The sequence below is a fragment of the Patiria miniata genome, unplaced genomic scaffold (assembly GCF_015706575.1).
Source record: "Patiria miniata isolate m_02_andy unplaced genomic scaffold, ASM1570657v1 HiC_scaffold_7, whole genome shotgun sequence".
In the NCBI taxonomy this organism is placed as follows: domain Eukaryota; kingdom Metazoa; phylum Echinodermata; class Asteroidea; order Valvatida; family Asterinidae; genus Patiria; species Patiria miniata.
In genome coordinates this window covers 29,600,700-29,672,788 of record NW_024037074.1, presented here as the reverse complement: position 1 = coordinate 29,672,788, position 72,089 = coordinate 29,600,700, and the positions used below count along the sequence as shown (strand labels likewise).

The 72,089-nt window shown below is 41.8% G+C and overlaps 2 protein-coding genes and 1 pseudogene across 2 annotated transcripts; all 3 read left to right on the top strand.

Annotated features, from left to right (window-relative positions):
- Positions 1 to 34,125: 34,125 nt before the first annotated feature.
- LOC119746204 (collagen alpha-1(X) chain-like) lies at positions 34,126 to 35,308 on the top strand. Its single transcript, XM_038223012.1, has one exon. It carries the CDS (start codon positions 34,126 to 34,128, stop codon positions 34,951 to 34,953), a length of 828 nt encoding a protein of 275 aa, XP_038078940.1. The 3' UTR covers positions 34,954 to 35,308.
- Positions 35,309 to 48,735: 13,427 nt separating this feature from the next.
- Positions 48,736 to 49,276, top strand: LOC119745105. The gene is made up of 2 exons (XM_038221327.1): positions 48,736 to 48,792; positions 48,857 to 49,276. Exons 1-2 carry the CDS (start codon positions 48,736 to 48,738, stop codon positions 49,274 to 49,276), a joined length of 477 nt encoding a protein of 158 aa, XP_038077255.1.
- Positions 49,277 to 61,439: 12,163 nt separating this feature from the next.
- On the top strand, positions 61,440 to 65,723 carry LOC119718820 (annotated as a pseudogene).
- Positions 65,724 to 72,089: the final 6,366 nt, after the last annotated feature.

Genomic DNA, 72,089 nt, shown 5'->3' with positions numbered 1-72,089 from the left:
AGGGAACTGTACCGTGACGGTTGCGATGCGAATGCTCTCTCTATATTTATGAATTGCGTTATTGTTTCTGTTATGTAAATTGGCGAGCGCCCTCTTCGGCTGTTCTTCGTACTATTTTCGGGTGAAGACCAAATAACATCACTGTCTTCGTTCCTCAACAGGTAACGATCTTTGTTTATTTTATCCCATTCTTTCCCATAGGCCTAAGTATAACATATTATTTCACAGTTGGCATGTAATATCCTTTGGTTTCATTGGTATTGTTCTTCGGTCATTATTGTGTAGATTTTGGAAACATATGATCAGTTATTGATCGACTTGCGATCCTTTATGTATTTAAGATTTCTTTTATATTTTGAAGATTGATTCTGTTTTCGGCGAAGATCAAGTAAAAAGCGGTCTTTTGTGCCTCAGCAGAATCAATGTACAGAGTACAAAAGAACGAATGAACAAAATACTTATCATCAAAATAGTAAATAATCATCAAAATAGTAAATACAAAACGGATGCATCAATAATTAAACAGTAACCGCGGTTCGCGCCTGAATTCGGGCAGCGTCCGTACTTATGGAGTTCTGTGGGCAACAAGGAGACGCCAAGTAAATATTTTCTTGGCAATTTTACAGATAAAAAAATTCAACATACACGTTCCTTTTAGAAATATCTCTTTTTCGTGATTAAATGTTAAATGTACCTGCCATGTTTGATGCGCAAATTTTCCTTTTGTTATTAAAATATCAGAACGTTACTTAATTAAGACCAACTCATTTACTTATGTTAATTTTTCTAATAAATATTATTATTGGATATTGATGACTTTAATTTAATTTAATTTAATTTAATGAGAATTTAATTTTAAACAAAAAAGTTTATTTACTTATATTTATTTTTTATTAATTCTTGGTATTGCTCTCTAACTTTAAAAAAATTAATAAATATAGAGCAGTCAATCCACAAAAAATTACAAATACTAGCACTCTTGTTTTGGTGTGCAACACTTGCCTATGGGGTTTGAAGGCATAGGTAATACTCGACACAATATCCCATCTAATTTGGACACCCCAGTCCAGAGATGCAGTTTAATTAATAAAAGGACTTGAATTCCAATTAAGTTGTGCGACTTTTCAGATTATCTGGCGTCCAAGGAAAGGCATCATTTTGGCAGTTTACATTGCAATTCCCTCATTCCAGAGTACCAAGCAGAACAACGTTAGGAGTTATGCTGATAAATACTTTGGATATGGTACAAGTCTCAACAGAAGCCATGGAAACAGCAACAGACTAAGAAGAGCAAGGACACAAGTTTGGTTTGTTGCGTCAGGCCCTTGATCCAGTGATGATTTTAAGCAAACATACATTACTCATGGAACAGCAAAACACTGAACATTAAAGATTAACATTGGAAATAACTTTAATGAAATGCCATATCCTGTACCATCACGCATTCATCACCAGTGTACAAAGCTTAACCGATAGAACACACGACCCCGGATGTCATGACCTGAATTGTAAACAGGGCAGAGGTCATGACATCCAAGCCAACAGTGTGGGGGCGCTGTTCCATTGTAATTACTGATGCTAGGCGTAATTCGTATACGCTGGCTTATATTAGCCCAGTAACCCTTACCAGATCACATGACTGGATTCGGCACCCCTACGTCATGCAGAAGAGGAGTGCTCTCCACGAAGAAGAATCTTCCAAGTAGAATGCCGTATTGGCAATAGTTATTAACAAATCGCCCAGAGAGATTCCTTCGGGACATCATCATGGGGATGAAGCTATAATCCTATGGATGGAAACGTAAACACACACAGAGTGTCAGGAGATATGTTCCAAGGAACAACCCACCAAGGGACTTCACATATGACATTCCCCACAACCAAAGGAAAAACTGGGCAATGGATCCATCATTGGCTCAATTTCCATTGATGTGGTTGTGTCCAAAAGTTCCTTTATGCTGGATGGTCTCGCTCCCTTTATGCTGGATGGGTGTAGGGCCCTCTTAAATTGCATCAGCGCAGTGATTTTGCCAAAATAATGTGTTTATTCATGATCCCAGGTGCATGCTGCCGTTCAAAAGTTATGTTTTTGCGCTATCAAATGGCGATTATCTTGGATTTCTGGGTCAAAATGATATCATAGCGTCAAACTGATGTCGGAGTCGGAATCCTCATGCTGGACTTACCTGAAAAAGTGTCTTCATATTTTATTCTAGGTGCTCTGGCTCAAAAGTTACTTTTCAAGAAAGCGCGCCGGTGGCCATCTTGGATTTGGCCTCCTAGCGGAAAATGCCGGGATTTTTGGGAAGGAACTGGGGGCTAATTTCTTTATAAATGGTCCATAGAAGTCAAATCCATCGTCAAACTATCCTAGCCAGAGACTGGTAACGGAACTTATATTTTAGACCAAACTTATGGTAAGGTGAATGCTGGCGAGTACGTTGAGCTCATAAAATGTAAGTGACGCAATCGTTCGAAGATTTTGACAGTCTTTACGGGCTTTGCATACGTACATTTTAAACAAAAGGTCCAAATCGCAGAACAAAAATCTTGTTTTGGTTAAAGAAACTCCATCATCACATGGTGTTTAAAATATATATATATAGTTTCCTCAGAAACAAAAATGTTGTTTGTCTACTACATTTTGTTAAGACACGCTGTACATGTAAAAGAAAATCAGCTCAATTACTTATATTCATTATGTTTCTATTATTTTCGTCATTGACTAACATATGATTTTCTGCACCTATCACATTCACATTAGTTTTTTTTTGCCTACATGATAATTAATTCACTGACCGGATTTCAAATAAGACAGCCATAAACATGTTTATTGTTGTTGTTTTTTTGCATTACATTCTTTATTTCAAGCATTAACATTAGATACGTACGCGTATGTACATGCATTCTACAACAGTGCCCTCAATAGTCAGGTAGCGTCTATCCCCACCAAACACTCTCCCAACTCCCGGGTTTTCTCATTTTCCAAGTTGGCGGTTCCCCAAATAATAACAAGGAAGATGCTCTGCTGGTCAAAATTAATGGCCTAACTGTAGCCTTTTCACGAGGTCATCCTGACTCGCTCCGGTATTTGACCGAGTGGCGGAACAGCGAGGCGTTTTGAACGAAGACTATTATACACGCCAAGAGAGTGACTTTTTTTCAAATCCCGGCTTCATTCCATATCCATATCCAGCTTCATTGGAAAACCGCATACCCGAAGCCGGAAACAGAACGTTTGGAAAACACCGTTTTAGGTCTTGTGACTTTGAGTGTTTTGTAAACCTAGGCTTCGTCCCCGGCTTGGGAACATGGCCATTAATTTTAGGCCCTAATTAGATCAGTAGCTTCGTCATTATCTTTTTTCCCCCAACGGGTTGGGAAGGGGGGCGTGTGGTCGTTCAACTTCCACCCGACCCCCATCGCTGCAAGGCTTTGTTTAAGAGATTGTTATAATTTGATGATGATGAATATACAGAATTGCACATTCTCATGTGATTTATTTGTCCGGATATCACCAAACCTAGTTCAGAATGAATCGTTATGCGGAAGTCATACAATAACAAACACCGGAAATCTGGTCAAACCATACATGCCTATTTGTTTATATCGAGAGAGGGGTATTTATTTTGAAATATTGTACATGCTATTGTTGAACTGTGTCATTATTTTAGCTTGTGAATGGGTGCTTTTCAAGTTTATCATCACCGGTCATACATTCTTACATTTCTGGGACTGATTATTCGGACTTAGAAATACACAAGCTCAAAAACGCACTTCCACCGTAAAAGGGCCGCAGTGATACGCGGACCGGATATGATGCGTACAGTTTATCGAAGTTCATTTAACTTTCTTCCAACTCGTATTTATTTTATTTCCTTAAAGTCTCAATTAAATAGCAAAGCCTTACTCAGGCGCACAACTATGGGGGACACGGGGGACATGTTCTTCCCCTCCTCCTCCAGTGGAAGCCTGTGCCCGCCCGCCCACCCATCCCCCCCCCCCCCACATTTTAAAATCCTTATGTGGAAATGCACTGTTGTAATAATACGTTTCATTTGAATGTATTAAATGCAACATTTGAAGAACAAAAACATCCCGGGTTCTCACTACCCCCCCCCCCCCCCCGCGAAGTTAAACCCTAGTTTTACCGCTGGCTTTCCTAAGATTTAATTCCTCATAAAATCCCGAATATATATCCTCACAATTTAACAGACTGAAGTGCCGACTGCACATTGAATCAATCACGGCCGGGGTACGTCACTTTTCTATCCACCAATCAGAGTTAGTCACCCTACTAGTCGGTGATCAAAAGAGAGTGGTCTGTGATTGACAGGTTATGAGTGTCAATCACAAAACACGTGTTTTAGATGTGTCACCGACATCCATACAGTGTCCACCAATAAGATGCGGCTATTTCAGTGTCGGTGATACCTGTTTTTATAGTGACTATATAGCCTGGACCACATCAACTTATAACATCCGTCTCATTAATATGAAGCGAGTCAGTGGTGTGTGATTGACAGTGCGCAGGGACCAATCACAAACCGGGCCATTTTCCTCAGTCACTGCTCAGGAAATTGATGTTAATATTTAAGGCACGAGCGCCCGCTTTTCCCCTCACAGGCGACCACTGCTCTTCTTCAGCCTCAGAAGACAAGCCGAGAGAGAGAGAGAGAGAGAGAGAGAGAGAGAGAGAGAGAGAGAGAGAGAGAGAGAGAGAGAGACCTGACTGTAAGAACCGCAAGAACGAGATTTGCTAGGTGAGTTTTACAAACCATTAGTTATACTTGTATGGTTCTTGCGTGAATTCATTTGTACAAATCAGTGTATGCAGTTGATGTTTGTACATATTTTTTTTTTATGCCGGGCTTCTACTTTACTGACTCCCTAAAAAAATTGAAGCACAAGCTCTCGCATGAATTCAGTCATGTTTACATGTAGGGTTCCACTCTGCATGCCACTGAGATTCTGTTGATTTTTTTTCTTCTTTTTTTACGAACAATGATAGTGGTATTTTGATTAACATTTGGAATGTTTTGAGTGGTTGCGTACAAATGTTCACAAATCCTTAAGATTTTAATGCACATTCGGTTGACAGACAGATGGTGGCTGACGCTAACAGTCAAACCAGTACCCTGAGTTCTCATACCAAAATATTCATCTTTTTAACGACTGTAACTTGATTATGGTAGTCCATCTGTAATACTACTGCCACTACTTCCTTGGTATGACATCGACTCTTAACAATGAAGAAAATGTAAGCTCATTGTGATTCATACAACTACAAATTCAAGCAATTTTAGAGGAATACAGGATCAATTTTCTTCAGTACTATTTTGTTAGATGCAACCAAACTACATAGAATCTGAAGTAGGGTGCATAACAACTAACCTGCACGATGAGCAAAATGTATGCACAATGTATTGGTCTGAAATTCAGTCTTGGAAAAGGATTCCGTTGCAAACACACGTATTAAAAACAATGTGCACGCGGGGACATTATTTTCAAAACCCATTCCATTAAGGTTTTTTAAACAATTTTCACAGGGTATTTGATGCCAGTCATATCTTCCCTTTGAGCATTGAGTTTCTGCCATAGACCTTTATCATGCTGCCACCATTTAAGTCATGTTCCCTGTATCCAATAACAGTAGCGAATGATAATAATTGTGTGCAAAAAGGAACCAGACGATTTTTCCTCCAGCCTCGCTTTGCTTACGTTGATTTAAAAGGGAAAAACTCAAGATGGCCGCAATATGATAATTGTTTTTTTTAAACCAGTAGTTACTTTTCCGGGCATTTGCAAATAAACTTGCACTGCTTAAACTTGTTTTGTTTTGTTTTTCTCAAGATAAAAAAAGAATAGAATCATATTTGTCAAAAAAATAGTTTTGTAAAATGTTTTTTAAACCGGTAGTTACTTTTCCGGGCATTTGCAAATAAACTTGCACTGATTAAACTTGTTTTTTTTTTCTTCTCAATATAAAATAAAAATAGAATCCTGTTTGTGAGAACTTATTTTTTGTAAAGTTTTGTGTGAATCCATTCTGGCCGTTGTATAGTTCTTCACTGGAAATAATTAATCCAAATCACAGTTCACCCCGACGGAAAGAGTTTTACTTGTGAAATTCAGCTATGCCTCCTCCGGAGTTATCTCCGAGCGGATTTTTAGTAAATCATTGTTGTTGCTATTTTTTTCAGCCAGCAATCTGCTCGAGTGTTGAGGATTCCTTTCGTGATAGGATTCTAGAACGTTACTTGGAGGTAAGTGTCTGTTACTTGGCATTTACCGCAATAAAGCATCACAATAGAGCTGTGATGACGTGGGAGACTTCATCGTTTTGTTATGTTCATTTATAAACCTTTTTAGTTAAAATGATAACACAAAACGTCGATCGTAAATTCTTAAAAAAAAAACAATCCAAACACTACATGACTGGTTGCTTTATGAGTCTTGAAAACTCACTTGATATCTCGTTGCAATAATAGCGCAATACAGAATCACAGTCACGGTACTTTTCATTGACAAAACATGGCTATTAAGGTTTGACTGCATTCCTTTCAAATTTTCTGCTAATTTACGAATAGTTTAAAATTTAGTTTGGTTCAGGGTGATTGAAATGTGCGCACAGTCATTCTTTCACATGTAATAATACATTGTTTTGGGATAAGCTTGACCCTGTATATTCCAACCCGTCAAATCAAGCATCACTGTATATTCTACCTCGTTTCTTTTTCTCTGTTGATTCAAACCCTTCCTATTCAAACACAAACATATGTTGCGATGTACATGTAAACATGTTTGCAGCAATCACTCTAAACAATTTAGGATGCAAAGTTGGTCATGGAAGAACGGATGCAGGAAATCCTGACCACTCACACATGGCTGTCTTATTGGTGTTATGAATGAGTCGGATCGCAATATATACCTTTTGCACTTTTGAACTTTGTCAGTTTGCTAGTTCACAGTGCGCAATTCCGGTTTTATTAATAGTCTACTTGTAAGCAATGTATGATAAGAGAGTACCTGGTTAGGAAAGATTACATGTAGAGGGCACATAATAGCACAAATCGGACCTTGATGATGATGATCTGATGTACAACGTTTTATTCCATTTCAAATTGCTTTATCTATCTGGAATCATATGTAGAAATCATAAATAGATATGATGTTTGTAGGAATTTTTTTTTTTGGCCGTTCTGCTCGGCTGTCCGCTTTATACGTTTCAAGCGCAAGCTCTTGGGTGACTATTTGCATGAAGGGCACAATATCTGGGATGAATTTATTTTTGTATGTAAGTTTTCACCCAGCATGTCCCCTAGATTCGAAACAACCATGGCTTGATATTTTGAAATGTATGTTTTTTTTTACAGTTGGAACAGATATTTACAAATTCAACACATTTTCCAATACTAGATCTGTAATGAAACAGATGGCAGCTGCTGCTAATAGCAAAACTGATCAACGCTGATTTCCGATTTCACTTTTGGATGAGACATTAAACAAAATAAACCACCTGCATTTGGGAAAATGAATTTCGTTCACTGAGAACGTTGAATTGAAACTTTTCAAATTAGATTAGTTTTGACTTAGCATACAAAATGTTAACATCCATAATTATTCATTTCTTTTTCAAACGAGGGCAACTTTTCATAAGTCTTACTTAGGCCTAGATGTGATTCCCCAGTTTGTCTGCATGATATCAATATTTTATCTCTCATAGATCATTTTCCCGGCATTTAATTTGTTCTCATGTTTACGTATTTCATTGTTATTTTTCGTTACAGATGAAGATCTGCGTGGCCACCATTCTGTCAATCGCCCTCCTTCTGGGTAACTCTGTCAAGCTCCGAGCTTCTGTTACTGGGCCGGTTCCCTCGGACGGTGATGGTTCTGCATCTCAGGTGGGTCAGCAATGCTGCCAGGGACCTGCTGCAATACCCGGCATACCAGGTCTGCCTGGACCAGTAGGACCGATGGGGCCGTACGGTCAGCCGGGGTCAAAGGGCGATGCAGGTCAGCAGGGTCACGAAGGTGAGATTGGGCCTATTGGACCTATGGGTGAGCGGGGAACACCTGGGAACCCTGGGGACGACGGGATAGGGTTGCCCGGCAAGGTAGGTCCGAGGGGTACACCAGGGTTAGTTGGAGCAACCGGTCATACTGGCATCAAAGGTCAAAAGGGTGAGCCAGGGGAGACACCAGACGACTCCAACCAGCGGGTGGCATTCACCGTGACGAGGTCGAGTGCTTCAGATGTGTCTACGAACAGTAACACCCGTTTGCCCTTCCAGCAGACCGCGACGCTACTGCCGGGTACCAGCTTCGATCTCGAGACTGGCACATTCACCTGTAGTGTGTCGGGCACCTACGTGTTCATGTTTGCTATGAACAAATATTCTTCCAGCAGCTCACTGTACGTCCTGCTCTGGAAGAACGACGACCCGGTTATCACTGGCTATAGCACTGCAAGTCACTGGCAGCCGATGTCTGGGAGCGCGGTGCTGGTTCTGCAGCAAGGAGACACGGTGTATCTTACCATGATTGGTAGGGTGGGTGGTTATTCCAATCACGCCACCTCATTTAGCGGCTTCCTCCTTTACCCCGAATAAATAAAATATCACCACACATAAATACGCTGAATACTTAGAATTCCATTTTGCGGAAAAAATAACCACCGAATTAAAAGAAATTGTTGTTGAACTGTCATTATTTGTTTTGCGTTACCCACACGCACATCTTGTATACAATAGATATATTATTGATAGACATTAAAAATAATAATTACACTTGTTGACAACGGTTACGTATACATTGTGGAATAAAAAACATTCTGATGAAAATATCTTGAATATTTCATTTATACTCTCTTAGTACAATTATGAACATGACTGTCAAACGGACATTGATACTGGCGGTTAAAATAGATAATTTCAATCTATTTTCTCGTCCTTTTGTCCATGAAGATATTTCTTTGCAAATTTGCTTCTTAACTGTACACAATATTACGTGAAACTTAGAACAAACCTCAAACCTGATCCCAGGCGTGTAATATTACTCTGATCAAATTACAAGCAAGTTTGGTTCAAAATACATGTATTACTATTTCCTATCATTTTATAACTCGTGAACAAAATGAACAGCACTTTGTGATCATATTTGATTCACATTTTGATTACCAAATGCAAAGTCGGGGGAACTAGAAGGTAAAGTCATCTGAATATAAAATGCACAGAGAAGCCTAAAATACCGACTAATTTCTACGTAACGGATCAATGGAAAAGGATGAATCCTGGTACGAATTTGAACTTTAGTCAACTGTGTAAAATATGTGGACGTTTTGTGATGTCATCATGATGTCATTCACTCACTCACTCACTCGTCCGTATAGACAGCAGGATTCCGTCGCGCCGATCTCCTGTGTCCGCGTCATGCAGCCTCATTCCACATGCAGTCAATCTGGCTGGGCCGTCCGAGTTGTTCCAACCACAATGATCTTGGACGGCCACGGGGTCGTCTCCAGCCTGGAGTTGGTCGTTGACCTCTCCTGGAGTTGATGGAGTTTACAAGCTTTTGTGACGTCATCACGATGTCATTGCACATCAAATTATTTTTTTTAAATTTGACAAAATAGTTCACCTTGTTCATTTTCCCTGTGGATGTAGATGATTCCTTTTGAAACATTTCTCATTCCCGAACACATTCAATCGCTTGGTATTTACTTCCGGTGCTACCGGAAGTGCATTTAGAATTGAACGTTATTTGAAAACGGAAGCGTTTTACTAAAATCAAATGATGGAAATGTTTAGTGAGGGATGCCAAACACAAAAAAAACGCCACGATAACATCATCCTCAGAAAGGACGCCCCCTAGAGGTACGTCAAAGACACCGTTTTTAACCACTATATAGTCAAACGTTTATAAAAACGTCCTTAAATGTTTTTTGGACAACGACAACTGACATTGCGAGGATTCAAATTCTGACCGGAAGTTATTGTAGAAAGAATTTGAAATTATCTAGTTTCAGCTTTGTTTAATGCCAATCTATTATTTGATCAGTATCCATGACTATGTTCGTAGCACGATAACGATTTGCGGTACAAATTTGGGCTTCGGCTGCCAAATGCTGTGACGTCATGTAACCAGAAGTCATATGTTATTAATACATACACTTCTTCATTCATTGTCATGTTTTGTATCTTAGAAGTTCTCCTCACGTTATGAATCAATAGGTATTGTCCCTGAAACAAATCAATATTCAGCTTGCACTTTTTAACTGAGGACATCATCAAACCGGAAGTAATGTGTGCGTATAAATACATGTAATTTCGTCACCGTTTTTACGAAGAGCCACATATGTCAAAAATGACCATTTTTTTATATCGAGTTTTTTTTTCACTACTTTGCTTTAAAATATTGTACCGTAAACCATTTTGACATACTTCTGTTAGTAAACTATCATTAAATTCTTGATTACATTAATGATGCAAAGGACAGGCATCTCAATTAGTGCATTTTGTGTTATCACGTAGAGACACGGACGTGTCTTGAACGCGTACAAAATCAGTTGGACGGAAAGGCATAGAAGCAGGTTAAGTGAGATTTTCGTTTTGACGAAGAGCCACACATCTTTATTACATCATCAGTCGCGTGTGTAATACGCACGCCTCTTGCCGATGGAATATCACGTTGAACAGAAAGGGCCTAAATGTAGGAAACGTGGATATTCGTTTGTACGAAAGAACACGCATCTTTACCAATTGGTGTTTGCTAATTAACTATTGTATTGAATCTAATTAATGGGTTTACATAAACGTTTACCGTTCAAAGAATCATGTGAATATTCAAATGAATCACGTGAAAGGTGTTACAAAGTAATAGTAGTTGTTGTTGCAGTTTAAAAACTGAGGAACTTCTTTTACGATTATCTCAAAAACGCTTTTTCTTCAAAATCCACGTGTGGCTCTTCGCGACATCGATGGCGATTTGACAGGCCAAAATGTGCATTAAAAAAAAAAAATTATACAAATGGCTCTTCTGAGAAAAGCTAAATTTCGTGAATCTTGTTCTGTTTCTACATAAATCTATTCACAACTAAACTGGGCAATATCCAATGAAAAACGTGTCTACCCAATTACTCCGCGTTTATAACTCAACACACGTGTATCTATAATTTTGATATAAATAAATTCAAAATCACCTCTGAGATATATTAAGGCAACAGACAAGTTAAAGAACATCAAATAAAATCTAAAAAGGGGAAATAAAACAATGTTATTTTGAACATTTCTTCGTCAAAATACAACCACACTGATTACACTTAATAATGTCATGAAGCACAATGCGACAAAAACGCATATAACAGTGCGGACGGTGCGGGAGCGGTGGGATTGCTTATTCTTTTGGTTTAAACGTTTTGTTGTAGGATCATGGCCTCTGGATCCACCCGTGCTAACAATGCCAGCATTTTGTCATCAGAAGCTTGTCTTCAGGCACGTTTTCAATCATTGATTTTCCAAAAATATTTCCAGAAACACTTGAAAATGTGTGGTTCCGAGAAAAAAAAACATAGTTGACACGCCCCCAAATCATTTGTTAATCTTCAAAATGTTCTTTTTAAAACGAGGTTGTATTTGAATTGCACCAAAATGGACTCAGAAACATTCTTAAATGTCCTATAAAACCTCCAAGGAACAGGAACACAATTTGACTTCAGCAGAGTTTTGAGTTAAACAACTATGTATATTATTGTTATACTACTGAAGGGAATGGATTCTTTGCTTGACTTGACTAAGTAATCAGAGTTTGACTTATTGAGATTTCACTATACACTTTATGTTTTGCCTCAAAAATTTTAATTAAAATTCAGACGTTTTAGTATGTGTTTTTTCAATTAAAGGTAGGCCAAATTGACTTTGAGAGTTTAATTCTTATCAAATACCCGTTCAGGCCTAAAAAGTCTCCTGTTTCTGGTATGGAGCTTGCCCCAAAGAGTGGTGCGGCGACGGGTTTTTTTTTTTTTTTTTTTTACCTGTTTTGTTTTGCTTCAAATGTCGGCTGATGACTGCAAATTTCATTTTCATTTCATTTCATTTATTAATTTCACAGGTAAAAATTCAAGTACAGACAATAATAACAGTAAAGAAAACAAAAACATGCACATACAGTTAGGAGAGAGAACAAGAAAAAGAAAAAGAAAAAAAGCACCCCTGATGGATTTAAAAAAAAGTAAACTAAATTACTATCGAGTTAATCTCCTGATGCCACAATTTAAGAAGAGACAATACAAAAGGACATTACAAATGGACATTATTAAAACATGGCTTACAGTATAAGAATATAGAACTATACAAGCAGTTAAAACTTTAAAAGCACAAATGGGCATTAAAAAATACAAATGGTGCCCGACTAAACTTAGTGCAAATATTATGGGACTCAGACCAGTGGGGCCACATAAAGCTTAATCTCGATCACAACCCCATCTAAAAAATACGTTAAAATTGTGCAGCAGCAGGATTCCAGTCAAACCAGTGAGTTTGGCGGTTTTGAGACATCAGCTTTCATTGAATTTTTTTTTCATTTTGCCGACGCGCATGGCTACGGCGACGCGCGCGCATACCAGAAACCGGAGACTTTTTTTTTTGGCCTTATGATTTTACGCCAATATTTGTTGGAAAAATACGACACTATCAAGTTATAAAATGTAGCGCTTGTCAGTTACAATACACAAACTGGTTGTAAGAAAAGTGTTTACAACACGAAGTAATCATAATGTCTTATGTATCGAATATAACTACTTAATAAGTAAGTAACTTAATATTATTCACATTTCTAGCTTTTGATGATTTAATAAACTATGTGCCGTATTTTAAACTCCGATCCTACTGTTACACTTTATTTCAAGTGTTTCAAACACTTTTGCAAAAAAAAAAACTTTTTGTTTGGAAGAAGTTAATCGATTTCACAGGCAAGTAAAAGCACAAAATCGTTTTGATTTATACTCCAATAGGAATCATATTTTGTCGTTTATGGCACACAACCTGTCTGACTCTCGTCAGCAATTTCTTCCAAATTCTTATGTTAAAACTGTAATTAACTGTAATCATAATTGCTTTGATATTAAATTTATTGCAGACTGAAGTAATTTACTTTGGAATGTTTCGTCTGTTTGATTTTTTTTAAAATTTATTTCGTTTGAATTTGGGTTGGTGAGGGTCGAGGGTGGATGGGGGTTTAAGATGAAGGAAGATGTTGGAGATTGATGGTTGTTCAGTTTTGGGACAGCAGTTTCGGGAAAGTAGGGGTAGGGTAGGGGCTAAGGGTAGGTTGGTGTTGAAGAAGGGAGAGGGGGGCGAGCTCACGTCCCCTATAAAAACAAACGGTTTTGGTTGTCAATAATCAGGTTTAGTTTCCCTCCACTGAGTTTCCCTCCAGAGGACCCCCCCCCCCCTCAAACGAATTATATTTCCCAAACTGGAAAAGTAGCCATTTAAAAAAAGAATCCATCTGCAACATGGCTAAATAGCGCCACTTTTGGACCCAATTGCATCCAAAATGCTCAGAATTGGAAGCCCCAAGTCCAGACCAGAGGTGCAATGTCATATGTCTTCAATCCACTATAATTCCATGGCTCTCAAAAGTCTCTTATATAGAATAATTTGACTGTGTAACTTTTATTCATGAGCTCAGCGGACGGATCTTTGGCCTATTTACTGGGGGACCCTAAGGAGGTTATTTGCTAAATATTTCCAGGAGAACACTCACAATTTGCGACAGGGTAGCACAGCAGTTTAGTAATCGTGATTAGTGCACAACGCTGCAGATGAAAGAGGTGAGAAAACATGTCTCTGAGCTACTAAATAATGGGGTCTAAATGTATTAGGATGATCGGGGCGGTGAGGAGGATTGAGCCACTCCTTTTCGATCCATGAAAATAATGTCCCATATGATCAGCGTCTCAAATAGCCTCTCCTATATTCAAACTCCTACTGCCCGGCTTCACTTGCCGATCTCCGTTTAGAAAAGAGCGCTTGAGGTCTGAAGGCAGGTTTCTTGCGCCTTAAAACCAGTTTGCTTCGGGCAGGTGGAGACAGCAACTCCGATTTCAAACACTTATCGAGCAGCCATCGATCAGTGCTACTGTGTGGATGCGAAACATGGACTCTAACTCCTACGAGTCGGAGACAAAATCGCAGCCGGTCGGTGCAGTTAGCAGGTCACTGTTACCAGCACTCGCAGCTGGAGACACACGAAGTCATTCTCTGGAAACCAACCCACGGATACAGGAGGCGAGAAAGACCGAAAATATCTTACACCGGGGTGTTGCAAAAGAACACCGGTGTAGAATCGACAGACGAACTGGCCACCCTCGTGCGGGACAGAATTAAGTGAAAAAGCCATAGGCCTACTCGAGCCCGCCTGTGGAAAAACGAGTTTTGACTTTTGAACCGAAAAGTTTTCATTTTTTTGACCGAAAGGTTATTTATGAATGAGAATAAATATGTGCTAGGTCGGTATTAAACACCATGTTTAACCCCTTAAGCACGGGTTATAATGGGGACATTCCTCCACACATAGAGCAAGTGGCCTGCACAGCCTTTGTGTGGTAGCGGGACTGCACAAAAGCAGCAGCTGTGGAACTACCCACTAGCCGTGTGCCACGGCATACCACAGCTGGCAACTGCATTCTAATAAGGATTAGCGGCCGCGGCCATGACCGCTTCCCGGGCCCATGGGGTTAAGACTGGTTGGAGTCTGGAATGCTGATAATTGCCCTCTGCTTCGCCTTGGGTAAATATCAGCATTCCAGACTCCAATCAGTCTTAAACATAGTGTTTAACACTTCTCAAGCACACATTTATTTCCTTATTATTCTATATTCTCGTCATTGACTATTAACATTTAATTCTCTGCACCTCTCATATTCACATTTAGTATTGCCTATTTAATACTGTGGCGAAACAGGGTAGTACAGACTGCAGCGAGTCTAACTAATTAATTATTCATGCGCGCCGAGAGCATTAATATTAATAGTGCGCGCCTTGACCAATCACAGACGCGCATTTGCACAGGTCTGGGCGATTTAGCGTGGTGTTGCGACATCGCCCGGGCAGTTCGGAAGATGGCGTCGAGTCTAGCATAACTGTTATACTGTCGCAGAGGATAAAAGTGCTGACGATCGACGCGAGCCGTGGCCGGAACAATAATTGCAGCGACTGCATCAGGAGCTTAGGTGAGCTTCAGTGCGACCAGTTGTGCAGCAATTTGTGCATTAAGACTGCCGAGTATTTGAGATAATTGTTATTACAATTTCAGCTCATCGTAACTCGTGGGTCAGAGTAATTAGTGGGTTGGATAAGTGTTGGAACAAAAGGGGACGAGTTGGAAGTAATTGGTTGAAGGCTGGGAGGACTTTGGGTTGTGTGGGATTGCTTGTGGTCTGTTGAACACCGGAACGGTGGGCCTGACTGCTGAGGCGATCGCATATCCACTGGACAAATTGCCTGACCGGTTGACTCTGCCTAAGGTTCCTGTGAGGTACACTTAAAGCTTGCTTCCACTAATGCTGTGTAAGGTTAATTGCGGTCCACAATAATCTCCGTGTGAGGATAATTAAGGCTCATTAATTCTGTGTATTGGGTGCGGGTTACATTTGGGTCTAGACTATAGTGGGCCTTGTGTGAATGTGAGGGGTAAACCAATTGATTAGGAGATAAGTGAGGCTCGGATTGACTGGAAGGATTGCTTGTGCCGCTTGTTTTAGACCTATTGGTTTGGTTCCCGGTGCAGTGCAACCCTAGTTTCCTTGAGCTTCCTGTCCACTGTGAGGTTTACCGGGTGTAGCGTTCTCGGGGCCGTGTGAGGGTCATTATAGTTCAGTACCCCATTGTGCAATTCCTGTGAGGTCCACCACATCTAGGTGAGGGTAACTAGAGATTCGTATTATCAACGCGTGTATGCTACAACATGTACATATATTCTAGAGCAATGCCCTCAATAGCTACGTAACGTCCATTTCCACTCAACATCTTCTGCATCCCCAGATCTTCACCACTTCCAAGTTGAAAGTTCCCCAAAAGATAACAAGGAATTAACTCTGCTGGTCAAAATAATGGCCTAACTGTAACCTTTTTACAAGGTCAACCTGACTCTCACCGGTATATGACCGAGTGGCTAAACAGCAAGGCGTTTTGATCGGAGACTATAATGCACACGCCGAGAAAGTGACTTGCGGGGTTTTCCAAGTCCCGGCTTCATTCCATATATACAGCTGCAGCTCAATTGCAAAACCGCATACCTGAAGCCGAAAACGGAACGAAGCCGCAGTTTGGGAAACACCTTACTACAGTAGGCCTTATTTTAACTTCGGGCGTTTTGTAAGTTTAGGCTTTGTCTCCGGCTTCGGAACATGGCCATTTATGTTAAGCCCCTAAACACATCAGTGGCTTTTTTTTTTACCGGGTTTGGGAGGTTGGGGAAGGGCTTGTGGTCGTCCAACGATCGCAACCCCACTTATATCGGCGCTTCGCCATTGCTTAAGAGATTATTAGATGTCGAGATGATTAAACAAACAGAATGACACCTTCTGGTGTGATTAATTTGTCCGGATATCACCAAGGCTAAAGTCATTAAATAACAAACAAAGGAAATCTGGTCATGCAAAACATGCCTATCTTGTTTATATGGAGGGATATTTATCTTAATTTATTTTGCGTTCTATTGTTGAACTGTGTCATTAGTTTAGCTAATTATTTGTGCTTTGTAGGTCCATCATAGCACTTCATACAGTCCTGCATTTCTGGGAATGTTCATTCGGACTGGGTTTTACACAATTCTAAAACGCACGTCCAACAATACAAGGCTGCTAAAATATGATACAAGGCTGACAGCAAAGTTCATAGAAGTTCACTTAACTTTCTTCCACTTTGTATGTAATGTATCTTAGTCTTTAAAATCCCCAATAATAAATAGCAATGCCTTACCCATGGCACGACTATAGACACGGGGTACATGGGCCGCCCCCTTCCCCTTGCCCCTTTCACCCCCTTGCCCCTTTCACTCCCTTGCCCTTCCCTCTTCTCCCCCTTCCCACCTCACTGCTTCCCCCTCCCCCTTCCCGCCTCACTGCCTCCCCCCTGCCAGTGGAAGACCTTAGCCCCTCTCCTCTTACCTTGTTCTCTTATTTGAGATCCTGACTGGAACAAAATGCTCTCTTGTATAATAGTACGTTTCATTTGAGTTAAGTGCATCCATATTATGCACCCAGGTGTTCTCTGAATTAAGTTAAATCCTACTTTGGCCGCCGTCTTGACTACGATTTAATTCCTCATACATGCCTACATAAATCGACACAATTCAATGGACTGAAGTGCCAACTGCACATTTAATGAATCACGGCCAGTGTACGTCAAATTTCAATCCACCAATCAAAGTAAATCACCCAACAAGTCGGTGATCACCAGTGAGTGGTTTCTGATTGACAGGTTGTATGTGTCAATCACTAATCGTGTGTTTTAGATGTACGTGTCACCGACATCCATATCCACCAATAAGATGCGGCTATTTCAGTGTCGGTGACACACGTTTTGATTCTGACTGTATAGCATCAACCACATTGACATCACTTCCGTCGCATTAACATGAAGCGAGTCGGTGATGTATGAGTGACAGCGAGCAGGGGCCAATCACAAACCGGCGCAGTCACTGCTCGGGAAATCTAAGGCACTATTTAAGCCACGAGCGGCCTCTTCACCCCCCACAAGACGGGCAGCACCTCTTCACCCTCAGACGACAACCCTAGCGAACTGCTATATTGCAAGAACGAGATTTGCTTGGTGAGTGTTTGAAACAATTGTTTAGGTTTTTTTCAGAAATTGTTGGTTTTTTTTGCCTTTCAGTTGCACATAGTGTTTCAATCAGCGTGAAATTTAGATTCTGAAGATTATTGATTATCGTTTTGAAATTTCCCCTTCTTTAACTGTACTTGTTTGAGGACTGAAAAACACGATTTTTCTGAACAAAACTTCAATTCAAACTGATATTGCGTGACTTCTGATGCACGAATGCTAACAGCCAAGCAAGCGCGCTAATATTGGATCCGCGGCATTTCTGTCAATGATTTATAATTACATTCAAACATTGCTAATAACAGTGTGGCTAGTCGGAAACAAACGCTCTATGGTTTCACTATTAGATCGCGCAAATATGAACGGACCGGATGATCATGCAAACAGCTTCATTATAGTTCAAATTGCTTTAACTAACTGGATTCATTTCTGATCATGTATAGAGTTGATATTTGTAGACATTATTCGGCCCTGCTGCATGCTCTGCTCTCAGCCTTAAAAAATCGAAACAGAAGATCTGGGATGAATTTAGTGATGTTTACATGTAAATGGTTCCACTCAACATGCCACTACATGTATTAAGATTCTGTTGAATATTTTTTGAAACACCGATAGTGGTAAAACGAGGCGGCCATATTGTATTGAGAGTGAGGTAAAATCTTGATTTCTGGAACTTGTGTAGAGAAATGAAAGCGAGTTAATTACTAATTAAGTCCATTCTGCTTCAGTGAATAATTTCAAACCTGTAATTTAAAGTTCCTTAATGTGTAAAGCCAGATAAAAAAAAACTGACAGTAAAATAAGGCTGCATTATGCCTGCATAAAAAGTATGGCGTCATCCCATTCAACAGTTAACAATTAATGAAATACATTCAGGGAACTCGACACAAATGGCCAAGTCGTGAATAAGGCCATTTGGCTTCATGCATGTATATGAACACTAAATTATTGTGCAGTAAATCTGACATGTTTTCTGGGACATACTTTGTTGAGAAACAGATGGTGGCTGATGCTAAGAGCCAATCCGGTGTTCTAATTTCCCAACCGGTTAAATAGTTCTTTTTGTAACGACTGTTAACTTGAATGCCACCTGTAATATTTTCGCCACTTCTTCCTTGGTATGAGATCAATTTCCGTTATTATTGCAGAAATTGTAAGCTCATTCTGATTCTCACAACCAAAAATTCAAGCAAATTGAAGCCAATGAATTCGAGAAACATAGGATCATTTACTTTTGGTGCATTTCGTTTGTATAAGCAACATAATTTCTTAATACCTTCAGGAAGGTCCTTAAAACCTTTAAACCTGTTGAAGTTTCCATTACGAAAATGTCCTGTGGTATTACCACAAAAAAATACCACAGGACATTACCACAGGAAAGTTCTTGTTGTTTTGGGGGATATTTACCACAGCACTGTTCCTGCGGTAACATTCCTGTGGTAACATTCCTGTGGTAACATTCCTGTGGTAACATTCCTGTGGTACCATTCCTGTGGTAACATTCTTGTGGTAACATATTCCTGCGGCAACATTCCTGTGGTATTTGTGTGTGGTACGTTACTGCGGTAATATGTTCCTATGGTAATTTTCCTGCGTCACATTTGTTATTATTCCTGTGGTAAATGTTCCTGTGGTACGTTCTGTACGTTGTTATTTTTCCTGTGGTAAATGTTCCTGTGGTAAAGAGACAATGGTATAATGTTTTGTGGCAAAGTTGCCGGGGGTAATTTTCCTTTGTTAGTTCCTGCTGTACCTGTTCCTGCAGTACCTGTTCCTGCACAGTGGTAATGTATATTTGATAATGCATCTTGTGGTATCAATGTTCTTGTTGTAATCGCTTGATGGGATTCCATTGGATCCGATTGAACGGGATCCTTGAAATTCATCCAAGTTCCATACTTGATATATAAAGTAATGAGTTTAAATTCCCAGTAAAATCACTTGAAGACAGTTTTCCAATTTGACATAAAGAGCACGAGCAGTTTATACTTTTGATAAGGCAGATATATGAAGATGCGCTGAACAAATACAGATTTGTCATCAAGTCATGTGACACGGTTTATAAAGAGCATGGGATTTTTAAAAAAAGCTTCCATGTTGAATATGCGTGGATGCATGTACGTATAGTAATAATGCAAACTGGCCTGAGTTTTATATAATGTCAATGAAAAATTGTAGAGTTTTGCGACCCCACTTGATTCTATGAAGTTGTGTTGGAAATCCCTAACTGATCCACGTAAATGTCTTTGAAACAAATTCCTACATTGGCACTAGCTAGACATGCTAGAGAGTAGAGACATCAAAATTCAGACTGTCCGGTACATTAACAGTAGGCGCACTGCAAGATCAATTCAGCATGACTCGATCCACTCGGTCCAGTATTCATCATCCAGAAAAATTAACATGCCTATCCTACTATAGTATGTTCAAGCTCACAGCAACACATACTGGCAATTGATCTTTGCTTACAGGCAGAAGTGAGGCACTTATATCATACAAATATGCTGCTGGTAGTGCTGTGATTCAAACTGTACTGGTTTTCAAACTTCCCACACACTCATTTGGGGAGCTGTGTGGGTGACCTTGCCTGTGAACGTGACCCCTGCATGGTTAATACACTGTGTATATGGAATCACGCATGGGTCATATTCGGGTCACGCACTGCACAGGGCGGTAAGGTTACACATGTGGTTGTAGTGTACCCTGCAATATACATGTAAGTATGCATGGGCTTTATGTGCATGTACTGTTAAGTACGTATTGGGGCAATATTTGTACATGTATGTTTTATGTCGGTGAGTTCTTATTTGAGTTAAAGTACATTGTGTACGTATTGGATGGTAATCTCTTTTCCTTTGGTGTTTTTATGTGGTAGCTAGCATAACTATCATATTTTTTTAAGTTTGCATATGCAAATATACAGATGGGTATTTTGACAAATTAGGCGAAGTAAAAAAAAAAAAAAAAAAAATTCTTATCCACGCAAGCTTCCTTTTTGGAGGCCGCCTGGATTTTTGTATTATTTCTTATTTTTAACATATGCAGTAAAAAACACCCAAAAAGTCCACAAATTCATCGAAAAATAAATACCTGTATCTAAACTGTTCACTGTAGACCAATATTCAACTCTAAATGACACTGTAAATATGTTCAGTTCTCTTGTCCAACTTGTCTTTCATTTTAAAAGTGTCTTTGAACAGTGGTAACACCAACGGATGCAGGACATTTTTAAATGGCGACCATCTTGAAAAAATATAAACAACAAATAAAAAGCCCCTCTTCCTCTTTTTTTTTTCAAAAACCCGAACGAGAAACATTTTTTTGTTTTATTCAGCCTTATGTGTCAAATGTATGTGCACGATCCTCCAATTGCATCGCCGGAGTGGTAATTTGTTTGATATAGAGTAACACTGTATAATACGACATGATATTGATGATATAGTAAATACCACACACATTATGTTGTACAATTAATGTCACTGTCCTGTGGGTGTTCAGTACAACAGCTCTACCACGGTCTGTGGCAATTACAACACACATTTGTAGGATACTCTCCTTGAACCTCATGTCCTCATTTGTGTGTGTGTGGTACCACAGGATATCGAAGGTACCACACACATTTATGTGGTACTCCCTTCCAATTCCACTGACCTGTGGTATAGTTTGTGTGATATTTATTTAGTACAGTACAACAGAAGTACCACAGGATGTCGAGGATACCACACACCTCCTCCAATTCCACTGACCTGTGGTAGTTTGTGTGGTATTTAGTAAGTACAACAGAAGTACCACAGGATATTGAAGGTACCACACACATTTATGTGGTACTCTTCTCAAATACTACTGTTCTGTGGTACTTTGTGTGGTACCTACATGTACCACAAGAATACCACAGGACCGGGATATCCACCGTTGGCATTACCACATAAATTTGTGTGGTACTCTGGTGATATATACTTTTCCTGTGGTAATTTCTGTGGTAAACATATGTAACACAGAAGTACCACAGGAATACCACAGGACATTTTCGTAAGGGTTCAACTCAGTAGATTTTGCGGAACGTACATTTTGAGGAACCTGTTGAAGTTTCAGCTCAGTAGAAGATGCGTACATTTTGAGGAAAATGTATGCGCTATGTTTTGATTCTCGTAATGGATTTCCGTCCCTAAACGTACGTACAAGAGCGTGCCCGCCGGTATACCATTTAAAAAAGAAATTTTTGCTAGGGTTATTCGAACGATTTCAAAGAGAATTTGAAACACGTGTTATCTTCACTTTCGACATTGCACAGTTTTTGTCATTAAATAGGTACTTGTCCGGGCATTGCAAATGATCTCACGTAACTTCAACTTAAATTTGCTGAATGCTGACATAATTATGTTTACCTCATTTGGTGATGAAATCGCTCGATTCCAAACTAGTAAATCCTAAAACAAAGATATGATTGAGTCCAGTCAGAGCCTTTGGAGAACACATTTCGTTTGAAATATAAAAAAAAAATCAATCCTTAATCTTAGAGATATTTTTTGCGGTGTTTACGTGAAAAACTCAGCTATGCCTCCCCTACCAGCCCCCAAATTTTCTCAGATCGAATTTTTAATGACTCATTTTTTGGGGGTATTATTTTCAGCTAGCAATCTGCTCGACTGTCGAGGATTCCTGTCCTGATAGAATTCCAGCACGTTTACTTCAAGGTGAGTGAATGTTATTTGATAATTGTTTTATTCAAGCATCACCATAGAGCGATGATTTGGTGGGAGACTGTATCTTTCTATGTGCATTTTGTTCATTGCTGGGTCAAAATTATAACAGAAAAACGTCACTCGACAAAATGAGGGACCCCCTCCCCTATCACCACCGTGGAGCTGTGCCTGACATTTTGGCTAATCGCAGGCCAGACATACCTTTTTGGAACATAGTTTTTAATCAACGTGTGATTGAGGTCAGGAAGATTATTTCTGACGCAATAATTCGGGCGATTCACAATGTAGTGCGCCACCAAGAGTTTGCCGTGCAGGCAGTCAAGGGTGCACTGAACCAATTCAAGCCCCATTGAAAACACTGTCAAATTAACAAAGTTCAGGGCCAAATAGCATGCAAGCCGAAATCACTTGGGTTTCTTAAACAAAAATTTAATTATTGTCTTGTCCTTCATCTTTTTATTTCTTTTCAATTTTGGTGAGACTAGCCAGTTACATTTTTAAATATAAATACCAAAACAAAATTACCTCCCGAAAAGTGATTGTTCCCAAGCCTGCATGTAGCCATTTTACAAGTGGCATCCTTCCACTTTTTCAGGCAAATAAGACCATTTTTTAACCGTAATTTATCAAGTCTGTGCTCAGATGGAAGCCCCCAATACCAGGGAGTTGAACCTTGGCCATATTTACACAATTCCACCGTTTCTAAAGCCAAATGGTCTCCGTTTTCGAAAGAAATTGTGTGGGTACCTTTTTATGCTAATGAGCTCGCTTAGAAATTCTCACTTGAATTAGTTCACTGCACCCTATATATATTTTGATTTTAATTACCTGACACAAAATGAATACTAAAAAAAATCAAGAATGAATCCAAGACCTCAATTGTAGAAAAAAAAATTAAAAAGTTGATCCACTGGCCGTCAGTTTTAAACCAGCACACATACAGAATCTGCAATGTCTTCAGAAATATGCTAGCATCATTTAATAATATGCTAGCATCATTTAATAAAGTTCTATTTTTTCCAAATGTACGTGGGTGTTTAGGTTGTTGGGTGAGCTCATGAGAAAAATGTTCGTTTGTTCGCTTGTTTTCTACGATTTTTGTTTATTATTTAAATATTTAATTCCTTTTTGTGGAGTGGGCGTGGTTATCTTGAAAAAAGGTGGCAGGGGAGGAAATGTTTAAAAGTCATTGAATATTTTACTTTATAGCAGGCTCATGTCTTCAATGAATACCCCCAATCCACCACACCCCACCCCCGCAACAACCACCCCCACGTCCGTACCCCCTTCAACAACATCACCCCCCCCCCACACACACACACACACACACACACTATTCCAGTTAGGGTTACGTTTCATAAGTTATCTTCCGTTAGGGTTAGGATCTGTTAGGGTTGCCCTCCGTTAGTGATACGGTGCCTTAGGGCTGCCCTCCGTTAGGTTTATACCCTCCGTTAGGGTTGAAGTTGGCCTGAGCTAGGGTTATATAACTATTGCCAATTTCATAGTCTGAATATCGTGTACATCAATTACAATTATGCACTTTGGATGAGGCAATGCCCTGTACAGGCCTTCTTCTGTTCACAATCCAGAAAACTGTCTCCCAAGATAGTTCCCAAGCCTGCATGTAGCCATTTTACAAGTGGCATCCTTCCTCTTTCTCAGGCAAACAGGACCCATTTTCAACCGTAATTTTATCAAGTCTGTCCGCAGATGGAAGCTCCAAACACCAGGGAGTTGAACCTTGGCCGTATTTACACAATTTTTAAAGTCATACGGTCTCCATTTTCAAAAGAAATTGTGTGTGGGGGTACCTTTTATGCTAATGAGCTCGCTTAGAAATTTTCACTTGAATTAGTTCACGCACAGAGCCATGTTTGACCTCAGTTTCTTGTCCCGAGGTCACGCACGCATGGCCTGAAAGCCTACGCGAGATTTTACGAGACCGTCACGAGATTACAGAAAAAAAGCGGTCCGTTTTTAGATTAGTCATCTTCAGATTTCCAAAGATGTTTTTTTTCGGCAACACTGTCAATTTTAGACTCCGCGACATTCTTTTCAGAAAGCATATCTGTCATTCGAATTCGACAAAGAGCGGATTCGTCTTAAAATAATCCGGCAATGCTCGACAAAACTGTTACCTTCACTTTCGTCCACGGGAAATGAATTCCCTTTAATGAGAATGTTTTTAAAGTGAGGCTTTCCGAACTTGATCAGAGATGTTTGAGAATATGAACTCTTTACAGTGTTCACATGTTAATATGTATGGATTTCTTTTTATTTTAAAACGGCGGCAAATTTCACAGAAAGCCTAAAGTGAGTCATTTGACGAATTATCGTAATGAATGAGTCATTTTATCTGTGTAGTGACACACTTTAAGCCACATGTGCCATTACCGGACAAATGACTCATTTTTTTCACTTTGGGTTTTCAAAAGTCTAACTCTAATACCCATTTTTACTGACCCCAATATCGTTTTATCTCATCTTCCCCCTACTATTTTCAATAGTTTTTGTATTTCAAATGTATTGTTCTCTTTACAGATGAAGAATTGCGTGCTAACCATTATTTCAATTGCCCTCCTTCTGGGTAACTCTGTCAAGCTCCAAGCTTCCGATTATACTGGGCCGGTTCCCTCGGATGGCGATGGTCCTGCGTCTCAGGTGTGTCAGCAGTGCTGCCAGGGACCTGCCGCATTACCCGGCATACCAGGTCTGCCTGGGCCAGCAGGACCGATGGGGCCGTACGGTCAGCCGGGGTCAAAGGGCGATGCAGGTCAAAAAGGTGAGATTGGCCCGAGTGGACCTATGGGTGAGCGGGGAGCACCTGGGAACACTGGGTCTAGAGGTAATGATGGATTTGGCCTACCTGGAAAGATAGGTCCTAGAGGTCTACCGGGTTTAGTTGGTACAACCGGGGAAACTGGTGTCAAAGGTCAGAAGGGTGAGCCAGGGGAGACACCAGACGACTCCGACCACAGCGGGTGGCATTCACCGTAAGGAGGACGGGCCCTTCGGATACCGTTACGAGTCACGACTCCAATTTGCCCTTCGATGAGACCGAGACACTTCTACCGCGGGTACCGGCTTCGATCTCGAGACCGGTACATTTACCTGTAGAGTGCCCGGCACCTACGTGTTTACGTTTTCTGTGCTCCAATACACTCCAAGCACTACCCTTACCATTTGCCTAAATGAAAAAAACGACGTGGTTGTCACTGGCTACAGCAGTGATTCAGGTAGTCAAGAGCAGGTGTCTGGGAGCGCAGTGCTGGTTCTACAGATAGGGGACACGGTGTATCTAAGCATGGTCGGTAGGGCGGGTAGTGATTTCCGTGGATACACCTCATGTAGTGGCTTCCTCTTTTACGCAGAATAATACACATTACATTTCCCATAATAAGTACTCCTATACGTAATCAAAAACTTTGGCGATGAAACGCTTATGCCATTGCTCATTCGTTTTCCAGAAACAAATAAAGCGATAAGGAATAATAAAATCAAATAATTTGGATATTGTCATTAGATTAACGATCGTGTGTCGTGTTCTTCGTCATTTTTATGTTAATAAGGCAAACACGACATTAACTGTCAATACATTATTAATTGAGAGATATTCATGTAATGCATTATGCCTGTGCAGAAAATACGGACAAAGACTGCTGGGTTACGGGGGTATTTGTACACTATCCTGTGTTCATAAATACCTCAGACAGTTGAACACTCCATTTTTTTGCTAGAGGGATGTTTCAAAAAGCATGAAGTGAACTTGTTGAACAAAATCAGGATTTTTTGAACGAATTATTTGATTTTTTTTTTACAAAAAGGTATTTATGAATGGGAATAAGTATGTGCTCGGTCGGTATTGATCACTCGGGTCGGCTCGGGTAATTATCAGCACCCAGACTCTAAACGGTCTTAAACAGAGTGATAAAAGCCTCTCAAGCACACATTTATTCCCTTAATATAAAGTTTGTAATCGTTGAATTTGAACAGCACCCCCATTAAAAGTATTGCACGACTCCCCTCCCCCCCCCCCCCCACCTCCACACTTCCCCCATCCCACACCTATTGATTTCACGGAGTGAAGGAAATATTTTAATGAAAATATATTGGATATTTCATTTATATCAAATTTGTTCAATTATGAACAGGGTTAAAAATAATAACGACTGTCAAACGGACATTGATACTAGCGGATACAGATATTTTTTTAATCGAATTTTACGTCCTTTTTTCCATGAAGATATTTCTTTGAGGATTTTCTTCTTAACTGTACACGACATTAACGTGAAACTTAGAACAAACCTGAAACCTGATCCCAGGCGTGTAATATTACTCTGACGTCATGATGTCGTCATTGGCTATCAAATTACAAGCAATTTTGGTTCAAAATACATGTATTACTATTTCCTATTATACAAACAATGAATGTTTGTGAGTGCAATGGTAAGAATAATTTCATGAGATGACAGATGGAATGTTCCATTCCACGAGGCGAAGCCGAACATTTCATCTGTCACCAAATGAAATTATTCTTTCCATTGCACGAACGTGAAACGTTCATTATTTGTTTTGTATAACACCTGAAAAAAATCCCTGTCATCTTATTGGTTGTTTTTTAATAGCCAATTTATTCAGGTTAAAAACTGTTTAAAAGTTCGACAAGTTCATCATATTTATGTTAATGCAAACTGTTCAACAGGTTGAGAACAATCATATTAAATTTATCTCGATTTAAAACAGCGCCACCACCAGCAGCAGCAGTGACACCGTGCAATGGAAGTTCTATTCAGCGTGCACTTCCATTGCACTGTGCGCTGCGCGCCACGCGCGCGCAGTGCGTTGGTATGAATAATTCAATGACATGTGAACAACGATCCACCAATCAGATGACAGGGATTTATTCAAGCGTTGTATAACATTTTATAACTCACGAACAACATGAACAATAACGTTCACACTTTGTGATCATACTTGATTAACAGTTTGATTACCAAATGCAAAGTCGGGGGAACTGGAAGGTAAAAGTCATCTGAATATAAAATGCATAGAGAAGCCTAACAAAAAAACGACTAAATTCTACATAACGGATCAATGGAGAAGGATGAATCCTGGTACAAATTTGAACCTTAGTCAACTGTGTAAAAGATGTGTACGTTTGTGTGACGTCATCATGATGTCATTCACTCACTCACTCACTCGTCTGCATAGACAGCATAGGTCCGTCGCGCCGATCTCCTGTGTCCGCGTCCTACAGCCTCATTCCACATGCAGTCAATCAGGCTAGGCCGTCCGAGTTGCTCCAACCACAATGATCTGGGACGGCCACGGGGTCGTCTCCAGCCTGGAGTTGGTCGTTGACCTCTCCTGGAATTGGTGGAGTTTACAAGCTTTCGTGACGTCATCGCGATGTCCTTGCACATCAAATGATATGTTTAAAATTTGACAAATAGTTTGAACTATATCGTTTGAACTGCACTGACATGCTAAATAGCACCTTGTTCATTTCACTGTGGATGTACATGATGCCTTGGGAAGCATTTCTAATTCCCGAACACATTCAATCGCTTGGTATTTACTTCCGGTGTTACCGGAAGTGCATTTAGAATTAAATGTAATTTTAAAACGGTAGGGTTTTACTACAAACAAATAGTGAAAATGTTTAGTGAGGAATGCCATTACACTTTTTTGTAATACTGGTCAAATGTTTATAAAAAGTCCCTAGATGTTTTTGGACAACCTGACTTTGCGAGGATTCAAACTACGACCGTAAGTTATTGTAGAAAGAATTTGAAATTATCTAGTTTCAGTTGTTTTAATGCCAATCTATTATTTGATCAGTATCCATGACTACGTTCGTAGCACGATAACGATTTGCGCTTGGGCTTCGGCTGCCAAATGTGTGATGTCATTTAACCAGAAGTCATATGTTATTAATACAAACACTTTTGAAAATAAAAGTTGTTTGTATTGTGTAATTAAACACTAACAGGTTAATGCAAACAAGGTAGAAAAGACAATCATGAACAAGTTATTAAATTAAATTATTTTTGTTCCTCTGTACCTTGATAGTATTTGGGTTGTTATCATGCACACACAGTTTTATTTCTCGGCTGTATGTCCCCTATAAAATACGCTGTTGAAATAGCTACATCATACGCCGCCGGGGTCACCCGTTGGCGTATCCATTGGAAAATACAAATAACGGAAACCGAGACGTTCTGAGTGATATCTAAAGTCAGCTTTAAATCATTGTGCCATTTCCGGGCTTATTTATTCTCAATGTCTGAGAAAAATTTAAAACGAGAAAACATTCACTAAAATCGCCCGTACAAATGCTATGGTAAATTGGCGGATGAGACAATGTGTGGAACGGCCACTATTGGAGATGACGCCGCGTGACGTTACACTTCTGCGGCGTATGCCCAGCACAGATAATGTAGATTTAATCAATCACATGTTTGTATCAATTTTAATTTTACATAGCATTTCTCAAATTATCCAAAAAGATTTCCTGGCCTGTTGACTTACATTTGGGAATTAAAATAATAATTATTCAAAATATTGTATTGCCATTTATAGCAATTTGATGAAACGTTGAGACTTTTACAGTTTACAGGTGCTACAAAAAAAAGAATACCCTGTTTTTTATTTAAATGATTGCATTATTGTTAACATGATAATCTGTTAGCATTTTTGTATAAGTTATACTTGACTGCAAAAAAGTACAATTGAAAAAAAATGAAATGTACAAAGCCTCACTCTGATGATTACGAAACACGTTTACCACCGTTTTTTAATATTTTTGCTCGACTTTTGTATAGAAACAAAAACGTTTTATATGCTTTACGTTGAGAAAAAAAAAAACATTCCTCATTTTCCGAAACAGAAAAGTGCCATAAAATAGGGGGGGGGGGAATTTTCCGAAGAGTTCAAAGCCCCAAAAAGGATGGCATGTGTTTCTTGATTAAAAGACTCAATAAGCCTCTGTTCTAATGATTTCACACTTTGTTTACATGTGCACTTTCATATGAAGCCAGTGAGGCCAACGGTCTACTGAGCACCATAGGAAAGCACACACATAAACAAAGTGTGACGTTATTAGCACAGAGGCTTATTCAAGAAACTCACTTTGAAAATATCAAGTATACAAAGTAAACATTCCAATCGAGTGAGGAGAGTTTTTGGACTGGTTTGAATTGTTCATTTGATCCAATAAGCTGCCATCAGATGGGATAATTTTCTATTATTTTAACTTAAATGTCTTTGTTGACTTCTACTGTGATACCAAATTTTGAATGAATAATTTACCACAACCTCTCTCATGGGTGTGGATCATATTTTATTGTATAATAAAGTTAAAATTAACACATTCAACATTTTAACACAAAATATCCTCTTCGGTTTTTAGAATTTGGAAACCTTCGTGAGTAGATGAGCGAAAAGTGGCACATATTTGGGGTCGCCTGATTGAAAATTTATTATTGAATTATGTAATCTTATTATGAATGCGCAGGATGAGGAGTTATAATTCACATGTGACCCACAACCTGACTGAATAAATTAAAATAAGGAAATTTCTGGTCACATTTTGCTGAAATACTTTGTTCCAGTAGAAATGTTTGATTGTGAAATGAGGTTTTGTTAGATTATACATAATTGGTTAATAGTTGTGAACAAGTTTTGTGTTGACAAAGTTATTGCCTGGCGGTCTTGTGAGAAATTACAATTATTGAAACTTGAACAAAGTCAGTTTATATCAGGCCCAAGGCATAAAATTACAAACAAAATCTATCTCCATCAAATGCTGGAGTTTTTCAATTGAGGATTCATGCGGTATTTCTACAATTTGAACTCCAAAGTAGTTACAAGCTTACAGTGACGACTCAAAACTATAAGAAAAGAATAATTTGATATAAAACTTCTCTAAACCCTATTACATTAGCTTTTGAACATGTGGAAACTATCTACGTCTTCGGCTGGACTTCATTTATGCTTCAAACATGTTTGATCGTTCAACTGAAAACAGTTATTGATATCGTGTGTCGTAGCAACGTATCAAATCCCAATCTTACTTTTGTGGGAAAAAAATTATCACAAGTTCTCAAATCTGCAATGATTGTTAAAATTATAATCGTATTAAAAGTCTGTCGTTCGCCTTGTAATGCTTTATGGTTTGATATTTCGACTTCTGGCAGGTCATGATGATTACATACATGTATATAAATTGAAAGAGTTTAATTTGTATAAATGATTGTTCATGATTTATTACAATGTGGGTTGTTAAATGTGACACTATCACAGAGAGAAGATTAACATTTTCCCCATCGCTTGTCAGTAACACAGTAGTAGTTAATAATTGCTTTAAGAAAAGGATTGCTTACTTTCAAGTACAGCTGATTATATCGCTCTCTTTGACAGCTTAAATATTTGACAACACGAAGTAATCAATCTGATAAATGTCGAATATAACTACTCAGGAAATGTACTAAAACAATAAGAGAAAATATCTCGAGCTTTTGATCACTGCAAAAACGCTTTTTAAAACTCCTTCGGCTGTACTTTATTTAGGGTGCCAAACACTTTTGAAATACACTCTATGTTTGGAAGACGTCAATTGAATTCACGGGGAGTAAAAGCTCAAGACATTTTAGGGCGTTTACTTAATTTAGAATCATTTGTGACTCATAAACTCATTTCTTACAAGTGCGTATATTGAATGTGTAAACTGAATAAAAAAACCATTGCCTATCATTAAAACTATTGCCGATATTGTCCATCATGTACTTAGGATCAAGCTGTAGCATGTTTTGATATCTTGAAAGCCAGGATGATCAATATTGTGATGAGCCTAAATGTCGGGTGAAGATTTGTAGAGGATGGGTGGGTTTGAGGGTTAGTTGAATTAAGGCTGATGGGGTTGAAGATAAGGGATTGGGAATTTACGGTTGAGAAGTTCGAGGATGAGGGTTTCGGGTAAGTGGGGGTCGGGAACGGGTTGGGGACAGGTTGGTGTCGAGGGAGGGGGCATGCTCAAGCCCCACCCCAACAAACCATTTTATTTACTTTCAGTAATCAAACAAAGAACAAGATAAAACCACCATATCAAACACGATGATGTCTACTCATTTAGCTTTCCTACATTGATTCTTGAAATCCACCGATCCTTTAAAAAGTCCGCGACCCCGCGCCTTTTTTGGAATAGCCAACTTTTTGAACATTGGGCCCTATTAATTTTAATCTTCCCCTCCCCCTCACCCCCGCCCCCCCCCCCAAAAAAAAGGTTATAGAATAGATCCACCGGTGAAAGGCGGGGGGAGGGGTCGGGCTTAGTTTGGGTTTGATAGTACGGCAGAGAGGTAATGGGGTCCTTTGATGATACAAGTGTGGAATTTGGCACACATCCAGAGTATGTCATGAGAAAGATATGTGGTTATTTGGCCATCGTAGAATTGCCATTTGAAAAACAAAAAAAGTTATATAACAACAAAAGGCCGCCATTTTGAAAATTTTGAAAATTGCATATTTTTGCAATATTTTCTTCAAAGGACAAATCTGCGATGCTGTATCGTAGCCAAATATCGTTTTCATGACAAGAGCAAGGATATAATAATCAGAATTTTGATTTTTCAAATCAACACACAAACGGGCAGTGTACAGTGACGATTACGATGCAAACCCCTTCTACATTTGTTTGAAGGGGCGTTATTCACGAGACGGCCATAATGAAGTAAAAGCGAGGTAAAATCGTCATTTTTGGAACTTGCGAATAGAACGGAAAGCAAGTAAATTACTAATAAATTCAAGTCTGCTTCAATGAATAATTTAAAATGTGTATTTAAACATTCCCTAATATTTTAAGCCAATTTTAAAGGAAAATGACAGTAAAATAAGGCCGCATAAATAGTCTGGCGCCATCCTATTAAACAGTTAAGAATTTATAAAATACATTCAGGGAACTTAACAAAAATGGCCAACTCGTGCATAAGGCTCATTACGTAATCGTTTTCTGCTATTTAAATTGGTGAGCGCCCTCTTAGTTGTGTAAACCAGTTCGCGCGCTTTCCGCTGATCTTCATGTTTTTTTTTGGTCGAAGACCAAGAATAAACATCACTCTCTTCGTTCCTGAACAGGTAACGATCTTTTTGTATATGTTACCTCATTCTTTCCCTTAATTATAACATATTAATTCACAGTAACGTATAATATCCTTAGCTTTCATTGGTATTGCTCTTCGGTCATTACTGTGTAGATTTTTGAAACATATGACCAGATATTGATTTACTTGCTATCCTTTATGTATTTAAGAAATATTTGTATTTTGAAGATTGATTCTGTTTTCGGCGAAGATCAAGTAACAACCAATCTTTTGTGCCTCAACAAAATCAATGTAGGCCTACAAAGTACAAAAGAACAAATGAACAAAATACTTATCATCAAAATATAAAATAGTCATCAAAATAGTAAATACAAAACGGATGCATAAATAATTAAACAGTAACCCACGGTTCGCGCCTGAATTCGGGCAGCGTCCGTACTCATGGAGGTCTGTGGGCAACAAGTTAGTATGTTCTTGGCAATTTTACAGATACAAAGTTTAAACAAAACTTGTTAATATTAGAAAAAAATCTCTCTTTAAGGATTAAATTAATGTTACCTTTACGTGCCATTCTCGGGTGGGCAAGTATTCTTTTCGTTATTAAAATATAAGAACATTAGTTAATTAAAATTAGCTCATATGATTTTTTCTTTTTATTATAATATTTTTATTGGATAATGATGTTTACCTTTTGCACTGTAAAAATATATTTACTTTGAGAATTTAATTTTTAATATAAAAACCCAGTTTACTTACGTATATTTAATATATTTTTAATTATTGGTATTACTGTCTCACTTTAAAAAAAAATATATGGAGCAGTCAATCCACAAATATTAAAAATACTAGCCCTTTTTTTAGGTGTGCAAAACTTACATCATATGGGTTTGAAAGTATAGGTAATACTCTATACCATATTCTTTATCCCACTCATTTTGACACCCCAGTCCAGAGATGCAGCTTATTAAATGAAGGGACTTGAATTCCAAGTTGTGCGACTTTTCAGATTATCTGGTGTCTAATGAAATGCATCATTTTGATACACCAAGAAGGTATGTTGTTTCACATCAAAGGAAGGTGTGTTGGATTACGTAAACAGTAGGAACAAAATGCAAGCTAATCCATGCCAATTCGACCAAACATTGATTGGTACTTCACAATTAAATTCAATTTCAGGTGTTACGCCTATGCAGTAGATCAATACTTCTGCTTCCACAGATGGCTGGCCAAATTTGCGGCACAGGTTTCAGTGGATAAAGGGGTTCTTATGGTAGTTTGTTACTATAAAACTTAAAATATTGCAGAGACCTTCCGACAGTTTACATTGCAATTCCCTCATCCAGAGTACCAAGCAGAACTACGAATATAATTTCTCCAGTTTTCTCTGACCTCAATTTTGTTTATCTCATCTTTCCCTATTATTTTCTATATTTTTTTGGATTTCCTTTTTTTTTCTTCTTTTTTTTACAGATGAACAATTGCATGGCAATCATTATTTCAATCGCCCTTCTTCTGGGTAACTCTGTCAAGCTCCGAGCTTCCGTTACTGGGCCAGTTCCCTCGGACGGTGATGGTCCTGCGTCTCAGGTGTGTCAGCAGTGCTGCCAGGGACCTGCTGCAATACCCGGCATACCAGGTCTGCCTGGGCCAGTAGGACCGATGGGGCCGTACGGTCAGCTGGGGTCAAAGGGCGATGCGGGTCAGCAAGGTCAGAAAGGTGAGATTGGAAAGATTGGACCTATGGGTGATCGGGGAGCACCTGGGAACACTGGGTCTAAAGGTGATTATGGGATTGGTCTGCCTGGCAAGATAGGTCCCAGAGGTATACCAGGTATCGTTGGAAGAATCGGAGAAACTGGTGTCAAAGGTCAGAAGGGTGAGCCAGGACAAACACCAGACGACTCCAACCAGCGGGTAGCATTTACCGTGGTGAGGACGAGTACCTCGGATACCTCTACGAGTCACGACACCCGTTTGCCATTCCAGGAGACCGAGACGCTTTTGCCAGGTACCAGCTTCGATCTCGAGACTGGCACATTTACCTGTACAGTGCCGGGCACCTACGTGTTTACATTTTCTGTGCTTTCACACAGTATCCTGTACATACATCTGAAGAAAAACAACGACTGGGTTGTCACTGGACATAGCGGGGATTCAACTATTCAAGAGCAGGTGTCTGGGAGCGCGGTGCTGGTGCTGCACCGTGAAGACACGGTGTATCTTACCATTCACGGTCGGGCGGGTAGTAATTCATATCGCTACATTTCATTCAGTGGCTTCCTCCTTTACCCCGAATAGTCAAACACAATAACCACGCCTATTATATACACGATCACGCGCATCGCCGAATTTTCAATCGCTCCACCGTCTATCCGAAACAATATCTAATTAATGAGTAAGTGTAAAATTAAAATTCTTTCAATTTTATCAAAATAATTCAGTTGAATACTGTGTTACATGAACTTTAATAAGTGCATACGCAGAACAGTTTTACGGCATTGGATTAACACATGGTTTTGAATGCTTAATAGTAGCACCGTATGGTATCGTTTAAGTAACATTTAAAACAAATCTTACAGCCTACTTAAAAGTACTGAAATTATATTATCCTGATTGAAACGTTTGTATGTGTGTCTAATAATGTAGAAATAGAAGAGTTGTCATTAAAAAAAAAATCGTATAGTATGTTTTTCCTTTTTTTCTCGAATAAGGTAAACATTACATTCACTGTCAAGCATACATTGTTATTTGAGAGATACTCCTGTATATTCAAATGCATTTTGGTCATGGATTTTTTTCTTTATAGGAAATGAATTTAAAATCCGACTAAGCAGGCGACGATTAGTTTACCAAAGTTCAAATTCAAAATAAATACAAATCAATAAATCTGTCACTTGTAATTACCATTCACCTGAAAACAAACGTATCGGTTGCCCTTTTGACAAGATGCGCTGAGAGATTGCGAACGTTCACTCAGGTTTCTGAGTTTTGTTGTTTGATCATGCATGCCTCAGACATCAGCACAAAACTGATTTCCCAGTAACTTCTCTCTAATCATCCGAACTTCACTTACCAGATAAGGAGCTCAAGGCTCTTCCTTGGGCGGGCGTGGACACGCCCCATTATCATTTTTGAAATTCACAAGTTTTGATGTTTGTAATAAGCTTACATTTTAATTGCACAATATGACCCATAACATTCTCAAGTGTCATCATTTATTGTATTATTTTCCTCCCGTGATTTGTTTAATTGCAGCTATAGTATTGACTGTGGGAATTCGTATCAAATAATTGTTTTTGATTTATTGCAATGTTTGTTTTTAAATGTAACACTATTACAGAAAGAAAAACAATTGGTGTCTAACGCTTATCAGGAAGGGCCTTTAACACAGCAACATGCAGTTTATAATTGGTCCTCAAAAAGTGTTTCTTAATTTGTTTAGTACATTTTGATTATTATAGCTCTGTTTGGCAGTTTCAATAAATTACAACACAAAGTAAAAATAATAATGCGATACGTATCGAATACAACTACTCAGAAAATTTAAATAATTAATAAAACTCCAGCTTTTGATAATGTGGAAAACTACATGCCGCGTTTTTAAAGCTCCTTCGGCTGGACTTCATTGGTACCAAAAACCACGCTTGTTTTACACTCCATGTTTTGAAGAATTCAATCGAATTAACGGAAAGTACAAAGACTTTTCAAACATGGCACTTGGATTAAAACGATTGTTACAGTAAAAAATGATGAGATATACTGATCTGACTCTCGCGAACACATTTTTTAGAAGTAATGTTTAATCTGTAATTGATTTATCAATAAAGCTTTACTATTAAAAGTATTGCAGACAAAGTCCAGTTGTTTATTGTGTATGTTTTTGAGGTTTGAACTTTTTGCAAGTCAGGATGATTAAATTTGGGGCTGGCGTTAAAGATCTGATGCAGAGGTTGGGTTGAGGGTGGGTGGGGGTACAGTTAGGGTCGGTGGGCAGAGGCGTAAATCTGTATAAGCGAGTGGGGGGGGGGGGCCTAATGCTATTGCCAGCAAACCGTGGAAATTCGATAATCGGTGGAGGATGGACAGCAGGCGACACTAGGGGGCGCTGTTGAGGATAAAAATGCACGCGCAGTGCACACAATACGCGCTTACGTCCATTAACATAATGGCGTGTGTGTTGTTTGTTCTTTTTTGTATTTACCTAAACGTATTTGTTTGATTATTTTTGTTATTCTCATCACAACACTCGGGGGGGGGGAGTGATCCAATGGCCAATCATTCCCCTTATTAAAATAAAGTGTGGGGATAAATCCTTCCTAACACTACTCCCTGATTTACGCCCATATTGTTGGGAGTGTATGGGTTGCTAGCTCTATTGTTGGTGGGGGTATAATGTGGGCAGTGGCGTATCTAGAAGGGTCCACTCGCCCACCAACGCTGCAGCACAAGAACAGGTTGAGAAAATTTACGAGTCCCTTACAGAAGCAGTAATGGGAGTGCCGGCTCACATTTTCTTGATAATACTGGGCGACTTCAACGCTAGAATGGGCCCTGAAGATGCACCGTTCACTTATAATGATGCTACGAACAGAAAAGGAGCACTGCTAGCCGAGTTCATATCGGGAAAGATGTGGACCTCCCAAGACAGAGGCATGGAGATGAGGCGTCAATTAGACTACGTCCTTCTAATGCGGAGCAAGTGCAGGAACATCATTCTGAATTCTGAATCGTGCTCGTCATTCAAATCCGTCGGCTCAGACCTCAGAGTAGTCTCCAAGAGGGTGCGTCTAAGTCTCAGAGTACCAAAGCCGAGCAGTAGGACTAGGTATAACGGGAAGGAGTTCTCATCCCGCCCTGATATTCAAAAACGCTACACGGTGGTGATGCGCAACTACTACCAGTTGATAGAGGAGCAAGAGGACCCTACTGAGAGGACGAGATAGTGGAGTGGTACCTAAGAAGGAGAGGGTAAAGAAATCTCTTCTGTCGAAGCACCCAGACATCGCAGCTGCGAGAGAGGCTGTCATACAGGCACGCCTGTCCTGCGACAGAGGCCACAATGAAGAGAACAAGCAAGCTAATAGGGTGGAAAACAACATTTGTTCTACACCTATGATCGACTAAAACAAAGAGGTCCTCAATGAAAACACTCAAGCAATCAGTTATGGTAAGCCCATGTCAGCAACGAACTAAGCAGCGCACCAGAGGCCGGATTCGGATGAGTAGGGCAGCAGGGCCGGATGACATTCCACCAGAGGCGTCATTGATCCACTGTTCAGAAACAACCAAAACGGCATCCGTTTGAAGTGCAAAACAATTGCCCAATTCCTAGCTCTAAGACTCATTATCGAGAAAGTGAAATTAAACAACCTAGCAGCAGTATTCACATTTGTATCGATTTCAAGAAGGCATTTTGATTCCATACATCGGGGAATAACGTTAAGAATCTGAAAGGCCTACGGAGTTTTACCCCTATTACTGCCATAGAGTTAATGTACTGTGGCGAAACGAGCTATACACCCTTTGTGGCGGGAATAAGAACGTGACCCGACAGTCTGACCTGATCGAAGGATGGAACTGGACCTGGCCTCAACCCACAACAATATTTATTAACCTCACGCAAGGATGAGCGGTTACCCTGACGCAAGGGGGGATATAGTTAACGAACGGCGGACTAAGCCTAGGGGCTGTTCGTTTGGCGGAAATATACCACCGATCTGCGATTAAGTACTTGACTTTATTGACAGAAGAGGGGACTAACTTATTCAGATATATCCAACAGAGAGCGGGACTACATAAGCTTCACAGTGAACCTCAATAACCCTCACGGGGACAAGTGATTCCAAGACGTTAATCAGTTAGTTTATTCCTTTAGCACACTTCAAATATAATGTCAATGCTTCACCATTCAATAATTATACAATGATAAACCTCACCGTTAAGACAAATCCAGGTAAACCTCTCTGTGATAATCTAGTAAACCTCGCTGTGATAATCTAGTTAACCTCACTGTGATAATCTAGTTAACCTCACTGTGATAATCTAGTAAACCTCGCTGTGATAATAAGCACTAGTAAACCTCGCTGTTAGCTGAGGGGTCAACTGCACCCCTTGTCATTAGCTTAAACAGTTATAATCTTCGTACGGCTCTTGGGTCAACTGCACCCTTTAGCTTATACAATTACAATCGTCTGGTTCAACAGGGGTCAACTGCACTCCCTTATGATTAACTTACACAATTATAAACTCACAGCTTAGCGGGGTACTTCACTTAAGGTAAACCTCACTTGGGTATACCTCACCTATACTTCTCGGGGTCCCTAGTTTATAAAGTGGTCGTCTGCACCACTGACTTAAATAACGGGCTAGTGTTCTTTCACTTAGCACAAAATGACTCTAATGAGGTCTACAATAACAGAATAGAATTATACAATACAACACAGTCCTTGCTACTCGCTTGACCAGTGAATTACACACAAGGGGTAGTTAGTAACGTTGTAACCCACCCGATGATAATAATAGTCCCCTGACGTTAACCCAGTAAACCTTCGGGAAACTCAGGATTCACAGACTTTACAGGGTCGCAATCAACCGTTTCTACGACAAAAGGCACAAACAACGGAGGACAATCCTTAAGTCTGAACTAAGCCTAACTCTTCCCCAACCTTCAGATTTACTCTGGGTCCGACTATTATCTTAACTCAGGCCCTATATTAAATAATCCCGACTTCTTAACAACAATCCACCCCAAATCTTATCCGATAAGACCTTAAAATGCACAGGGGGATGTAAACAACGAAATCCAGCCTTACTGACCAATCGCACCGGGGTGCACGCCGGGCTTTCTCCCACGACGTCGCTCGCTTCACACGGTGAATTCAGCACTTTGCTTCGCAGTGTCGCAACAGGCTTGTTTACACGCTCAGCTCACCGAGGTCTCTAACACGAGTTCTCTACCACGAGTGCCGAACCCACGCCAGGCCACGAGGCAATCGCCCAACACCATGCCGGACGCACGCTGCTGATTGGTCGCCGTGCGCTCTCATGCACTCGATCACGCGGTACACGCCTGCATAATTCATAGCCCATAAGCCTAACGTACATGCAGGACGCGCAGGCTGATTGGTTGCCCCACAGTATCACGCGCTTTAACACGCAGGTTGACGTGATGCTTCTTGGGCTAGACTTGATATCAGTCTACATATACCCCTGTTTCGTTACACAGGCCCCAGCTAAGCTTATTCCGTCCCGGAATAAAAAGCTTAACAAAAAAAATATATACGAAACAGGGCCTAATCTTTATACAATTATAAAAACAATGTTGAATAATACACTAACATTGCGTGAGGTTGACTGAACCTCACGTGTATATGCACACTATAATATACACATTCTCTAATAAACCTCACTGCTGCGAGTGTGAGGTCTACTAACTCTGTACATACAATTGTAATACATGGACGGGGGTGAGGTCTACCAAAACACTTAAATTTGAGGTCTACTGCACCTCGTCTGATATCTACATCTACATTATTACATTCAAAGGGCGATCCATTATGGTTCTTAAATATAAACGTCTTGGTTAATTTTGTTTTTCTCTCTTACATGTAAAATCACTTGCAAAACTATGATAAATATAAAATCTCAGAGTACAAAAATACACACTACTGAATACGAAAAAACTTTAACTTTACGTAACAAAAATAGCTTGCAAGAACTCTTTTGGTGGAATCAAGGGGAATCAGAGGGAGTAATATAAGTTTAAGATAAGTAATTTTCCTTTTTTTCTTCTAAGGATATGATTAGTCAAGAGTTCATTTTTTGTTTCTTGTTGTCGGTTCTCACTTCGAGTCCGAGTCGACGCAGTAGAGGTTCGCGTCCACCGGATTGCGGAACTTGTGCCGACTGACCTCTTCGTGAACCAACTGGCCGTCCAGATAGATGTTGCGGACGATCTTCTCCTCCACAACCGCCAATCTCATCCTCTTAGAAGGGGGCTCTTCAGCAACGTCGGCCATGGCGTCGTCTACTTCCTCCGGGCTGGCCACCGTTATGGGGCTGAGGGGCGGCATGGACGGGGAATCTGGGGGGTATTCGCCAGGACTGCTACTCTCCACGGTAAGAAAGGATCGCGGCTTCCAACTGGTGGGAGGGATCGGGGAACTACGGCCTACTAAAGGCGAGATGGGCGTTGGGGAAAGGGAAATTACCGCCTCCCTCACCGGGCTATCGGGTGGTCTGCTGACTGTCGCCGATGCCTGGTTGCTTGCTGCTGGAGCAGACCTCCACCTCCCGGTCAACAAACTCCGGTCAATCGAAACGGGCATCTTCGCCACCGTCTCCTTGGGTACTCCGCCGCATTCCTCCATGTGAGCCGGATGGCAGGTCTTGTAGTGACGTCGCAGATTATCACGGCGTTTATTCTTGTAGTTACAGTGGCTGCAACACAGGAACAGTGGTGGGCCGTGAACTATCCTTAGATGTCTCCACAGATCCTGCTTACTCGTGAATTGGTAGGCACACTGGTAGCAACGCACCGCCATCAAGAGATCTGTTGGGAAAAACACACAAAAAAACCACTTGGTTAGTAACGCGTTTGGTCAAGCGACTAACCTAATTTACCGATATCTTACTGGGAGTCTATGTTCCCTCTTGGGATATCTCCTTTGAATTTCTTGAGGAACATCTACTACGACATCTTCCTTAGTGCTAAGATCATTCTCAGCCTCAGGAAGTTCAACACCCATTTGTTCCTCTTCTATCGGCCCAGCCTCGAGAACCTCGGACACTGTTTCGTCAGCAACGAGCTTCCTGTGGCTAACTTCCGTGCAATCAGAAACCTCTTCTGGTTCCACCACTTGTTTCTCGACAATGGCAGGCTGATATTTCCAAGCCTTCAAAGCTTCCCCCGTGTACGGCTTCAGCCGGTCCGCGTGGACTACAAAAGCCTTACCCTTAGGCTTTAGCTGGATGCGGTAGGTGACATCGGAGAGTCTCTTTACAACCAAGTATGGTCCAACCCGCCTAAGTTCAAGTTTCTGAGATCTCCCCTTTTTCCTTGACTTGTCGAACAACCAGGCGAACTGGCCTTGCTGCAGGCGTTCGCCATGTGCTCGTCGATCGTAATTTCGCTTTTGGTTACGTGCACTCTGCCTCAGGCACTCTCTGGCCTTGCCATGTGCCTCTTGCAGATTCTGCCGTAACCTGTGAGCGAAATCTGTCGCTGTAGCGTCCTCTACTGCAGGACACTCCACCAGCAGGTCGACGGGAAGTCTCGTCTCCCTACCAAGCATCATCATGTTTGGAGACTCGCCAGTTGACTCTTGAGGAGTGCACCGGTATGCAAAACATGCATACGGTAAACACTCATCCCAGTCACGCTGTCTCCTCCGCGGTTCAATCATAACAGCGACCATGTTGATCAGTGTTTTGTTGAACCGTTCAACCAGTCCGTCCGACTTCGGGTTGTACGCTGTGGTCCTCGTTTTGGAAATCCCCAGGACCTTACACATTTCGGCAAACACTGCTGACTCGAAGTTTGTCCCCTGATCTGAATGCAATTCCAAAGGAATTCCAAACCTACAGACAAACTCCGAGACAAGCTTGTTCGCCACTGTCTCTGCCTTTGCATCAGGCAGAGCGTACGCCTCCATCCATTTGGAACAGTAGTCCCCGACTTCCATGATCCAGGCGTTACCACTGTCACTGCTTGGCAGTGGCCCCAGCAAGTCCACGGCCACTCTGTCCATGGGCTCGCCCACCTGGTACTGTTGTAGTGGAGAAATTTTCCTTTTCGCAGGAGATTTCCTCCTACCACACAACTCGCAGCACCTTATGAACGACCTCACATCTGCGGTCATTCCTGGCCAATAGTACCGTGACTTGACTTTGGCCAGAGTCATTTTGACGCCCAGATGGCCACTAGTCACACCACTCTGTAGTTCTGGCAGTACCACTTCCTTCAATTTCCCAGGAAGAACCAGCCGCCACCTGATCAACTTTCCATCCTCAGATTCCCACCTTCAATATAGGACACCGTCCCGCACTTTCAACTGATCCCACAGGCACCACAGAGTCTTGTGCGCCGAGGAGTCAGCTGAAACAGTCTCCCGGGTTGGTCGACTGCCCGATTCCTCTTTGGTCCTAACTATCCAACCCATACATGGTTCACCAAGTTGTGCCTCTCTGACTTCTTCTCTAGGCAGGTGTGGTTGGGCAACAATACCACCCACCCTCGCCTCTGAGATGGGCAAGCCAGAGTCAACCTCGCTGTAAACCTCATCCTTGGACACAGTGGCATCCTGTGATGCCTCAACGGTCTCTGTCGCTTCAACAACTTTCTTTACCCCATTCTCGACAGAATGACAACATTTTGTACAGACCTTACGGGACAACCCGTCAGCATTTCCATGCTTACGCCCAGGTCTATGCTCAATGGTCAAATCATACTCGGAAACTACCTCAAGCCACCGGGCAAGCTGTCCCTCGGGGTCCTTGAAATTAAGCAACCACCGAAGAGCAGCATGATCGGTTCGAAGCAAAACCTTCCGGCCGTACAGGTACTGCCTAAACTTCTTGAGGTACACAACTACCGCAAGAAGTTCCCTCCGAGTGACACAATAGTTCCTCTCCGCCTTGCTAAGTTTACGGCTAGCAAAGGCGAGGACCTTCTCGTGCCCCTCCTGGATTTGAGATAGGACTGCTCCTATCCCATCTCCACTAGCATCTGTGTCTAAGATGTAGTCACAGTCAGGCATAGGATATGCCAAAATAGGTGCCGTCTGCAGCCTCAGTTTCAGCTCTTCAAATGCCTTTTGGCAGGCATCTGACCAGTGAAACTCGCGTGACCTTTCAGTCAGCGCATGCAAGGGCGACGCAACCTCGGCAAATCCCCTAATAAACTTCCTGTAATAGGAAGCTAAGCCTAGAAAACTGCGAACTTCCTTGAGACACCTGGGTGTTGGTCAGTCGGCAACGGCCCGAACCTTTTCAGGGTCGGTAGCCACGCCTTCGGCTGAAACAACATGCCCCAAGTAGTTCACAGAACGCTGGAATAAGAAGCACTTGCTAGGCTTCAACTTTAGACCAGCTTGTCTGAGTCTGGAGAAAACGACCCGCAGCCGTTCAATCCCCTCGCTCACGGTTTTGCCATAAACTATGACATCGTCCAGGTAAATCAGCAGAATCTCCCATTGGAGACCCGCCATTACCTTGTCTATCAACCTTTCAAACGTTGCAGGGGCGTTGCAAAGCCCAAAAGGCATACAACGCCACCTGTATAACCCGTTCCGCACCACAAAGGTTGATTTCTGGCTGGCGTCCTCGTCAAGGTCGACCTGCCAATACCCAGACGCCAAATCGAGTGTCGAAAACCATTCGGCACTCAACAAAGCGTCTAGTGTCTCGTCGATACGAGGAACAGGGTACGCATCTTTAATTGTTACCCTGTTCAACCCTCTGTAATCGACACAGAATCGCTTGGTCCCGTCCTTCTTTCGGACAAGGACCACATTTGCAGCCCAGGGACTATCAGATGGTTCTATAATCCCTCTCTGCTGCAAATCACCCACTTGCCTCATGATTTCCTATTGGTTACAAAGGGGATGGCGCCTCGGCCTCTCTTTTATAGGTCGAGCATCGCCCGTACTGATGTGGTGCTTCACCACATCAGTACGCCCTATGTCGTGGTCACCACAGGAAAACACGTCTTGGAACTCAATGAGACAAGACCTCACCTCTTCCAGATATTCCTCACTGAGGTTGACCTTGCTACGGTCATAAATATCACGTAGGTGACTCGGCAGGTCTCCAGAGACCTTACAGCATGACCCTCATCAGGGACGACTACGGCGTCACTTTCGACTGCCGCAATTGTACCTACGGTTGTCCCCTTCCGGACAACCCGTCTCTCCTCACCCGGATTGAATATCCGTAAGGGAAGACCCTCGGCAGTTGGCTTCACCAGCGACCGGCCTAGAAGTATGCCTCGCTGAGCCAACTCGCCACCACCTTCTACAGGCTCGATGATTGCCAATTGTTCCCCGGCCTCACAGGTAGTCACTACCACACCAGGCACGACAACCTCATGGCCAGCCGGAATCTCGGCCAACGAACGGCTCTCCAGCACCACTTGTGCACTTCGTCCGTTCCCCCCTTAACCACAACTCAAGGTTTTGGAAATCTAAGTTACCGCCTGTAGGTAACAAGAAATCCATTCCTAATATGCCCTCATACTTGATATCGGCAAAAATCACCCGCACTGGGTAGGTGGTTCTGCCAATCTGTATGTCCACCCAGGCAGCGCCCATCACAGCCAGGGGGCGACCATCCACTTGTTGAATGCTGGACTCATCTGCTTCCAGCACTGGCCTCCGTTCCTTTGCAATCCGATGGTAGACTCGACCACTAACTAGTGTGTCAGTCGACCCTGAATCAACCAGGAACCGGCACTTCTCTCTCCTGACAACACCGTTAACAAACAGCCCATACCTAGGCCGGGAACCACGATTAGGCCGAGTGCCTAGCGGCTCTCTGCCTGTGATTTCTGGTCCCTGCCTCTGGTTGGCTCTGTCTGTCGTTGGTTTGGACCCTCGGAAACGTCCAGCCTGCCCGCGGGCCCACCGGTTGGCTGGCTGGCGTTTCCCTGGTCCTTTCTCTCCCTCCGAGGGTTAGTACACTCCCGTGCGAAGTGACCAACCTCCCCACATTTGAAACACTTGAATGCACCAGGCTTTCTCCTTTCAGGCTTGGGTGAAAGCCTCTGAGGAAAACTAGCCTGCTCGCCCTGGGCTAGACCTCGCTTGGTGAGCCCCGTCAGAAGTTCAACCACATGGTCTATCTGCTTCGACTGATGACCGGCATTTTCTTCTAACTTTAGAAGACGCCTCTCTGTGTCAGAGTCGACTGCTCTTGTAAACCTCACAGGTTTACCTTCGGCCCTTCTCCCGATCTCAACCTTTTCAAAGTTTTCTGTCTCAAGGGCAGCACGTATCGCGTCGTCCAATGTTTTCGGACGATCACGATACACACCTTCCCTAACTACCTGACTAGCTACCGCATCTACAAAATGATTTTTCCCAAGGCGTTCTCGTGCCTCGTCAGGGAGCTCAGGGTAGGCCTTCAACGTGAGATCACGTATTGCTTGGCCTAACTCCTGTAGTGTTTCCTTAGGCCCCTGACGCCTGTGCCTTAACTCAACCAAATAGTTTTCGGCCTGTCGACCAGGACCGAACCTCTTTTCCAACATCTTTATAAGTTCCCCGTGAACTTCTTTGACCCATCACCGAGAAGTCGGAGGGCCTCACCCTGGAGACTAGCAGCCAAAAACTTGCGTGCTTGCTCCTCACTCCACAGGTTCACCTGTTTACACGCCTCAAAGTGGCGGTAATACTCGTTCCAGAGAACCTTACCATTGTACCGGTCTGGGGTAATTGTAGGCCTGCGAGGCCCACCACCGTGAGGTTTACCGCACACCTCATTACCCACCAACCGCGACTCCCTCTTTAGTGGCCATGGGCCCACTCCAGGCGAGTCAACCTCACTTACTACCTCATTTGACTTCTCCACAGTGGGACGAGTTGCAAAACTCAGTAACTCACTGTGTAAACCTCGTTCCTTTTCAGCGCAATCAACCTCACGGTTCAGAAAGGGATTAGTACAATTACTATGCTCGGGAATAAACCTCAAAGGTGTACTCTCAGTGTGCCTCGCTCCCCTCTGTACCAATTCAGGTGACATGCCCGCACAGGAACGCTCTATTGCCTTTGAGGCATACCCGGAGGTATCCTCAGGCAATTTCCAACTTATCTCTGAATCTACCTCAACCAAACGTTTTTCCCCAGCCTTAGGAGTAACCTCGCCCAAAGCTTGTGGCTGTGCCCGTTTCTTGACAGCCTCTAACTCTGCCGAGAGACGAGCCCTCTCCCACTTCAACCACTGAACCTCCATTCTCGAGCGGTTCAGCTCATCCAGGACAGAATCCTTGCCAGCTTCTAACGAGGCAACATGGTTGTCCTTACTCATACTGACGTTTCCTCCTGACTAGGAAAATAAGTCCCCACAAAACTAGCAACGCTAGGCCACTGACCACTTGGCGATAACGGTACCTCGCGGGCAAATTCAGGTTGCGGGACCACTTGTCCCAAACCTCTAGACTTTACCACTACTAGCGTACCAACTACCACCCGGTGAATTCTCAACAGGATTGGCAACTGCTGTCTTGCGGAATGTCGCAACGATCGCACATCAGCCAAAATCCTCAACAGAATCCACACTACAACTTTTACCACAACAATAAAAACAATACACAGAGCAGCAACGACCCAGGTAAGCATGTATGGCCCTACCTCTGGTGCTACAATTAATCCTCACTGTGCACCTCGGTGAGGTACACCCACAACAAACGGATAAACAAACAAACACGAAATCTCTTCTTTATTGCCAAAATCCAAGTACAACAAAATCACAGAGTATCCCACTTCTGACACCATTTGTGGCGAAACGAGCTATACACCCTTTGTGGCGGGAATAAGTACGTGACCCGACAGTCTGACCTGATCGAAGGATGGAACTGGACCTGGCCTCAACCCACAACAATATTTATTAACCTCACGCAAGGATGAGCGGTTACCCTGACGCAAGGGGGGATATAGTTAACGAACGGCGGACTAAGCCTAGGGGCTGTTCGTTTGGCGGAAATATACCACTGATCTGCGATTAAGTACTTGACTTTATTGACAGAAGAGGGGACTAACTTATTCAGATATATCCAACAGAGAGCGGGACTACATAAGCTTCACAGTGAACCTCAATAACCCTCACGGGGACAAGTGATTCCAAGACGTTAATCAGTTAGTTTATTCCTTTAGCACACTTCAAATATAATGTCAATGCTTCACCATTCAATAATTATACAATGATAAACCTCACCGTTAAGACAAATCCAGGTAAACCTCTCTGTGATAATCTAGTAAACCTCTCTGTGATAATCTAGTTAACCTCACTGTGATAATCTAGTAAACCTCGCTGTGATAATAAGCACTAGTAAACCTCGCTGTTAGCTGAGGGGTCAACTGCACCCCTTGTCATTAGCTTATACAGTTATAATCTTCGTACGGCTCTTGGGTCAACTGCACCCTTTAGCTTATACAATTACAATCGTCTGGTTCAACAGGGGTCAACTGCACTCCCTTATGATTAACTTACACAATTATAAACTCACAGCTTAGCGGGGTACTTCACTTAAGGTAAACCTCACTTGGGTATACCTCACCTATACTTCTCGGGGTCCCTAGTTTATAAAGTGGTCGTCTGCACCACCGACTTAAATAACGGGCTAGTGTTCTTTCACTTAGCACAAAATGACTCTAATGAGGTCTACAATAACAGAATAGAATTATACAATACAACACAGTCCTTGCTACTCGCTTGACCAGTGAATTACACACACGGGGTAGTTAGTAACGTTATAACCCACCCGATGATAATAATAGTCCCCTGACGTTAACCCAGTAAACCTTCGGGAAACTCAGGATTCACAGACTTTACAGGGTCGCAATCAACCGTTTCTACGACAAAAGGTACAAACAACGGAGGACAATCCTTAAGTCTGAACTAAGCCTAACTCTTCCCCAACCTTCAGATTTACTCTGGGTCCGACTATTATCTTAACTCAGGCCCTATATTAAATAATCCCGACTTCCTAACAACAATCCACCCCAAATCTTATCCGATAAGACCTTAAAATGCACAGGGGGATGTAAACAACGAAGTGCAGCCTTACTGACCAATCGCACCGGGGTGCACGCCGGGCTTTCTCCCACGACGTCGCTCGCTTCACACGGTGAATTCAGCACTTTGCTTCGCAGTGTCGCAACAGGCTTGTTTACACGCTCAGCTCACCGAGGTCTCTAACACGAGTTCTCTACCACGAGTGCCGAACCCACGCCAGGCCACGAGGCAATCGCCCCAGACCATGCCGGACGCACGCTTCTGATTGGTCGCCGTGCGCTCTCATGCACTCGATCACGCGGTACACGCCTGCATAATTCATAGCCAAACATTCCCATAAGCCTAACGTACATGCAGGACGCGCAGGCTGATTGGTTGCCCCACAGTATCACGCGCTTTAACACGCAGGTTGACGTGATGCTTCTTGGGCTAGACTTGATATCAGTCTACATATACCCCTGTTTCGTTACAGTACGCCAACACACTGGCTAAAAAGGTGGCTACTCCGGATGGTGAGACTGACTGGTTTGACACCACAGCAGGAGTGCTCCAAGGCGACACCCTAGCACCATTCCTCTTTATCATTGTTCTCGACTATGCCTTGGGTAGAACCATCGATGGGAGGGAGACCGACCTCAGATTCACTGTCACTCCGAGAAGATCGAAAAGGCAACCAGCGGTCACAGAAACGGATCTCGACTTTGCTGATGACATCGCGTTGATGTCTGATCTAGTCGAGCAGGCGCAAGTACTCCTACATCTTGTAGAGGCAGAGTGCTTGAAGGTATGGCTCAGGCTCAACACAAAGAAAACTGAGTGTTCCATCTACAACACGCCCGAACACATCCCACTGAAGACGCTGAAGGGTAGAGAGCTGAATGGGGTTCCCTGACTTTAAGTACATTGGCGCGTGGATCAACTCTAGTGACCAAGACATCAATATCAGGAATGTCATGGAGGGCACTGGCTGACATGAAGAAAGTGTGGAGTTCCACCATTAGCCGCAACGTAGAAATCTATTTCTTCTTGGCAACCATCGATCAGTGCTACTATATGGATGTGAAACATGGACTCTAACTCCTACGATGGAGTCGGAGACAAAATCGCAGCCCGTCGGATGCAGTTAGCAGGTCACTGTTACCGGCACTCGGAGCTGGAGGCACACAAAGTCATTCTCTGGAAACCAACCCAAGGATACAGGAGGCGAGGAACACCAAAAATATCTTACACCGAGGTGTTGCAAAAGGACACCGGTGTAGAATCGACAGACGAACTGGCCCCCCTCGTGCGGGACAGAATTAAGTGAAAAAGCCATACTCGAGCCCACCTGTGGGCGAACGAGTTTTGAAATTTTTTGAACGAAAAGTTATTGATGAATTGGAATAAATATGTGCTAGGTCGGTATTAAACACTATGTTTAAGACTGGTTGGAGTCAGCTGGAATGCTGAAAATTGCCCTCTGCTTCGCCTTAGGTAATTATCAGCATTCCAGGCTCCGATCAGTCTTTAACATAGTGTTTAACACCTCGCAAGCACACATTAATTCCGTTATTATTCTATATTTTCGTCATTGACTATTAACATTTAATTATCTGCACCTCTCATATTCACATTTAGTATTGCTAATACATTACTGTATTTATTTACTGTTTCTCTTATCTGACAACCATAAACATATTGTTTTGTTTATGTTTGCAATTTTGTATCAACTTTTTTTTTTGAAGTATTAACAATCAACGCACGCGTGTATGCTAGAACATTATATTCTAGAACAGTGCCCTCAATAGCTACGTGGCGTCCATTTCCACTCGACATCCTCTCCATCCCCAGATCTTCACCAGTTCCAAGTTGACGGTTCCCCAAATAATAACAAGGAATTAACTCTGCTGATCAAAATAATGGCCTAACTGTAGCCTTTTCACAAGGTCAACCTGACTCTCACCGGTATATGACCGAGAGGCGAAACAGCAAGGCGTTTTGATCGGAGACTATAATGCACACGCCGAGAAAGTGACTTGCGGGTTTTACCATGTCCCGGCTTCATTCCATATATAGAGCTGCAGCTCCATTGCAAAACCGCATGCCTGCAGCCGAAAACGGAACGAAGCCGCAGTTTGGGAAACACCTTACTACAGTAGGCCTTAATTTAACTTCGGGCGTTTTGTAAGTTTAGGCTTTGTCTCCGGCTTCGGAACATAGCCATTTATGTTAAGCCCCTAAACACATCAGTGGCTTTTTTCACCGGGTTTGGGAGGAGGAGGGAGGGGGCTTGTGGTCGTTCAATGACCGCACCCCACACTTATATCGGCGCTACGCCATTGCTTAAGAGATTATTAGATGTCGAGATGATTAAACAAACAGAATGACACCTTCTGGTGTGATTAATTTGTCCGGATATCACCAAGGCTAAAGTTCAGGATGACTCGTTATGCGGAAGCCATAAAATAACAAACACAGGAAATCTGGTCATGCAATACATGCCTATCTTTTTTTATTTGGGGGGATATTTATCTTAATTTATTTTACGTTCTATTGTTGAACTGTGTCACTAGTTTAACTAATTAATTGTGCTTTGTAGGTCCATCATAGCACTTTATACATTCCTGCATTTCTGGGAATGTTCATTCGGACTGGGGTTTACACAATTCTAAAAACGCCAATCCAACAATACAAGGCTGCCGAAATATGAGACAAGGCTGACAGCAAAGTTCATAGAAGTTCACTTAACTTTCTTCCAACTTGTATCTAATGTATCTTAGTCTTTAAAAATCCCCAATAATAAATAGCAATGCCTTACAAATGGCCACAACTATAGACACGGGGTACATGAGCCCCCCTTCCCCTTCCCTCTCCCCCTTTCATCCCCCTTCCCCCTTCTCCCCCTTCCCACCTCACTGCTTCCACCTCCCCCTTCTTTCCCCTTCCCCCCTCACTGCCTCCCCCCCCCCGCCAGTGGAAGACCTTAGCCCCTCTCCTCTTCCCTTGTGCTCCAATTTGAGATCCTGACTTGAACTAAATGCACTGTTGTATAATAGTACGTTTCATCTGAGTTAAGTGCATCCATATAATGCACCCACGCGCTCCCAGATTTCAGTTAAATCTACTTTGGCCGCCATCTTGACTACGATTTAATTCCTCATGCAATCCTAAATAAATCGAAACAATTCAATGGACTGAAGTGCAAACTGCACATTTAATGAATCACGGCCAGTGTACGTCAATTTTCAATCCACCAATCAAAGTAAATCACCCAACAAGTCGGTGATCACCAGTGAGTGGTTTGTGATTGACAGGTTGTATGTGTCAATCACAAATCGTGTGTTTTTAGATGTACGTGTCACCGACATCCATATCCACCAATAAGATGCGGCTATTTCAGTGTCGGTGACACAAGTTTTGATTCTGACTGTATAACATCAACCACATTGACATCACTTCCTTCTTATTAATGTCATGGAATAGGAACTGGTTGTCTCCTATCAGGGAGGGGGTGTGGACTCCACCTCGGGGTTGAGGGTGTGTACCCTTGGGATGGAATAACAACTCTGGACTGCACTCACTGATCTTGTACTTGATTATCTCCTCATTTAATTATCTTGGTTCATCTTCATTGATCATCAATTAACATTGGCACATGGTAGAAACATCAGTATTGCAGAAAATTAAAACCCCCAAGCCAGACTGCTCTCACTCACAGCCGCCTACTGCAATAAACAATATAGGGCCGAGTTGGTTGCACGTGTACGATACGCACTATTATTTACGAAAAACAGCCATTCGTACACCCCCAAAAGCACACATTTTCCAGCTTAAATCATCAAGCCATTCAGCTTAAAGTTCCCTCATCGGAAGGAATAAACAATAAACTTACTTCTGGCATCCTGTCGGGATGCCTATCATCTCCCAAAAAGAAGAATTTGGCTTCCAATTTTCAGCAACCTTCCACGTCTTTTTAGCCCATCGACAGCGAAAAGCAGAGAGAGTGAGAACCCTGAAAAGTTGTTACACACTCGTACTAGCTGGGCGGACTTATCACTCCGCACTTATTAAGTGTTTATTTTAATTAACCAAAGTTATAATATGCCCCATAAACTATTCAAACAGAATTATTAATCAATTATGTAAAGCTGAATTTCCCATTTGATAAGCAAAATGTTTTCCAAAGCTTGCAAATGCAAGCACTATATTCCAATGGTTGAGAATGGATACAGTTGTTTACATGGGTTAATTGGCATCTGCCCAGATACAGTGCTTAACATTAAAGGGACTTCATGTAAGTATGGACACAACTCGAAGAAGTCTACACAATCCAATGCATTAAAGGGGAAAATACCCCGTTCTCCCACACTTTCCCTGTTTTTCGAACCATGCGGCCTCGAATGGTTTCAGCCTACTTTTCATTCCAGAAATTATTTCACAGGAAATCATCATATTAGATATTCACACATGTAAACAATCATTTTCCTTCTCTTGGGAAAACAGACTTTTATACCAAGGCTAACATTTTATATTAACTTCAACAACACAGTTGCAAACTGAAACTATAGCTAGGCATAAAAATGTAAATAAAATACAATATTTTTTTTCAGATAGATGTCCCAGTTCTAATTTACTTAAGCTGGTTTAGCTTCCTGAGACCCCAGCCGTTTTTTCTTCAGCGGAAATGACATCAGCCATTAGTTTTTCATGTCAAAACTTGGCATGATCTGAAATTCACTTAACAGACTTTCTGAAAACCATTAAACTTGGTTTAATTAAGTTTCATTGAGCTTCCTCCAGTTTAACTCTCATACCAATTTCCAGCAGATTTATAATTGTCCACAACTTGATTCACGTTTAATACATTGTAACAACTGTATAATCGTTGCAATTTACAGAGGTAAACCAATGTAAATAAAGCTGGCGTTATAAAATTAGAGTAAACATCCGTTTCTTTCGACTTAATATTAAGGGATGACTACAACCAAAAGATATATGCAAAACCACTGAACCAACCAGAAAAATCGATTTCAAAGTCATTTGACAGGGAGTGAATGTTTGCATTAAACACCCCAAAAATTACATTTTGTTTTGCTGATGTTTCAACCTGAAGTGAAAGACACATCACTAAATACATTTCGCTAATCTGGTTGTCAGTTGGCATTATATACTACTTCAACAGAATATTCTCTTTAAGACCCTTGTCATGTCTTGATGTCAACAATTACAAGGTATCATAAAAGTACATAAACATGTTTATATATAAAACAAAAGTTTAAATATCAAGGAAATCCTCTCCTCCTATATCAACATACTGTATACAGCTACTTCGCTGCTGATCTACACAACTCAACTTTTAACAATGTACATCATTCTCTTTGATGGACAATATTTAAATACTAAACCATAATTACTTGTCTAAAGGTGCAGGGTAATAAAGACCCCTTAATCTTCAGCATTGACCGAAGAACAAGCACCACTTAACCTAAGTAGAGCAATTGCATGTATAACAAGCTATCAGTGGCACACACCACATATAATTAAGGGTCTAAACTTTGCAGCTGAAAATTACCTCTCGGAGGCCCTTGCCATATCTAATGAGGCCTTCGTCTGTGAGATGACACCCATCTCCTGAAATATACTGAGGATGATTCGTTTTTCGCTGATGGTACATCTTTACCGTTGGGTGATGCTTCCCAAGCTCTTTGTTCAAAAGGGCGTTGTATCGTTTGACCCTGTGATTAAATGTGGTAACTGAAACTTGTCCTGGTCGGTCAATACGAGACCTCCTAATCACAGACAGGATTACGAGATGACTTGGATGCACCCCTTGGTCCTCTAACATGGTAAGAAACCGAAGGGTGTCCTGTACAACAACAGCAGGAGTACCCCCTATCCCACATAAATCATTTGATCCGAGGTCAATGCACAACAGGTCCACTGAATGACGTTTCATTTCCCTGAAGTAGTGATCCCCACTACTGAAGATTCTATTATAGCTTAGGCCCGGATGCCCTTCAACAAAAACATCATACCGCAAATCAACATTTATCAGTTGACTCACGGTTTGACGGCTTCTACGTGCCGACCTCAAAAACCGCGCGGGAAACGAATGCCCGAATACGTACACATGTCGTTTATCTGACATATTTCTGACATAAGTCAACAATACATTCTCAAAAAAACTACTAATATATACAACTGGTTTAAACTACAACCAGAGAAGTTTGAAAAATCCAAATGAACGCTTGTCACTATCTTCAGAATTCCTCAAGCCTAAGATCAGATCAGATTTAGAGTGGTTTTCACCAGATCCGCTGAGCGGCAGCCTCCTATTTGAACTTCAAATCGGTGGAATTCTACGAAAACAAAGAAACAGTGACTTGTAAATTGTAACATATCTACAAGCTTAATCTACTTATAATACAGGACATTGGTATGTCACATACTTAATCACCATAAGAACTGAGTTTTATCCTAAATTGTGTTCTTAAGCGCAACAACTCAAAAGTTGGTGTATCAATCACTCAACCACTAGTTAGCGTACAAGGTACAACCTATGTAATTGCACTTGGCGAATTGGCCAACTGATGTTTCAACTTTAACCGTACCGATCGTCTCGGCGCTACTACTGTGGCTGTACCCCCTGTGGTATCACATCCTGGCAAACCAGAAGTGCTTTGCGAACCTAACATCGAAGGAATTGCAGTCTTGGGAGGGACACACACCAAAACCTCCTCATCAGAAGAGGAGCTATCACTTTGGGGTTCTGGCTCAGACAAATCCAGACCATCTATATCAGGTAAGTAGTTACAAGGCTCAACCTCACCTAGTTCCTCCATTTCTCCCCTCGGGTCAAGAACCAATAGCCTCCTGTTCATCCATTTTTCCTTACCCCCAAGAGCAGGTCGTACAGCAAACAAATCCTCTTCGTCATTACACCTGGTAACAACATACGGTTCTTGGCCAAAGTGGTCACTCAGTTTGTGTCTGCCCCTAAAAGCCAGATTCTTGATCAAGACTCTTCTTCCTACCACCAACGGCTGAGTGGGTTTACATTTAGCATCCAAATGCCTCTTATTCGAAGCGGCCGTCTTGATCAGACGATCTTTGACAATTTCATGGGCATGCTTCAGAAACTTTGCCTGCATCTGGACATACTCTTCTCCAAAGTCTTGCTTTGTATTTCCCACAAGGTGATCTAAGGGAGTTGTTGGTTGTCGACCAAACAAAAGTGTCCAAGGGGCCACTCCTGTCACACTGTGCGGTGTCGAGTTATACATGTATACTATGTGCGGGAGAAGTTCAGGCCACTTTTTACGTTCCGCAACATCCAAGGACCTTATAAGAGAGCAAAGGGTCTTGTTAAATCTCTCAGTTTGTCCGTTGCCTTGGGGATGGTATGGACTAGTTCTTGTCTTTTTGACCCCATACAACTTGCAGAGTTCACCGATTAACTTCCCTTCAAAATTACGTCCCTGATCCGAATGAACCTGAACGGGGATACCGTAATGTGAAATCCAATGATCCCGCAAAGCTTTGGCAACCACGGGTGCAGTTTGGTCCTTGCATGGGACCGCCAACGCATATTTTGTAAAGGCGTCGGTCATGACGAGGACATCCTCAAAACCTCCCCTACCCCTATCCAACTTGAGAAAATCGATCGCTAGGCGTTCCATAGGACGGAAGGCCAACAAATGCCGCATCGGTGTGCGGACAGTCGGGGTGGGTGGCTTCGAAGCCACACACTTAAAACAATGGCGTACGTGTTCCCTCACATAACCTGCAATCCCCGGCCAAAAACATCGTGTTCTCAGCAATGATAGTGTACGGTTAACACCTTGGTGACCCCAACGGTCATGAACCGACTGGACCATCAATTTCTGGAGGCTTTTCGGTGTAAGCAATTGATACACAACACCCAACACAGCATCCTGCACCTTTCGGTACAGAACACCATTCCGTTCCACTATCTGACGTCGCTCCCTCAGCCAGCCACTTATGCCAGGAACATTCTTATCAATTCCATCCTCCACCGACTCCCACTTATTAACCCAATGTTTCCACACTGTCCCAAGTTGCTCATCTTCTTTTTGCATCTTGGCCAGTTCACTTGAAGTGAACGATGGTAGAACTGATGACTGCTCAGTCACTTCCTCTTTAGAGGCATCAAAGGTTCTGGCACAACCTCCCTGGTCCTCAGCAGCAGCACGAACCTCACTTGGAATGGTGGAACAGTCAGTCACCTCATCCACTACCTCAACAATTTCCACTGGGCGTCTACTGAGAGCATCAGCACACCTGTTTGTCTTTCCTGAACGAAATCTCACTTCCATATTGAAGGGTGCCAGCTGTGCGACCCAACGTTGTTCGGTCGCTCCCAATTTGGCATTCTGTAAATGGGCCAGAGGATTATTATCCGTGTAGACCACAAACCGGGACCCTACCAAATAATCCCGAAACTTTTCCGAGATCGCCCATTTCAGGGCCAACAGTTCAAGCTTAAAGCTTGACAGATCTGAATAGTTCCTCTCTGCCCCACGTAATCCACGACTCGCATATGCTATGGGGTGAAGTTTTCCATCATCCCCAACCTGGAGTAGGCAGGCACCAAGCCCCTTGAGTGAGGCGTCAACCTCTACCACAAAATCTCTTCCAAAATTGGGATATGCCAACACAGGAGTCATACACAGTGCCCTTTTCAGCTCCCGAAAGGCATCTTCAGCTTCTGCTGACCACTTGAACTTTGGGGCCTTCCCTGTTTTTGACCCAGCCATAGCTACTAGTGCATGTAATGGAGCTGCCACCTTGGAAAACCCACAGATGAAACGCCTATAATACGAAGCGAGTCCGAGGAATGAACGGAGTTCCTCGGTGCTTCTTGGAGTAGGCCAACTTGCAACTCGCTCAACTTTGTCAGGGTCCACTGCAACTCCAAAACTACCAACCACATGCCCTAGATGTTTGACTTCACTTTGGAAGAAGCGACACTTACTTCCCTTGAGCTTAAGACCATGCTCAATGAGTCTTCCAAACACAACATCTAATCTCTCAAGATGTTCCTGAAATGTACTGGAATACACCAGAATGTCATCAAGGTACAAAATCAACTTGGACAGATTTATGTCCCCGAAAATCAACTCAACTGTCCTTTGAAAGGTGCTTGGGCTATTACATAACCCCTGCGGCATACGGGTGAATGAGAAAAGTCCCCATGGAACTCTAAATGCGGTCTTATCTACTGAGTCTGGATGCATGATTAGCTGAAAATACCCGTGTGCCATGTCCAATGAAGTGAAGTAGCGAGAACCCCCCAACGCCTCTAGAGTTTCTTCAATCCGCGGAAGCGGGAATGCATCTCTAAGTGTAATAGCGTTAAGCTTACGATAATCTATGCATAGTCGGATTGACCCATCCTTCTTGCGGACAAGGACCGTAGGGCTTGCATAAGGACTCCCAGACCTTTGAATAACTCCCTTCTCCAGCAAGTCCTGTAACAATGTCTGCACTTCCTTCATGTAATGGGGAGGGATACGTCTGTACGGTTGTCTGATAGGCTGGTCATTTGTCAACTTAATCTCGTGAGGAATAAGTGTACACCTCCCAATATCTAAAGGGCTCATTGAAAAAGCTGCCTCATTTTTCTTAATCAACTCAGCAATCAACAAGGCCTCCTCGTGATTAAAGTCCCTCAGACTGATTCCAGGAGGAAGCAGGTATGAGGAACCATCAGGGAACACAACTGTTTCCCTAGGCGTACTAGGTGGACTATCCTCACCAGAGACTCCCAATACAACCGTTTCATCCTCAACATCGGTTCCAGGATTCTGAGATGCACCTAAATTATCGTCGATCAATACTTGTTCCACGGTGACCTGCACCCCATCCTCAGTCTCCCAGAGGTGAACCTCCTTACTGAATGTAGCCTCAATAGCAGTCGCTATCTTCAAATGTTCCGGAAGGATAACCGGAGTTTCGCCACAATTACAAATCAAAACACGCAGAGAGGAATCCTCTACGAGTTGCACACCCTCAATAACATGGATGTTATCCATCATTGACTCACTCCCCTCACCTCTTGCATCATTAGAATGCACCCCAAGAGAAATCGCCTGCATAAGAACACAAGCGTCACAAGAATCAGCCGGCAATGGTTCACTTAAAACGCAGGATAAAACACAGGCCGAAAACGGAGCAATGATCTCATCACGAGCCATGCAAACACTACCAACAAACCCTTGCGTTGGCAACATCGACCTAGGAACTTCACCGTCCTGCTCCTCATCCAAACAAGTCAGCCACTGCAGAGCAACCATCCATTCATCTTTGGACGGTCCACACGGGGTGACACGCATCTTAGCAAGAGTGCGCAGAATGTTACAACCAAGAAGTACGGGGTACATCTTGCGACGTTCAGTGGGTGCCTCTGAACTATCGTCTCGAACTAGAAAACATGCAGTAATGGTCAACCCAAAAATTGTAACCGGAATTTCAAGATAACCTTTCACGGGTATATCTAAATCATTGGCTCCCATCAATCTAATAAACCTCCCCACTGGCCTCAAACTTCCCACTTTGTTGGCCAAATATTGTTTATAGAACGTTGAAGTTATCAAGGATGTCTCAGCACCACTATCCAAAATACAATGAGTGGTCACACCTCCCATGACAATCTCAGCCGTGGGACTACTGGCAATCAATTTTTCTCGCAATTGCTTCTCAGTATAAGCACGATCAGTCCCTAAAACTTCAACTGCATTTGACTCTAAATGCTCATCATTGGTCAACTCATCATGGTTTAGTTTGGGCAGGTCTATCCCCTCCACCACCTTGCCCACTATGGTGAAGGGCTCGGGTTTTCCTGTACTTTGGGTTTTGCCCCATCACGATTCTCATCGTTTTTCTTCCAACAATTTCTAGAGATATGGCCTGTTTTATTACAGTGATGGCATGTAACTGTTGGTCTGTTACTCTTGGAAGCGATAGCCACATCAAGCTTTGTACTCAATACTCTGGTTAATTCTGCCATCTGACTAGTAGCAGCAGCCTGCTGCTGTGACAGAGTTTCCAATTTCTCAACAATCAACTGATTAGAGGTTACTAACTGAGACAAGACATCATCAGACCTCTTAACTGCAGCCCGAACTTTAACATCTTTAGACTCCTCACCACAGACTACAGTTTCCCTGACCTTATTTTTCTTAGCTAGTTTCCCTTCAGACTCTGGGAAAAGTTCCAGCACATGCTCCCTAAACTTATAGAAAGTCAACGTGGGCTTTTCGATCTGTATGCGGTGCAATTCCCTACGAGTTGCATCATTACGCGTACCTTGTACAAAACGCTCCTTTAACGCTTTGTCGCGCATAAGCTGCAGCGCAGCTAATTCAGGCCCTTGCGCACTCTGTTCCATGCGGTCATGGATTCTCATCAAGGCACGACTAAATTCTGCTAACGTTTCCCCATCATTCTGGCAGCGAGCATACAGTGTACCTGTCAATGCAGCGACACTCTCCGATTGACCAAAGACCTTGCATAAGCGTGCAATTAATTTTTCCAAACTGTCCCTATCTTCTGGTGGGCTACACAGAACCTCCTCTTTTGCCACGCCCCCCAAATGGTCTAAGGCAACCCCCACTTTCTCTTCCTGGGTCAACTCTAATTGCCGACAGTATGAGTCAAGTTCCTCCGCCCATTCACCTAATGTCAAGTCCCCAGCATTTGCAGGTGGTCCGGTGAATTTTGACAATTTTAATTTTGGAGCCCTTGTAAACTTCAGACCTTGGAATGCCTTGGCAAGTGTTTCTGCTAGAGCCTCATTAGATTTGGCAATGACATCCGCTATGCCCTCAGCAGTAGCCATTTTGTCATCAACAGTAAAGGAAAAATTCTAAGTATAACTCAGAAGTTCAGCTTTACAATGCCTATCACGTGGTCAAAGGTAAATCAATTAACTGTGGTCAATACCCAGCTAAATGAGTTCAAAATGTTGTAAGAACCCAATCATTCATGAACTCCTACAAATAAATATACATGTATCAAGTCAAATACAGATCCAAATGCATGTGAATAAGAAAACCTACATGTAGGGGCTAGAATCCATAGAGCACAGGGAGCAAAACAATAACAGAATACTCCAGTCACATGTATTCACATGTACAGTGCATACAAAATACTTATCAAACAAACGGAAAACACATCTTACAAATGTGACTCAATATGATGATGCAAAGCAAATCAACAGTTACATGTAGTGATTCAACTACAAAATTTTCCAAAACATGGCCTGGGGGTTTGGCATTATTTCATTTAAGCGTTACGTAAACATCAGCAGTGATCAATAGACAATTATTGATAATTAAAGAATACAATCTTCGAATTTTCCACGAGTTGGTATCCTGTCTACGACGCCACTTTGTAGCGGGACGGCAAAAGGAGGCCGGCCCTCTATTTAAAGAGGACGAGTGTTCTAACAAAAAAATGATGATATGACGACTATTTCCAATAACATGAACTACAATAAATTTATTCTTAAAACAATTCCAGTATTCAAAGCCCTATGCACAATAATATATTAAGTATGATCATGACACAGTATACAATGTGTGTGTGTGTGTCAAAGTTCAACACATGTACGCTACACACTATAATACAAAACTACACAGTCATGACATTACAATGCAGCGAATGTCTCATCCCGAAACTACACAGTTTCTCTCACAAAATGATGATGAAACACAGCAAAATACTCACTGGGATCTTTCTATGAAGTACCCTCCCAGAATGATATATCTCAGGAGCATGGCAGGAGCCATGCTCCCTACAAAAAGAGAGAATTTGCGGAGACAATTTTATGTCGGTCTTCTCTGCTCGAAGCCCACAGGAGAAAACTTGTTACAACTTGCCTTTACGCGGGAAGCCCAAAGGTCATGATATGCAAATCACTCGCAAAACTTTTAGATAACAACAGAGGGCGCACTTGGTCTCCCTACATTAACATGAAGCGAGTCGGTGATGTCTGAGTGACAGCGACCAAGGGCCAATCACAAACCGGGCCAGTCACTGCTCGGGAAATCTAAGGCAATATTTAAGCCACGAGCGGCCTCTTCACTCCTCACAAGACCGCAGCTCCTCTTCACCCTCAGACGACAACCCGAGCGAACTGATTGCAAGAACGAGATTTGCTTGGTGAGTGTTTGAAACAATTAATTGTTGTTTTTTCCTTTTCTTTTTCATAAACAAAAAAGTTGACTTTTTTGCACATAGTGCTGTTTCAATCAGCGTGGGACTATTCTTAAGATTATGAGCGCGGTAGTCGTCTTGAAAATTTCCCCTTTCTCTAACTGTACTTGCTTGAGGACTAAAACAACACGATTTTTTTCTGAACAAAACTTCAATTGAAACTAATATTGCATGACTACTGATACACGAATGTTCACAGCCAAGCATACGCGCTAATATTCGATCAGCGCCATTTTCTGTCAATGATTTATAATTACATTCAAACATTGCTAATAACAGTGTGGCTAGTCGGAAACCAACGCTCTATGGTTTCACTATTAGGCGCAAATATGAACGGACCGGATGATCATGCAAACAGTTTTATTCTACTTCAAATTGTTTTAAATAACTGGATTCATTTCGGATCATGTTTAGATTTGATATTTGTAGACATTATTCGGCCCTTCTGCATTCTCTACTCTCAGCCTTAAAAGCTCGAAACACAAGATCTGGGATGAATTTAGTGATGTTTGAATGTAAAGGGTTCCACTCAACATGCCACTATTAAGATTCTGTTGAATATTTTTTTAAAACACCGATAGTGGTATGGGCCTTATTCACGAGTCGGTCATATTGTATTGAGAGTGAGATAAAATCTTGATTTCTGGAAATTTTGTAGAGAAATGACAGCAAGTTAATTACTAATTAAGTCCATTCTGCTTCAGTGAATAATTTCAAACTTGTAATTAAACGTTCCCTAATGTGTAAAGCCAGATTAAATAAAAACATACAGTAAAATAAGGCTGCATTATGCATGCATAAAAAGTCTGGCGCCATCCCATTCAACAGTTAACAATTAATGAAATACATTCAGGGAACTCGACAAAAATGGCCAAGTCGTGAATAAGGCCCATTTGGCTTCATGCATGTATGAAGTATTGTGCAGTATATCTGACATATTTTCTGGGACATACTTTGTTGAGAAACAGATGGTGGCTGATGCTAATAGCCAATCCGGTGTTCTAATTTCCCACCCGGTTAAATAGTTATTTTTGTAACGACTGTTAACTTGAATGCCACCTGTAATATTTTCGCCACTACTTCCTTGGTATGAGATCAATTTCCGTTATTAGTGCAGAAAATGTAAGCTCACTGTGATTCTCACAACCACAAATTCAAGCACATTTTGAGCCACATAGGATGAGAAACATAGGTTCATTTACTTTTGGTGCATTTTGTTTGTTAGAAGCAACATAATTTCTTAATATCTTTAGTAAGGTCCTTAACATCTATTTAACCAGTTGAAGTTTCAGCTCAGTAGATACGTTCTTTTTGAGGAACCTGTTGAAGATTCAGTTCAGATAGAAGATGGGTACATTTTGAAAAAAATGTATGTGCAATGTTTTGATTCTCGTAATGGAATTCCGTCTCCAACAACGTACAACAGCGTGACGTGAACGTGGGGTCACTTTTTAATTAAACCAAATCTATACAAGGGTTTTCCGAACGACTTAAGGGAATTAGAAACCGGTCATATCTTCACTTATGACATTGCAAAGTTTCTGTCATGATAAAGGTACTTGTCCGGACATTGCAATATGATCTCACGTGACTTAAACTTGATTTTGGTGACATATTTCGACAAAATTCTCATTTTGTGATTAATTCGTTCGATTCCAAACAAGTAAATCCTCAAACACAGATGATTGTTGCTCAAACGTGAGTCCAGTCAGAGCCTTTAGAGAACACAATTCGCTTGAAATAAAAAAAAAAAAAAAAACTCAATCCGCAATTACAGAGATTTGTTGCGGTGTTTTCGTGTGAAATTAAGCTATGCCTTCCCTACCAGTCGCCAAGTCATCTCCGAGTGAATTTTGAATGACTAATTTTTTTGGGTATTATTTTCAGCTAGCAATCTGCTCGAGTGTCGAGGATTCCTGTCCTGATCGAATTCCAAAACGTTACTTCAAGGTAAGTGAATATTATTTGATAATTTACCTCAATTAAGCATCATCAGAGAGATGATTTGGTGGAAGAATTATCTTTTCATATGCATTGATACATTTTGAGTCAAAACTATAACAGATTGTGTTTAGTGTGCCATATTAAATCAGTTGGAGAACCCCTCGACAGAAACCATGTTTCTTTACGGTAATCCAGCGGGAGCTGGTTAAATATTATACTGTGTATGTTTTGTCTAAAATGTTTATGTGTGTTTCTGAGTATTTAATTTTGTTGTTTGTTGTAACGAAATGTATACCGAAAAATGAAATCAATGTAAATGTAAAAATGTAGAGAACTGGCCATCATCCTCAAGTCCTTTTAAATTTAAGGAATATCGATCATCACGTAAAATAAGAATGAGGAACCAGGGGCTGATTCACGATTTTAGGCGGGGAGGGGGGTTCCATCAGCAAATCAACGCTGAAATGTAGACAGGTTTTATTTTGTCCAGACACTTGACTCCATAAAATCAAGGGGGGGGGGGCTCGTACCTTACTTCTATTGTGTGCGCCTTCAAATCCGACGATTATTAACATTATATTACAGAATAGTGTACAAATACCCCCTAACAACTGGCTCAGAAGCTGGCTCTGTACGTATTTTGTGCGCAGGCGGAGTTTTTCTTATTACCAGCATATGTTTGGGTGTCAGAGCTGGGAGGCCGGTTTTTGCATTATTTTTAAGAAATGTCTGTAAAACAAAAAACAAAACAGACCTGCGGGGGGGGGAGGGTGTTTCCCCCCCCGATCCCGGCGACTGGGAACACAATGTTCAGCTAGTGCAGTGCTAAGAACACCAAAATACCTCCTCGTATGGACTGATAGGATTAATTTTCGGCCGAATTCGTCCAAGTGATATTTTTAAATCATGTTCCTCCTAATTCATGATCAGAATAAAAGAAGTTTGGTTATTATAGTCTCCCCAGCGGTCCGTTTTCAGATTAGTCAGATTTAGACTTCAATTTAGACAAAGAGCGGATTTTCGTCTTAAATAATTCGGCGATGCTCGTCAAACTGTTACCTTCATTTTCGTCTCCGGAAAATGAATTCCCTTTAATGAGAATGTTTAAAGAGAAGCTTTTCGAACTTGATGTTTGAGAAAATCTTCACATTTTCCACATGTTAATAATGTATGAATTTATTTTTAATTTAAACGACGCAACGTTTCAAAAGTCTAAATCTTATATAATTTCTCCAGATTTCTCTGACCTCAATTTTGTTTATCTCCCTATTATTTTCCATACTTTTTTTTGTATTTACATGTTATTGTTTGTTTGTTTGTTTGTTTGTATTTTTAACAGATGAACAATTGCATGGCAACCATTATTTCAATCGCCCTCCTTCTGGGTAACTCTGTCAAGCTCCGAGCTTCCGTTACTGGGCCGGTTCCCTCGGACGGTGATGGTCCTGCGTCTCAGGTGTGTCAGCAGTGCTGCCAGGGACTTGCCGCAATACCCGGCATACCAGGTCTGCCTGGGCCAGCAGGACCGATGGGGCCGTACGGTCAGCCGGGGTCAAAGGGCGATGCGGGTCAGCAAGGTCAGAAAGGTGACATTGGGCAGATTGGAACTATGGGTGATCGGGGAGCACCTGGGAACACTGGGTCTAAAGGTGATGATGGGATTGGCCTGCCTGGCAAGATAGGTCCCAGAGGTATACCAGGTATCGTTGGAAGAATCGGAGAAACTGGTGTCAAAGGTCAGAAGGGTGAGCCAGGGGAGACACCAGACGGCTCCAACCAGCGGGTGGCATTCACCGCGGTGAGGACGAGCGGCTCGGATACCTCTACGAGTCGCGACACCCGTTTGCCATTCCAGGAGACCGAGACCCTTTTGCCAGGTACCAGCTTCGATCTCGAGACTGGCACATTTACCTGTACAGTGCCGGGCACCTACGTGTTTACATTTTCTGTGCTTCAAATACTGACCTTTACATATATCTAAAGAAAAACAACGACTGGGTTGTCACTGGATATAGCAAAGACATCCATAGTCAAGAGCAGGTGTCTGGGAGCGCGGTGCTGGTGCTGCACCGTGAAGACACGGTGTATCTTACCATTCACGGTCAGGCGGGTAGTGATTCATATCACTACACCTCATTCAATGGCTTCCTCCTTTACCCCGAATAGTCAAACACGGTAACCACGCCTAGTTTATACACAATCACACACATCGCCGAATTTTCAATCGCTCCACCGTCTATCTGAAACAACATCTAATTAATGAGTAAGTGTAAAATTAAAATTCTTTCAATTTTATCAAAAAAAAATCAGTTGAATACTGCTTTACATGTACTTTAATAAGTGCATACGCAGAACGGTTTTACGGCATTTGGTTAACAAATGGTTTTGAGTACTTAATAGTAGCACCGTATGGTATTGTTTAAGTATCATATTATAAAATCTTGCAGCCTACTTAAAAGTACTGAAATTATATTATCCTGATTGAAACGTTTGTATATATAATATATATCTAATAATGTAGATTTAGAAGATGAGTCATTAAAAAAATCGTATCGCATATTTTTCCCTTTTTGTTCGAATAAGGTAAGCATTACATTCACTGTCAAGCATACATTGTTATTTGAGAGATACTCCTGTATATTCAAATGCATTTTGGTCATGGATGGATGCATTTTGGTCATTTTTTTTTTATATGTATTGAATTTAAACTCTGACTAGGCAGCCGACGATTAGTTTACCAAAGTTCAAATTCAAAATGAATACGAATCAATAAATCTGTCACTTGTAATCGCCATTCACCTGAAAACAAACGTACCGGTTGCCCTTTTGTCAAGATGCGCTGAGAGATTGCGTACGTTCTCTCAGGTTTCTGAGTTTTGTTGTTTGATCATGACACCGGATTAAAATTGATTTCCCAATGAACGTCTATCTAATCATCCAAACTTCAATTACTTGAAAGTCGCAGATAATGAGCTCGAGGCTCTTTCTTTTGGAGGGCGGGGACACGCCCCGTTATCATTTATTAAACTTCACAAGTGTTGGTGTTTTTAATAAGCTTGCATTTTAATTGCACAATATGCATAACATTCTCAAGTTTCATAATTTATTTTATTGTTTTCCTCCCGTGATTTGTTTAATTGCAGCTATAGTATTGATTGTGGGAATTTGTATCAAATAATTGTTTTTGATTTATTGCAATGCTCGTTTTTAAATGTAACACTATCACAGAAAAAAAGTTGTCTAACGCTTGTCAGGAAGGGCCTATAACAGCAACTGTTTATAATTGGTCCTCAGAAAAGTGTTTATTAATTTGTTTAGTATATTTTGATTATTATAGCTCTGTTTGGCAACACAAAGTAATTATAATAATGCGATACGTATCGAATACAACTACTCAGAAAAAAATCCAGCTTTTGATAATGTGGAAAACTACATGCCGCGTTATTAAAGCTCCTTGACCTGGACTTCATTGGTACCAAAAACCACCTTGTTTTACACTCCATGTTTTGAAGAATTCAATCGAATTTACGGAAAAGTACCAAGACTTTTCAAGCATTGCACTTGGATTGAAATCGATTGTTACAGTAATAAGCGATGAGATACTAATCTGACTCTCGCGAACACATTTTTTTTAGAAGTAACGTTTAATCTGTAATTGATTTATCAATATAGCTTTGCTATTAAAAGTAATGCAGACAAAGTCCAGTTGTTTATTGTGTATGTTTTTGAGGTTTGAACTTTTTGCAAGTCAGGATGATTAAATTTGGGACTGGGGTTAAAGATCTGATGCATTGATTGGGTTGAGGGCGGGTGGGGGTACATTTAGGGTCGGTGGGCAGAGGCATAAATCCGCATAAAGGAATACGGTGGGGGGGGGGGGGGTCGGTGATAACACCCCGCCTATATACTTGCAAGCAAACCGTTGAAATTTGAAAATAGGTGGGGGTGGACAGCAGGAGACACTAGGGGCGCTGTTGACCATAAAAATGCGCTTACGTTCATTAACACATTAGGCGTGTGTGTTGTTTGTTCTTTTTTGTATTTACCTAAACTTATTTGTTTGTTTTGTTTTGTTATTCTCATCACAACACTGGGGGGGGGGTGATTCAATGGCCAATCATCCCCCTTATTAAAAGAAAGTGTGGGGATAAATCCTTCCTAACACTACTCCCTGATTTACGCCCATATTGGTGGGAGTGTATGGGTTGCTACCTCTATTGTTGGTGGGGGGTATAATGTGGGCAGTGGCGTATCCAGAAGGGTCCACTTGCCCACCAACGCTGCACCACAAGAACAGGTTGAGAAATAAATTTTACGAGACCCTTACAGAAGCAGTAATGGGAGTGCCGGCTCACAATTTCTTGATGATACTGGGCGACTTCAAGGCTAGAATGGGCCCTGAAGATGCACCGTTCACTTATCATGATGCTACGAACAGAAAAGGAGCACTGCTAGCCGAGTTGATATCGGGAAAGATGTGGACCTTCCAAGACAGAGGCTTGGGGATGAGGCGTCAACTAGACTACGTCCTTCTAATGCGGAGCAAGTGGAGGAACATCATTCTGAATTCTGAATGAATCGTTCTCGTCATTCAAATCCGTCGGCTCAGACCTCAGAGTAGTCTCCATGAGGGTGCGTCTAAGTCTCAGAGTACCAAAGCCGAGCAGAAGGACTAGGTAAAACGGAAGGAGTTCTCATCCTGCCCTGATATTCAAAAACGCTACACGGTGGTGATGTGCAACTACTACCAGTTGATAGAGGAGCAAGAGGACCCTACTGAGAGGTGCGGAAGGTTCATCAAAGCGAACGAGATAGTGGAGTGGTACCTAAGAAGGAGAGGGTAAAGAAATCTCTTCAGTCGAAGCACCCAGACATCGCAGACTGTGAGAGAGGCAGTCATATAGGGACGCCTGTCCTGCGACAGAGGCCACAATGAAGAGAACAAGCAAGCTCATGGGATGGAAAAACAGCATTTGTTCTACACCTATGTTAGACTAAAACTAAGAGGTCCTCAATGAAAACACTCAAATAATTAAGGCGTAGCACGGTGGAGCACGCTAAGGCGAGGGCTGGAAGGTCATCAACGAAATAACTGGACGCAGGAAAACAAAGGAAGGGCAGGTAGCAGGAGCTTCCCCTCAGGAAAGAGTGGAAACACAGTTATGGTACACCCATGTCAGCAACCTACTAAGCAGCGCACCAGAGGTCGAGGATTCGGATGAGTAGGGCAGCAGGGCCGGATGACATTCCACCAGAGGTGCTCAAGAACTGTGACCTTGACGCCATAGTCTTGGAGATGTGTTGCATGGCCCTAATGCATAATTAGAAGCCATTACAGAGGTCGCTCAACAAGATCATACCAGTGCCCAAGGCTGGTAACCTCTCATACCCTGACAACTACGGAGGTATCAGTTTCTCATGCATCATTGCAAAAAATGTACAGTTTGATCCTGAATCGCATCAGAGGCGTCATTGATCCACTGTTCAGAAACAACCAAAAGGGCTTCCGTTTGAAGCGCAAAACCATTGCCCAAATCCTAGCTCTAAGACGCATTATCGAAAAAGTGAAATTAAACAACCGAGCAGCAGTATTCACATTTATCAATTTCAAGAAAGCAGTTGATTCCATACAACGGGGAATAACGTTAAGAATCTTAAAGGCCTACGGAGTTCCACCCCTGTTACTCCGTGCCATAGAGTCATGTACGTACGCAAACACACTGGCTTAGGTGGTTACTCCGGATGGTGAGACTGACTGGTTTGACACCACAGCAGAAGTGCTCCAAGGCGAGACCCTAGCACCCTTCCTCTTTATCATTGTTCTCGACTATGCCTTGGGTAGAGCCATCAATGGAAGGGAGACCGACCTCAGATTCACTGTCACTACGAGAACTGGCAACCAGCGATCACAGAAACGGATGTCGACTTTGCTGATGACATCGCGTTGATGTCTGATCTAGTCGAGCAGGCGCAAGTACTCCTACATCTTGTAGAAGCTGAGTGCTTGAAGGTAGGGCTCAGGCTCAACACAACGAAAACTGAGTGCTCCATCTACAACACGCCCGAACACATCCCACTGAAGACGCTGAAGGGTAGAGAGCTGAATGAGGTCCCTGACTTTAAGTACTTCGGCGCGTGGATCAACTCTAGTGACCAGGACATCAATATCAGGAATGTCATGGAGGGCACTGGCTGACATGAAGAAAGTGTGGAGTTCCACCATTAGCCGCAACGTAGAAATCTATTTCTTCTTGGCAACCATCGATCAGTGCTACTATATGGATGTGAAACATGGACTCTAACTCCTACGATGGAGTCGGAGACAAAATCGCAGCCCGTCGGATGCAGTTAGCAGGCCACTGTTATCGGCACTCGGAGCTGGAGGCACACAAGTCATTCTCTGGAAACCAACCCAAGGATACAGGAGGCGAGGAAGACCGAAAATATCTTACACCGGGGTGTTGCAAAAGGACACCGGTGTAGAATCGACAGACAAACTGGCCCCCCCTCGTGCGGGACAGAATTAAGTGAAAAAGCCATACTCGAGCCCACCTGTGGGCGAACGAGTTTTGACTTTAAGAATTTTTTTGACCGAAAAGTTATTGATGAATTGGAATAATTATGTGCTAGGTCGGTATTAAACACTATGTTTAAGACTGGTTGGAGTCAGCTGGAATGCTGAAAATTGCCCTCTGCTTCGCCTTGGGTAATTATCAGCATTCCAGGCTCCGATCAGTCTTTAACATAGTGTTTAACACCTCGCAAGCACACATTTATTCCGTTATTATTCTATATTTTCGTCATTGACTATAAACATTTAATTATCTGCACCTCTCATATTCACATTTAGTATTGCCTATTTAATCTATTACCGTATTTATTGAATGTTTCCCTTACCTGACAGCCATAAACATATTGTTCTGTTGATGTTTGCATTACAAGAGTTTTAGTTTAAATTTTGTTTGTATTTCATCAACTTTTTTTTCAAGTATTAACAATCAACGCACGCGTGTATGCTAGAACATTATATTCTAGAACAATGCCCTCAATAGCTACGTAGCGTCCATTTCCACTCAACATCCTCTCCATCCCCTGATCTTCACCAGTTCCAAATTGACGGTTCCCCAAATAATAACAAGAAATTAACTCTGCTGGTCAAAATAATGGCCTAACTTTAGCCTTTTCACAAGATCAACCTGACTCTCACCGGTATATGACCTAGTGGCTAAACAGCAAGGCGTTTTGATCGGATACTATAATACACACGCCAAGAAAGTGACTTGCGAGGTTTTCCAAGTCCCGGCTTCATTCCATATATACAGCTGCAGTTCCATTGCAAAACCGCATGCCCGAAGCCAAAAACGGAACGAAGCCGCAGTTTAAAAAAACACCTTACTAGGCCTTAATTTGACTTTGGCCGTTTTGTAAGCTGAGGCTTCGTCTCTGGCTTCGGAACATGGTCATCAATGTTAAGCCCCTTATCACATCAGTGGCTTTTTTTCACCGGGTTTGGGAGGAGAGGGGGAGGGGCTTGTGGTCGTTCAACGACCGCACCCCACACTTATATCGGCGCTACGCCATTGCTAAAGAAATTATTAAAATGTCGAGATGCTTAAACAAACAGAATGACACCTTCTGGTGTGATTAATTTTTCCGGATATCACCAAGGCTAAAGTTCAGGACGACTCGTTATGCGAAAGTCATTAAATAACAAACACAGGAAATCTGGTCATGCAATACATGCCTATCTTGTTAATATGGAGGGATATTTATCTTAATTTATTTTGCGTTCTATTGTTGAACTGTGTCATTAGTTTAGCTAATTTATTGTGCTTTGTAGGTCCATCATAGCACTTCATACATTCCTGCATTTCTGGGAACGTTCATTCGGACTGGGTTTTACACAATTCTAAAAATGCACGTCCAACAGTACAAGGCTGCTAAAACAGTATACAAGGCTGACAGCAAAGTTCATCGGAGTTCACTTAACTTTCTTCCAACTTGTATGTTATGTATCTTAGTCTTTAAAATCCCCCAAAATAAATAGCAGTGCCTTACCCATGGCACGACTATAGACACGGGATACATGAGCCCCCCTTCCCCTTCCCCCTTTCATCCCCTTTCCCCTTCCCCCTTCTCCCCCTTCCCACCTCACTGCTTCCCCCTCCCCTTCTTCCCCCTTCCCCCTCACTGCCTCCCCCCCTGCCTCTTCTCTAATTTGAAATCCTGACTTGAACAAAATGCACTGTTGTATAATAGTACGTTTCATCTGAGTTAAGTGCATCCATATTATGCACCCGTGCAGGTGCTCCCAGAATTAAGTTAAATCATACTTTGGCCGCCGTCTTGACTACGATTTAATTCCTCATACAATCCTAAATAAATCGACTCAATTCAATGGACTGAAGTGCCAACTGCACATTTAATGAATCACGGCCAGTGAACGTCAATTCTCAATCCACCAATCAAAGTAAATCACCCAACAAGTCGGTGATCACCAGTGAGTGGTTTGTGATTGACAGGTTGTACGTGTCAATCACAAA

Bases quoted from the DNA above. Each gene is read 5' to 3' on its own strand.
- LOC119745105 (XM_038221327.1), top strand. From the start codon at position 48,736: ATGCAGGACGCGCAGGCTGATTGGTTGCCCCACAGTATCACGCGCTTT. The intron at 48,793-48,856 runs GTTGACGTGATG...GTTTCGTTACAG, and splicing joins TCACGCGCTTTAACACGCAG to TACGCCAACACACTGGCTAA.
- LOC119746204 (XM_038223012.1), top strand. From the start codon at position 34,126: ATGAACAATTGCATGGCAATCATTATTTCAATCGCCCTTCTTCTGGGT.